Here is a 72089-nt window from a genome sequence, read left to right on the forward strand (position 1 = left end):
AGTCCGGCCCGGCCTGTTCCTGCTCCTTGCACCAAGCCAGTGGTGCGTGTCGCCAGTCCGGCCCGGCCTGTTCCTGCTCCTCGCACCAAGCCAGTGTTTGCGTGTCGCCAGTCCGGCCCGTTCCTTGCACCAAGCCAGTGGTGCTTGTTCCTAGTCCGGTTCGGCCCGTGCCTGCTCCTCGCACCAGACCAGTGGTGCATGTGCCCAGTCCGGCACGGCCCGTGCCTGTTCCACCGGTGCCTGGTCCGGCACCGGTCAGCTGCTCCACTCCGGAGCTAGAGCAGTCCGCTACACCGGTGCCTGATCCAGCTCCGGTCAGCTGCTCCACTCCGGAGCCAGAGCAGTCCGCTCCACCGGGGTCCAGTCCAGCTCCGGTCAGCTGCTCCACTCCGGAGCCAGAGCAGTCCGCTCCACCGGGGTCCAGACCAGCTCCGGTCAGCTGCTCCACTCCGGAGCTAGAGCAGTCCGTTCCACCGGTGCCCAGTCCGGCCCGGCCTGTTCCTGCTCCTTGCACCAAGCCAGTGGTGCGTGTCGCCAGTCCGGCCCGGCCTGTTCCTGCTCCTCGCACCAAGCCAGTGGTGCGTGTCGCCAGTCCGGCCCGTTCCTTGCACCAAGCCAGTGGTGCGTGTTCCCAGTCCGGCCCGGCCTGTTCCTGCTCCTCGCACCAAGCCAGTGGTGCGTGTTCCCAGTCCGGCCTGTACCTGCTCCTTGCACCAAGCCAGTGGTGCGTGTTGCCAGTCTGGCCCGGCCCATTCCTGCTCCTCGCACCAAGCCAGTGGTGCGTGTTCCTAGTCCGGTTCGGCCCGTGCCTGCTCCTCGCACCAGACCAGTGGTGCGTGTGTCCAGTCCGGCACGGCCCGTGCCTGTTCCACCGGTGCCTGGTCCGGCACCGGTCAGCTGCTCCACTCCGGAGCTAGAGAAGTCCGCTACACCGGTGCCTGATCCAGCTCCGGTCAGCTGCTCCACTCCGGAGCCAGAGCAGTCCGCTCCACCGGGGTACAGTCCAGCTCCGGTCAGCTGCTCCACTCTGGAGCCAGAGCAGTCCGCTCCACCGGTGCCCAGTCCAGCTCCGGTCAGCGGCTCCACTCCGGAGCCAGAGTAGTCCGCTCCACCGGTGCCCAGTCCAGCTCCAGTCAGCAGCTCTACTCCGGAGCCAGAGCAGTCCGCTCCACCGGTGCCTAGTCCAGCTCCGGTCAGCGGCTCCAGTCCGGAGCCAGAGCAGTCCGCTCCACCGGTGCCCAGTCCAGCTCCGGTCAGCGGCTCCAGTCCAGACCCAGACGTCAGCCCCTCTCCATGTTTGGGGTCTCCCACACCAGGGTCCAGACAGGGCTTGGTACTTTGTGGGAGGAAGGAGAGGGGAAGCAGCGCGCCGAGGTCCAGACCAGACCAGGGGCGCAACAGGGAGGCGGAGAGTATGTGGTCGTCACGCCCGGAGCCGGATCTGCCTCCGAGGCGGAATGCCCACCCGGCCCCAACCCTGTTATGTAAAGGTTGTGCGGTCGGAGTCCGCACCTTTGGGGGGGGGGGGTTACTGTCACGCCCTGACTCAGGGGACTCTTATATGTTGAGTCAGGGTGTGGTTTTCTATGTTGTGCATATCTATGTGTATGTTCTAGTATGTGTAGATCTATGTTGGCCGGTGTGGTTCCCAATCAGAGGCAGCTGTCACTCGTTGTCTCTGATTGGGGATCATACTTAGGCAGCCTATTGGCACTCGTTAGTTGTGGGATCTTGTTCCGTGAGTAGGCTTGTTTTGTGTTTAGCCTTAGGACTTCACGTTTCGTTGGTTTGTTGTTTTGTCGTGTGTTTATCATTTAAATAAACATGTACGGATTTCACGCTGCGCCTTGGTCTGACCCGTCCTTCAACGTCCGTGACAGCAGTGTTGGTATACAACTACATTGTTCACAAACAATGGAGTAAAACAAGCTTACATTTTGGGTTCTGATGGGGACAGTTGAACTATGCTCATGAGGCATTTATAAGTTATATTCTTCAAGAATCAGTGCGTTCAGAAAGTATTCACACTCCTTGACTTTTCCCACATTTTGTTGTGTTTCAGCCTGAATTTAAAATGGATACAATTAGATGTTTTGACACTGATCTACACACAATACCCCATAATGTCAAAGTGGAATTATGTTTTAAATATTTTGTACAAATTAATAAAAAATGAAAAGCTGAAATGTCTCGAGTCAATAAGTATTCAACCCCTTTGTCATGGCAAGCCTAAATAACATCAGGAGTAAAACTGTCCTTTAACAAGTCAGATAAGTTCCATGGACTAATTCTGTGTGCAATAATGGTGTTTAACATGTACCCCCCACATACAATTATCTGTAAAGTCCTTCAGTCTAGCAGTGAATTTCAAGCACAGATTCAACGACAAAGACCAGGGAGGTATTCCAATGCCTCGCAAAGAATGGCACCTATTGTTAGATCCCTTTGATCATTGTGAAGTTATTAATTACACTTTTCATGGTGTATCAATACACTGAGTCACTACAAAGATACAGGCGTCCTTCCTATCTCAGTTGACAGAGAGGAAGGAAACCACTCAGGGATTTCACCATGAGACCAATGGTGATTTTAAACCAGTTACAGAGTTAAATGGCTGTGATGGATCAACAGCAATGTAGTTACTCCACAATACTAACCTAAATGACAGAGTGAAAAGAAGGAAGCCTGAACAGAATAAAAATATTCCAATACATGCATCCTGTTTGCAATAAGGCACTAAATGAATATTGCAAAACATGTGGCAAAGAAATTAACTTTTTGTCCTGAATATAAAACATTACGTTTGGGGCAAATCAAACACACATCACTGAGTACCACTCTTCATATTTTCAAGCATGGTGGTGGCTACAACATGTTATGAGTATGCTTGTCATCGGCAAGGACTAGGGAGTTTTTTAGGATAAAAATAAAAGGAATAGAGCTAAGCACAGGCAAATTCCTAGAGGAAAACTTGGTTCAGTCTGCTTTCCAACAGACACTGGGAGACAAATCCACCTTTCAGCAGGACAATAACCTAAAATGCAAGGCCAAATACACTGAGTGTACAAAACCTTAGGAACACCTTCCTAATATTGAGTTGCACCCCCTTTTGCCCTCAGAACAGCCTCAATTCATCAGGGCATGGACGATACAAGGTGTAGAAAGCGTTCCACATGGATGCTGGATCATGTTGACTCCAATGCTTCCCACAGTTGTGTCAAGTTGGCTGAATGTCCTTTGGGTGGTGGACCATTCTTTATACACACGGGAAACTGTTGAGCATGAAAAACCCAACAGCGTTGCAGTTCTCGACACACACAAAAATGGTGCGCCTGGCGCCTACTACCATACCCCGTTCAAAGGCACTTCAATCTTTTGACTTGCCCATTCACCCTCTGAATGGATTTAATAAGTGACATCAATAAGGGATCATAGCTGTCACCTGGATTCACCTAGTCAGTCTATGTCATGGAAAGAGCAGGTGTTCCTAATGTTTTGTACACTCAGTGTATACACTGGAGTTACTTATCAAGAAGACGGTGAATGTTCCTGAGTGGCTGAGTTACAGTTTTGACTTAAATATGCTTGAAAATCTATGGCAAGACTTGAAAATTGTTGTCTAGCAATGATCAACAACCAATTTGACAGAGTTTGAAGAATTCTGAAAAGAATAATGGGCAAATATTGTATAATCCAGGTGTGCAAAGCTCTTAGAGACTTACCCAGAAAGACTCACAGCTGTAATCGCTTGCGAAGGTGATTCTAGCATGTATTGACCTAGGGGTGTGAATACTTATGTAAATTCGATATTTCTGTATTTCATTGTCAATACATTTGCAAAAATGTCTAAAAATGTGTTTTCACTTTGTCATTATGGGGTATTGTGTGTAGATGGGTGAGAAAAAAAGTATGTTTAATCTATTTTGAATTCAGACACACACACACACATACAACAAAATGAGGAATAAGTCAAGGGGTATGAATACTTTCTGAATACTGAAGATTGGTGATATAAGATAGAAACATCAATCCAACTAGACAACATAGGCTATTCCGACTTACAATAGCTTAGATTTTGTTAGATGAATTTGCATTAATTTGCAAATTAGAGTAAATGCTGCAAATGACGTTGAATGAGCAGCACCACAGATATTGTGATGAGCAAGATGCAAGACTTCGCTCTCGCACAGTCACACACAATATCTGCACATGTGTACGGGTTCGCTTCACACTCTTACAACGTGGTAGCCACCGGACCAAAACAGTGGAGAAGTTTTTCCTCGCTCTCCAACGCTCTTAGTTGTTGCGGAAATTGACCCACTATGCTGTTTACTTTGTGCATCTATGTCAAATCGCTAGACTCTACCTTTTAAAGTTATGAACATTTTACTAACTTTAAAATGTTCAGGCTAACTTAAAATGTTACATATACTTCTTGTATTGCTATCCCTGACACAGATTAAGCAAGCACACAAAGTTTCTTCAGAAACGTTACTTTTTCTAGTTATTGTTGTATTTTTCCCCTCACTCTAGTGCTTAAACGCTTTAAGCTATAAACACGAAACCAACTTTCAAATGTGCAGACTGCCCCAAAGTAGATTGCTTGAGAAAATCTTTTCGATAGCATTTATACTTTTTGATCTACAACAATATTTAAAATGATCTCCAATGCATTTCAATAGCCATAAAAGGGCCAAAGAAATTGAACATTTTAGACGCTACACCTCTTGAAGCGTTTAAGCTATCAACACCAAACCAACGGTGAAGTGTGCAGACTGACCCAATTTAGATTGTTCTTATTCAGATTTTCTTATACTATTTATACTTTTTGAACTATAACCATTTTAAATTTGCATAAAATAACATGGGTTTGAATGAGAACCATAGGAATACAGTGGTTTCTATTCAAAACGATCCTGCTCCTTGGCCATTTAAGCTAAAAGACCAGCTTTAAAACGTTCAGGCTATCCTAACTTCAAATTGTCTATAACCTTTATAAACTTTAACAATATTCATTTGCAGAAATTAGCATAAAACGCAATGGATTCAATGCCAACCATAAGAACACAGTGGTCGACATTTCAAATGCTACTGCTATTTAACCATTTCAGCTAAAAATATTTTTTAAAGAATTACATTTTCAAAACATTATAAACTATAACTGTTTAAATGTGTATAGATTAGCATTAAATAACCCACCAACAATAATAGTAACTCTTGAACCTTTCATGCTAGAGACATTTTAGTCATTTAGCAGACGCTCTTATCCAGAGCGACTTGCAGTTAGTGAGTGCATAAATTTTTTCATTCTGGTCCCCGTGGGAAACGAACCCACAACCCTGGCGTTGCAAGCGCCATGCTCTACCAACTGAGCTACACGGGACACCAAACCAACTTTCACATGTTCAGGCTGTCCTATCAATCAATCAATCAATCAATCTATACTTTTTCAATCAATAAAAACCAAATCATCAAAATCAGTCCACATGTAAAAAATATGATTCATTTCAAAGTTAGCTTTTTCATCAACAGTAACGTGCGATTTCCTAAAACACTAAGGAAATAAAAATCCATAGTACAAGTTGCATACTGTCACTAAAACGGACTAATTCATATCATTAAACAAACAAGAAAAATAATTACAGCACCTATTTAATTTATTTTGCTTAAAAAAAACTGAATTCAAACATATACTACAAAAATAATGTATTCTAGAAGACTATCCCTATATTATAAGATGATATTGTGGGACAACATAATGCAGCACAATATGCTTATGGCTAAGAGGTATGAGAATTGACATTATGTGATGTTTTTCTCAGGTAAACCTGAAATGACAAAAGTTGGGCTTGAACCTCTCCCCTTTATTCAGTACAGCTTAAGGTTGAGTAACATTGAGGTATTGAATGGATTAGTTCATCCAATATTAATTTAATAAGAGTAAGGTATGTGATCATTTTTCAAATGTAATAAAACAGTTACCATAGCAACGTTATTTTCTTCAAATTCAGACTTCCGTAAATAAAGTCCACATAAATATGAAGATGTTGTTCAAATAACCATACATCTGAAAAGAAAGGCAACTTCATGAAATCTAGAAGTAGCATGTCCCTCCCCAATTCTCTACACCTCAAGAGAGAGAGACACAGAGAGCTGCAAAAGATAGTTATTTCCAATGATAAATGCCTATTGTAAATATACCATATTTAGATATCAGTAGTTGACTATTATTAAATACTGTTCAAATAATCCTCTGCACTTTGGTTAGTTGGTTCCATGGATGATTGTTCTGATGAGTTGATTGATCATCTGCCTGTTTTAACCAGCTGTGGAAAATACAGAGAGAGCATGTCAAAAAGAATGCCAGAAAACAGAGCACAGAGGCTTAAGATCTCTATGAGCTGTGGGACATACCTGTTCTAGATAGAACACAGGTCTTCTTACACTCATCCTCTGTCTCAAAACGGTTGGCATTTCCTTCACAGCCTCCATACCAGAACTGTGCACAGGAATTGGCCTGTTTGTCGTAATACCACCTGATGTTATACTCTCGACAGGTGCCTTGGTCCAAACTCAGGTTACAGAGGGGATCGAGCGGGATGGATTCTGACAAAACAACATCGAAGGAGAGGTATGACATACATTCAAGGAATTTGAAAACGTGTAAAGATATTTGAATGTTAACTTCCAAGACAGAAATGACCATGTTTCTTAATCTAACACAACATATTGAGAGATGACGTGACTATTGATGTAGTTGTGAACATGTTGCAGTGTTAGGTCCTAACCTTGGGGGAAAATAGAATTAGGGATTGGAATTGATACAGGCCGAAATTGGCCCTTGCTGGACGATGAAGGTGAACCTGATGTTCCTGAGGATGATGATGATGCTGATCCTGATGATGATGTTGAGACAGCTGTGTTGGAGTGGGAGCTTTCCCTTGCAGGGAGGATGGATACTGTTTTGTTAACTACAGCCACAGTACTACCTCCTCGCACGCGGTTCCTTATGTCTAAATCTTCACCCTCTTCATCATCCACCTGATTGATGACACACACACATAGATTAGTTAGACGGTAACTCAACCCTCTACTGCTAAAATTATATTAATTGACTAGCAGAGCAATGACTATTACAAAGCAATCATTCAATTGGTCCTCTATAATGCCTAAGGAGAGTTACTTTGTATGATATAAATGTGTCCTGTAAAGGCCTACTTGGACCTGCACTGGGAGTGGTCCAGGATTGAGGGGCAGAGTAAAGTTATCTCCACGGCCTCTGATGTGACTCTGGGAACTGGTGCGTCTACTCGGATTTAGGATAGGATCCTTATTATAGGTGGTTCCATAGCCGCTGTCCACATAGCCGTTATTCCCATGTCCGTTGTTCCCATGCCCGTTGTTCCCATGTCCGTTGTTCCCATGTCCGTTGGTCCCATGTCCGTTGTTCCCATAGCCGTTGTTCCCATTCCTTCCAAAGCCATTAGCGATGCGATTCAACACAAGGGCTCCATTCTCATCCTCACAGAACTGGCTAACAAGTTTTGACTCCAGAGCTGAAAGACAGGAGAGAAATGACAACCTCAGTTAAAGTATAATATATGATATCTGTATGACAGAATAAAGGGTGAAGTTGTTTTTACTGAACAACAGCTTTGTATTAAGTAATGTGTGATACTACACACATATGACCGTGTTAGTCACCTGGTAGAGTGTTGAAATCGTCGATGAGGTACATATGTTCACTGTCAGGGTCAGAGGCGATCAGATTAAGTTCACGCAGGAACTCGGCCCGGTTTGTATATGAGGTGTTGACAATCCCCAGGGCATACATCTCAACGTTGGCAGCATGTGTTATGATTTACCAGTATTAGAACCCAAATGCAGACAAGTACACCAAGCCAGAGAAGGTTTAACAGGTTTATTTAAAATGTTCAATAGTCCAGGTTTCCAATAATAGGGGAAGAGCAAGTCCAGGTTACAGGGAGGGTAACAGATCCAGGTCAGGGCAGGTGTGGTACCGTAATGTCCTAGTGTCCGTGGTGAGTCCAAAAGAGAGGTCCGGTAGTGGAGAGCAGGATGGTGGTGGCAGGAGTGAAGCGGAGGCAGGAGTCAGGTTCCAAATATATGGTCGTCTTGACTATGATCTGACGATGAGTGGTAAGTTTGACCGGGTCTTAAAGGCTGAGGTGATTATGGTGAATGAGCTGCAGCTGGAACCCTGACTCCCGCACACCAGACTTCACTCCTGCAATCAAGGACAGACAGAGGGGAGGGAGAGAGCAGAGAGAGAGCTACCTAGCAGCAGTAGGCCTAACAGTACCCCCCTCTACGGACGCCACCTGGCGGCCGACGGGGTTTATCGGGATGTAACCTATGAAACTCTCGGACCAGAGCAGGATCCACAATGAAGCTCCTGGGCACCCAGGAACGTTCCTCAGGACCATAACCCTCCCAATCCACCAGGTACTGGAAACCCACGACCCCCGGCGGCGAACATCCAGAAGTCGCCGGACAGTGTAGACCGGACCCCCACCCACGATCCTGGGCGGAGGAGGGGGACGAGAGGGCGGGCACAGAGGGCTAACCGACACAGGCTTAATCTGGGAAACATGAAAGGTGGAATGAACCCGTAGGGAGGCAGGAAGCTGTAGCTTAACCGCGCAGGGGTTAACAATAGACAGTATCTTGAACGGTCCTATAAAACGAGGCGCCATCTTCTTAGACTCCACCTTCAATGGAAGGTCCCGTGACTTCAGCCATACCTCTTGACCAGGAGAGTAACCGGGAGCCTGGGACCGGTGACGGTTGGCTTGCCTCTGCATGTACGCCGAAGCTCGGGACAGAGCTACCCTGGCCTTCCTCCAGACCTTGAAGCAGCGGCGCATGTGGGACTGCACCGAGGGTACCGCCAGTTCCCTCTCTTGAGAAGGGAACAGGGGAGGTTGATAACCCAGAGCACACAGAAAAGGAGACAAACCAGAGGAAGCGTTAGTCAAGGTGTTATGAGCATATTCCACCCAGGGGAGCATGGAGCTCCATGACCCAGGGTTAGACCCTGTGACACAGCGAAGAGCGGTCTCCATCTCCTGGTTCGCTCTCTCGGCTTGCCCGTTGGTCTGGGGGTGATATCCAGAGGACAGGCTGGATGTAATGCCCAAAGCTTTACAGAAAGCTTTCCACACCTGGGAGACAAACTGGGGACCCCTGTCAGAGACAATATCCGTGGGTAGACCATGAGAGCGGAACACATGTTCAACCAAAATATCAGCCGTCTCTCTGGCAGTGGGCAGTTTAGGTAGGGCCAAAAAATGAGCGAACTTAGAAAAACGATCAATCACCGTAAGAATTACAGTCTTTCCAGACGAGGGGGGAAGTCCAGTGACAAAATCCATAGCGATATGCGACCAGGGCCGGCTGGGTATAGGTAGAGGTCGTAGATGACCAGCGCTGGCCTGGGTGGAGTTCTTACTTCGTGCACATACCGTACAAGCAGCAATGAAGGCTCGAGTGTCCGCCTCCATCGTGGCCCACCAGAACTTCCGTCGCACAAAGTCAAGGGTCCGCGAAACTCCAGGGTGACAGGTAAGGGGAGACGAGTGAGCCCACTGAAGTACCTGGGAGCGAGCAGACTCAGGGACAAACATCCGGTTAGGAGGACCCCTCCCAGGGTCAGCTTGATGATGTTGAGCCTGTCTAACAATCCCCTCGATGTCACATGTGACGACCGCAATACTGCAGGTAGGAGGCAAAATGGGTTCAGGGTTACTACCAGTATCAACAGCCGAATGAACACGAGACAGGGCGTCAGGCTTGACGTTGCGTGACCCAGGACGGTAAGACAGAGAAAAATTGAATCTCCCAAAAATAGTGCCCACCTGGCTTGACGGGGGTTGAGCTGCTTACGCTGACTGGAGGTAAGCCAGATTCTTATGATCCGTCCAAACGATGAAGGGTTGTTCCGCCCCCTCCAACCAATGTCGCCACTCCTCGAGAGCCAGCTTAACGGCGAGCAGTTCACGATTGCCAACATCATAATTCCTCTCTGCCTGAGAAAGTTTCCTTGAGAGAAAAGCACATGGATGCAGTTTGTTGTCTTCAGGAGAACGCTGTGACAACACCGCACCTACCCCAGTGTCGGATGCATCCACCTCCACGACAAACTGGCGGTCGGGGTCCGGCTGCATCAGAATGGGAGCCGAGGCGAAGCGATGTTTCAGTTCTTCGAACGCTGATTCGGCCCCTTCATTCCAAGCGAACGGTCGTGAGATGGAGGTGAGAGCGGTGAGTGGCGCCGCAATGCGGCTGTAGTCCTTGATGAACCTCCTATAGAAGTTCGCAAACCCCAGAAATCGTTGAAGTTGTTTGCGGGTAGAGGGGGCTGGCCAGTCCGTGACAGCAGAGATCTTAGCTGGGTCCATCCGCAACTCCCCCTGAGCGATGATGTAACCCAAAAAAGAGGTCTCAGACACATGAAATTCACATTTCTCCATCTTCACAAACAGTTTGTTCTCCAACAACCTTTGCAACACCTGGCGCACATGCAGTTCATGTTCCTGGGAGGACTCTGAGAAAATCAAGATATCATCCAGATAGACAAAAACAAACCGATTCAACATGTCCCGAAGGACATCATTGACTAGTGCCTGAAAAACAGCAGGGGCATTAGACAACCCAAAAGGCATAACCAGATACTCAAAATGTCCCAAGGGTGTGTTGAAGGCAGTCTTCCATTCATCACCTTTACGAATGCGCACCAGGTGATACGCATTTCGTAGATCCAGTTTCGTAAAGATGGTAGCACCATGAAGGAGGGGAAAAGCAGAATTAATCAAAGGCAGAGAATACTTGTTCTTAATGGTGATGTTGTTAAGTCCACGGTAATCAATACAGGGTCTGAGGGTCTTATCCTTCTTAGCAACAAAAAGAATCCCGCTCCTACAGGTGACGAGGAAGGACGCATAATACCTGCCGCCAAGGAGTCCCGAATGTAGTTCTCCATAGCCTCCGTCTCCGGCCGGGAGAGATTGTACAGGCGACTGCTGGGGAGCGGGGCTCCTGGCTGGAGGTCAATGGCACAGTCGTAAGGCCGGTGAGGAGGAAGAGAAGTAGCTCTGTGTTTGCAGAAAACGGATGCCAGGTCATGATACACGTCAGGAACATTAGAAAGATCCATGGACTCCAGTGGAGGTCGAGGCACAGTACTGGCAGGAGTCAGAGCAGAACACAAACAATTCACATGACAAAATGTGCTCCATGAAACAATTCTACCTGTCACCCAATCAATGTGTGGATTGTGTCTTATGAGCCAGGGGATACCAAGGACCAGAGGGGTCTGTGGGCAGTCGATAATATGGAATTGAATGTTCTCCTGATGATTTCCCGACACTCTAAGACAAACAGGAACAGTCTGATGGGTAATATGGGTCAACAATTGTCCATTCAGACCCTTAGCCTGCAGCGGACAGTCCATAGGAACAGTCTCCAAATCCATTTGTTGAGCCCACTCTCTATCCAAAAAGCTTTCGTCTGCACCAGAGTCAATCAGCGCACTAACAGAGAGATTCTGGAACTGCCACTGGAGGGATGCCTGGAGCAGAATGCGGGGAGAAGAGGAAGAATCCGCTGCTCGGCTCACCAAAACTTCTCCCATTAATGATGAGCCGGCCCTTTTCCCCGGACGAACTGGGCAGGAAGGAACGAAATGACCAGCTTCTCCACAATACAGGCAGGCCCGAGCCTGAATGCGACGTGCACGCTCCTCTGAGGACAACCGTGCACGACCCACCTCCATGGCTTCGGGTTCAGTGCTCCTCGTATCGACTCGGGAAGACACGGCTTTCTCCGTAGGGAAGATGCGGGGAGGAGTTTGTTGATGACAGACAGGTTGCTTGGAACTAACACTCCTCTCCCGGCGGCGCTCCCGAATCCGATTATCCAACCTGATGGTGAGTGAAATAAGATTATCCAGCGTAGGCGATTCATCATATGACACCAATTCATCTTTTAAAGTCTCAGACAAAGCATTGATGAACACTCCTTGTAATGCCTCGTCATTCCAACCACTCACTGCTGCTAAAGTCCGAAACTCCACTGCCATCTCCGCCACACTGCGAGCCCCCTGCCGAAGAGAAAACAACCGTTTCGCAGCCTCCTTGCCTCGTACGGGGTGGTCAAAAACCTTCCTCATCTCAGTGGTGAAGGCAACGTAAGTGTTGCAAATGTCCGACTGACTCTCCCAGACCGCGGATCCCCAGGCACGAGCGGAACCGCTAGTAGAGTTGATAAGGTAGGCAATACGGGCTCTTTCTGAGGCGTAGGTGAGGGGCTGTTGTTCAAACACTAACGAGCATTGAGTCAAAAAATCGCCACAGGTTCCCATGTTCCCGTCATAGCGCTCTGGAGCAGGAACCAAAAGGCTCTCTGATCTGGGCTGAAGGGGTAGTAAGGGCAGACACTTGATTGGTGAGTAATTGAACCTGATTAAGCAGCACCTGACTGTCCTCAGCAATCGTCTTAAACAGGGTATCATGTTGGCCAAGTAAAATGCCCTGATTGGCTATGGCAGTCCAAATTTGAGTGCACTCTGGGGTGGTATCCAAGCTACTGTCTGCTGGGTTCATCGTTTGGTCAGATCATACTGTTATGATTTACCAGTATTAGAACCCAAATGCAGACAAGTACACCAAGCCAGAGAAGGTTTAACAGGTTTATTTAAAATGTTCAATAGTCCAGGTTTCCAATAATAGGGGAAGAGCAAGTCCAGGTTACAGGGAGGGTAACAGATCCAGGTCAGGGCAGGTGTGGTACCGTAATGTCCTAGTGTCCGTGGTGAGTCCAAAAGAGAGGTCCGGTAGTGGAGAGCAGGATGGTGGTGGCAGGAGTGAAGCGGAGGCAGGAGTCAGGTTCCAAATATATGGTCGTCTTGACTATGATCTGACGATGAGTGGTAAGTTTGACCGGGTCTTAAAGGCTGAGGTGATTATGGTGAATGAGCTGCAGCTGGAACCCTGACTCCCGCACACCAGACTTCACTCCTGCAATCAAGGACAGACAGAGGGGAGGGAGAGAGCAGAGAGAGAGCTACCTAGCAGCAGTAGGCCTAACAGCATGGGCCTCCCTCACAGCAATGTCCAGCTTCACAGGCTCTCGTTTGTCTGTCTGTCCATCTGTGATAACAATGGCCACCTTCCTAACCCCAGTACGGGCACTGTAGAAGGCCTCCTGGGTAGCCTTCCGGATGGCAGTGCTAGTGTAGGTGCCCTCACCCATGTAGGGCATCTTCCTGATGGCCTGCTTGACATCTTGTTTGGTCATGTAGTGCGTCAGATTGAACTCCAGGTGGACATCCAGACTGTACAGGACCAGTCCAATTCTGGTGGCGTTACGTCCAACAGTGGTACGGTCCACCAATGCTGTGACGAAGTCCTTGATGATTTCAAAGTTTTCCGGACCAACACTCTCTGAGCTGTCAATGACGAATACAAGCTCCATTGGCCTCTCCTTGCACTTGATTCCACATCCTAAAAGCAAGAGAAAGATGCTGAATAACTCCTAACATTATTTAATTTATTCTTTATGTTTTAGCTTGGATTTATTATTATCATGGTGTTAGTCTTACCACAGATTTCCTTGATCAATTTAATGATGTCTTCTCTCTGGAAGTGATAGAAGTGTGAAAGTTATATTCATATTTCATATTGTTCTCTATTACACAGAATCAATCAAGCAGTGTGTAAAGTTTGTGAACTTACTGTAAGCCCTGCTTCACCCTTTACTCCTGGCCTCCCCTGAGATATGAGAAAACATTTGAATGATTCATACATCACTACTTTGAAATTATACAAAATAACATAAAACAGCAATTTCAGTAAAACAATTAATATTTAGAAAACGCACAGACTCTCCAGGAACCCCAGGATCTCCCATGTCCCCCTTTACACCCTTATTTCCTCTCTCACCCTGCAAGCCACGGTTGCCCTGCAGTGAAGAGACAGGAGGAAGAAACAGGAGGGCTGTTGTTAGAGACAAGGTCACTGCATCCATCAGTAGAAGAGCGTAATGAGTTGAAGTTATGATTTGAAGTATGAGTTGAAGTATGAGTTGAAGTATGAGTTGAAGTATGAGTTGAAGTCATCCTCTTACCTTAGCTCCTGAGAATCCTTCCCCTAAGGGTCCCCTTGGCCCTGTCACACCCTGAGACCCCTGCTCACCCTAAAATACAAAAGATGAACCATAAATCAATCAATCATTTACCCAAAGGCAATGTACCTGGAAAAGAGCTATAGCACACTAAAGGTCATAGGTCAGGAGTGGACTGTGTTATTAAACATACCTTGGGGCCCTGCAGACCTTCCCCTGGGGGCCCGTTTGGACCAGGGGGTCCTTGCCTTCCCATGTTACCCTGGAAACCAATTATGTTAGTGTTATGCGTAGGGGACGGACAGGCTACAGACTATAAATAAAGTTGATTAAGTTTGACATTGCCATCACAGCTGGACTACTGGTATGTGTTAAGCTATGCCACGTATTACACTCAGAATGTGACCTATGGCTGAATAATGGACGTTTTGTTAATATTAGCTTCATACCGGTGGTCCTTGCACACCCTTTCCTTTTGGGCCTGGCAAACCTGGCAATCCTCTGAAGCCAATGTCTCCCTGGGACATACAGATTTAGAGTCACATGCAATACATAATACACATTCACATTGACATGTAGTACGTTGTAGCAGATTGACATGCATAGAAGATTTAGGGACAGATACATAACAAGTACCTTAGGTCCTGGGATGCCAACACCCTCAGGGCCCTGCTCTCCCTGTAGACCTGGAAGGCCTGGAGGACCCTAAAAAAGGAACAGGGAACAATCCAAACTTAATGAGAGACTAAGTTTGGTTTAACACCAGTAATCTGCAGTTAATTCATGTTGGTTGTAAGTACTCACCACTGGACCAGGGAAACCTTCACCTTTGGGCCCAAAAGGACCTGATGGACCTGGATTACCACGGTCACCCTGGTAAAAACATCATTCAAACGATGAGCATGTGCCTCATAGTAATAGTAATATCATATCTTTCTTTGTTGTGAATTGCAACACTTACTTTTGGCCCAGGTAGCCCATAGCCTGTCTCTCCAATAGGCCCAGAGGGACCAGGAGGGCCTAGATCACCCTGAGACAGAGAATGAGATAAGATAATCCCAATGCTGTTTATCAGCCAGGATCTGACGATGCATTGCAATGGACTGCGTGTAACAGTGTTTCTTACTGCAAGCTCACAGGCCTGCCAAATGTGTACAGTACCTGCCAAGACCTGCATAGAGAAACAGGGTGTTAATAGATGTGGATGTCTTACCTTGGGACCTGCAATGGCCCGTCCCGGTAGTCCTGGCATGCCCAGTCGGCCTGGTGTGCCAGGCTCCCCCTGAAAGAAGAATGGGCAAGAATTTCACTCGAACTCTACAGACACTCCCTTTATCCAAACACTCCCTACACTACCAACAGCCTGCACAGATGTTTGCCACTTTTGTAATCTTCTAGTGTATTTTGGTTGAACTCAAATTGTTGGGCTACTGTTACAACAATCTCGAATAAATATGCAGTTACTAGAGTGTGTGTTGAGTGTTGGTTGTAAATAACCTAAATAGACGTTCATTTAATAAATACTGGTAGTTCAAAGCAAACAATACTATCAGGTTCACTAAATCTGCCGTGCTGTGATCAGATTGTGTTTGGTCTCAGCCAGTGTTATTCTCACCATGGCACTTATCGTAAGAGTAGGGGTGTTAACCCGCTGTTCTGGCCAAATTCCCAACCTGGCCCTTTTCAATCATAGCCACCTAATCATCCCCCTGATTCCCAATTGGCATATATCACTCTTCACCTCTCCACCATGCTAGCTTATGTGTGGTGAGCATTCTGGCACAAAATAATGGGTGCTACACATTGAGTTTCCCCCTTACTATGCAAAGCGCTTTGAGCACCTACTGTAGGCGCTACATAAATGCAACCAATTATTATTATTATTATTGTTAATATTACCTTTGCCCCTGACGGTCCGGTCATGCCAGGAGGTCCATGTAATCCACGGATGCCCCTCTGACCCTGGTCTCCCTGGTAGGGGTGGAGCACGCATATTTTACATGACCCCCTCTTGGTGCTTACAGGTTAGTATGACAGAACGTTAAGGATGTGAAATGCACCTTCTCGCCCTGGGTGCCGATCCCTGCTGCTCCCTCAGGACCTCTTATGCCAGCTACACCCACCTCACCCTGGCAGTGGCGAAGGGTAGATGGGACAGACAGAAACCATTTCACATTGACATATTCCTTTTCTTTGTGGTATACTGTATCTATAGAACTATACTGGATCTATATAACTATATAAGATCTATAGAACTATGCTGTATCTTTAGAATGATACTGTATTTATAGAAATATACTGGATCTATAGAACTATACTGGATCTATAGAATTATACTGGATCTATAGAACTATACTGGATCTATAGAACTACACTGGATCTATAGAATTACACTAGATCTATAGAACTATACAGGATCTATAGAACTACAGTGGATCTATAGAACTACACTGGATCAATATAACTACACTGGATCAATATAACTACACTGGATCTATAGAACTACACTGGATCTATAGAAGTGGTGTAAAGGTGAAATAACACACCTTCTGTCCTGGAGCCCCGTCCTCGCCTGGAAGACCAGGTAAGCCAGCCAGGCCAGATGCACCAGGCTCACCCTGGAAAATAAACAAATTGCTTTTTAAAATATATCACAAGTTCAACAGGCTTATTTGAGAAGGTGTTTTTTATTACTTGGAAGAGGGTGGATAAGGTATTTGTCTTACCTTTGCCCCTGGCTCACCAACGCCTCTCTCCCCTGTAGCTCCAAGCTCTCCTGGTAAACCTTGATCGCCCTAGAAATAAGAGAATGGAAAGTAGTGTGAAGAAATCCACCAGGCAAAAACAACAGGCTAGCTACAAACAACAGCAATCAGAGAATTATATGGTCTTGGCCATCAATTCATGGCTTTGCATGGTCTTTACCAACCTTAGGTCCAGGTAAGCCCTCTCCTTGAGGCCCTCTGCCGCCAGGTGGACCCCTGGGACCCTCCACTCCCTGGGGAATAAAAATCACAATCACGTGTGTGATGTGCATGCAAGTGTAGTGTCACGTTACTCTTCGCCACTCAGCTTACCTTCTCCCCCTGGATGCCCGCTCCCGTAAGTCCAACAAGTCCTGGATGACCTGGAGGCCCGAACTCACCCTGAGGTCAAACATAAAAAGGGTTGAGGGCCGGATGAAGAAATCATAAGTCCCAGGGTTTTGTTTTTTATAGGCTCCTCTCCCCCCAGCTCACTGTGATGGCCGATGCGCTCATTGTGGCAATAGCCTATCTCAAGATGATATACTGATATAAAACAGTGCTGCTGTTAGCTAAAAATTGGGAGTTGTTAATAATAATAATAATAATATGCCATTTAGCAGACGCTTTTATCCAAAGCGACTTACAGTCATGCGTGCATACATTTTTTTGTGTATGGGTGGTCCCGGGGATCGAACCCACTACCTTGGCGTTACAAGCGCCGAGAATTGTTTTTTCTTCTATTGGTTCTAAAGACAGATTAGTCTTCTCTTTTCAGCAGTGGGCATTTGCTTTCCAAACTGCACGTTTTCCCCACAAATGTATTTTGAAATCTGTAAAAGGCAAACCAACAGCCGCAACCAACCATAAAAATATAATCCATAGATGGCAGTTCCCATTCAAGTCAGGACTGGCATCCATCGCTAGTGTACCAATGAGTTTAACAGTCAAATTGCCAGGGTAAGAGGTTCCAAAACCCTTCTATGGATTATATGTCTATGGCCACAACGCTGTATATTTGACACGCATGCTGTATATTTGACACGCTGTATATTTGACACGCATGCTGCCCAAACTGCGGCCTTCTCAACTGTAGGCAAACTGATAACTGCCTAAATAAAGGAAACACTTGCGTAAACAAGGTATACAAAGTATATGTTATAGTGTGGGGTGCATTTTCCTGGCATGGTTTAGGTCCACTTGTAGAATCTATGCCAAGGCGCATTGAAGCTGTTCTGGCAGCTCGTGGTGGCCCAACACCCTTTTAAGACACTTTATGTTGGTGTTTCCTTTATTTTGGCAGATACCTGTATGTGCTTGTGATAAAACCTAATCCACAGTTATTTAAATCCACAGTTATCCACAGTCTACACTCATTGAGAGCAGGCTCCTGAGTCCTCCTGTGGTTGGCAGTTGCTGTAAAAAAAAATACAAAATATATACTACATACAGTATATAATATATACAGTATATATTTCCTTTATTATTATTTATTGTAAAACATTATTATTAATATCAATATATTACTTTTTTGCTTCCTCTTGGGCCCCCCATGGGTCTGGGCCCAGGGGCTTCAGCCGTTAAACCCCTGCATTAATCCGGCCCTGTTTGAGGTCTAGGTTGTCATTTGACCCTTCATGAGTTTATTGGCCTTTATGTCTTAAAATCAAGATAATTGGTACTAATAGAATCACCAGGCTGAATATCTGCATGAGTGCCTTCTTTAAATGTGATATACAGCATATACAGTATCTTGTTCTTGACTACAGAGAGCTAAAATCCCTAACCACCAATAAATGTGGTTTAATTTGAGTGCTAGACACTGGTTATGCCAGTAGTTGTATGTAACAATTTGGCATGGTTGTTTATTGAATCCTACAACATGCAAAAAGAATCCTACCTTCAACTTTCCCACAGTAACTACAGCTATAACCCTCCCCCCGCCCTTTCTTTCTCAATGGAGCGCTTCAAGGAGGCCCAGAGGGAGGATCCAAGGCTTCTTTATGAACTTCATTAGGTCTTTTGTTGGGTAGACATGGCATGTTTGTGTGAATGGCATTGATTAATGATGTATTTACAGCCCACCTTTTCTCCTTTGATTCCTGCACCCGTCTGTCCTCTAGGCCCTCTCGGTCCGGCCAGCCCCCGGTCTCCCTGTCGAACAAAGACAAGTCATCACTCCTCTCTCCCGTCACACATCCAGCTCCCACTGGTTCACACATTCACAGCACTATCCTCATTGTGCTCAGTCAATAGTGTAGTAGGGACTGGGAGGGTTAAGTTAGCACCTGTCTCTCTTGCGAGTAGTATGACATGGTCCTATATGACTGAAGTTATGTTATTACCAAATCTGTTAACGTTATCCTTCTGAGGAGTGTTGCTTACCCTTCTCAAACTAGGCAGAGGAAGAGGGCGATGAAGAGGGCATGTTTATTGCCTCAGCAACAGTTGAAAATAATTAAATGCAGACACACAGACAGGAACATATTAATTGTTGGGGGGGTTGACCTGTCCTTTAGAACTGCCATGACCCCTTTTGGGAAGGGGGGCTTTCCCATAAGAGCCAATGACAGATGTTTGGTTGCCTCAGGACATTTTCTGTGTTACACTCATTTTCCAGGATCTGCCTACTACTGCCAAATGTAAGTGCATCAACCACAGCTCAAACTCTCGACAGTGCCATTATTTAATATGCTCTCAGGTTCCGACTTGAACTAGGAAAAACAGACTGAAGGAAGTATTCCATTGCTAAATACTTTGTTCATGAGGATAGTTTATATGTTTACTCATCCAATATAAGCACTGTGTTCATGTTCATGTCTCTATGTGTTATGATGATAATATAACTAAAATAAAACCCAAGATTAACTCCAAGTGCTGTCATAAAAAATTATAGCTATGTTTTCATAATGTATCCCACTTTGTGATTGCTTGCCACTCTTAAATCCCATGGAAATCCAGGCCCTCTCCATGTGTATGTGATGTTTGAACAGTCCACATATAAAATATTATATGTCACTCTACAAGTTGCAACATGGAGAAATGACATTGTTTTGTGCACATCAACATGAATGGTAACACTTGGCTGAGAACTAGCTGTGAGTAGACTACTTTGGAGAAGAGCAGGGCCTGGCTTTGACAGATGCAGCCAATGTGTTGATTACACATTTCTTCCCTCTAAAATCCAGCGAATGAGAGTTGTGCTTTCATGCTCATGTAAGTCCTTATCAGTTTCTGAGGTCAATTATGGCCAAACAGATGGCCATCTTCTACAGCCCAGGCGCTGGTAGAATCAAGAGGTTAAGAAGCCATCTGATTTAAGGAAGGTTTAGGTCTGTTTCTGCTATTGGTGTAATAAAACGAAGGTCTTTTGGGTGGACATTTTGCTTCCAGCATTGTAGCTAACGGTAACCCCAGAAATGATGCTGTGGACTAACACAAATCTCACTAGATAGAATGGAGTATAAAAATAAAGAGGAACGCATTCTCGCTGTAACCAGATAATTTCTCTATTGTATTTTTCGTTTTAGTCATGACAAACTCGTAATCATACCTTTGGCCCAGGGAGCCCCTCGCCGTGGGGTCCTTTCTCCCCTTGAAAACCTTGTGGCCCTTGAGGCCCCTGTAAAATAAACCAGCATTATCCTTTTACCAACATTGGGTCAGAAGACACTGCATTTGTAGTTGTCATCCCAACTCACGTTTCCTACTGTGATATACACTGAGTATACAAAATATTAAGGACACCTGCTCTTTCCATGACTGACCAGGTGAAAGCTATGATCCCTTAATGATGTCAGCTGTTCAATCCACTTCAATCAGTGTAGATGAAGGGGAGGGGACAGGCTAAAGAAGGATTTTTAAGCCTTGAGACAATTGAGACATGGATTGTGTACAGTATGTGTGCCATTCAGGGGGGAATGGGCAAGACAAAAGATTGAAATGCCTTTGAATGGGGTATGGTTGTAGGTGGCAGGCGCACCGGTTTGTATCAAGAACTGCAACGCTGCTGGGTTTTTCATGCTCAACAGTTTCCGTGTGTATCAAGAATGGTCCACCACCCAAAGGACATCCAGCCAACTTGACACAACTGTGGGAAGCATTGGAGTCAACATTGGCCAGCATCACTGTGGAACGCTTTCAACACCTTGTAGAGTCCATGCCCTGACAAATTGAGTCTGTTCTGAGGGCAAAAGGGGTGCTACTCAATATTAGGAAGGTGTTCTTAATGTTTTGTAAACTCAGTGTACAGTATCACTCACAAAGTTTTTAAAAGTCTATCAGGTTGTCAATGAAACCAAACTACGTAATGTAGTAAGCTACAGTAAAATGCTAGTCGGGAGTTTCAGTCCACTCACTAGTTGGCCTTGTTCACCCAACCCTGGTGGACCAGGGGGGCCGGGTTTTCCCTGGAATCCCAGATCACCCTGCAAACAAGACATGGTGAGATGGAACAGGTAACATAAAACAATTAATTAGTTAGACAAAAGCAATAACAGAATAAACTTACCTTTGGTCCAGGAAGTCCAATACCATTTTCTCCCTGAATTCCAGCCGGGCCAGCTGGACCCCGGTCACCCTGTGATGACAAACACAAGAGACACAGATTAAAGTTAGCAGCAAACAAAGATAGCAGCATAATACAGATCCAATATCAAGAACAAGGGAGTGGCTTACAGCTAAAGGGCGGTACAAAGCTTTAATTCAGTCTAGGCAGATCAGAGAACCTTTTACATCCAGTAGTTTTAGATTTAGATTCAGATTAATGTTAACTGATATCACATAGAAACATTGTCCTTTTATTTATCTTACTTAGAGATATATTGATATGATACCAATTATATTCTTCCTAAATATAAACTTATAAACAAAGTATTGCTCAGAAAATACTTGCACAGAGGCTTTTTGAAGTTGATGGAGAAAAATACCCCCTCATATCAGAACTGCTGATCTCAAAGGTATGTAATTACTCAAACAGATGTTTTAAATCAAGCAGACCCACTGGGCACACACTGTGTAACACCCTGGCTCTGGGACTCTATATGTTGAGCCAGGGTGTGTTCTTTCATTGTGGTGTACTTCTATGTTGGGAGTTCTAGGTTGTTTATTTCTATGTTGGCCTGAGTGACTCCCAATCAGAGGCAACGAGTGTCAGCTGTGGCTGGTTGTCTCTGATTGGGAGCCATATTTAAACTGTCTGTTTTTCCCTTTGTGTTTGTGGGTTCTTGTTCCGTGTTGGTCTATGTTACCTAGGACGTTACGAGTCGTTTGTTGTGTTTGTTTACTGTCCGTGTTTATCGCTAATGATAAATAAACATGTTCGTTCATCACGCTGCGCCTTGGTCCTCCTCTCTTAACGACGATTGTGACACACTGGTTGAATCAACGTTGTTTCAACGTAATTTGTCAACCTATTACGATGTGGAATCAACGTGGAAAATACATAGGATTTGAAAATAGTAATCAACCAGTACTGTTTTCATCTAATTTCAACCAGTGTTGTAAACATTGGAATTAGGGTATAACTTCTACTTAAATACATTGATTTACCATGACTAACAGGTTGTTACATCAATCTAATTTCAACATAATCATCAGAACTATGTATAAGTTGAAATTGAGTTGAAAATTCCACATAGAAATTTACAAAATATTTTTCTTCCTAAATTATATTACATTTCATATTTGATTAGATATATTTTATTTGACCTTGTTTCAATGTTGAAAATGGCATGTTTGAATCAACGTCATTGTGTCAACTTCATGCTATCAATCTAAATAAAGAGGTATATTGTAATAAAATGTGAACGATTCCTGCCTGAACAACATTGACTGGGTAATGCACTTCAGTGAGAACGAGTCTACCATCCAGATTAAAGGAAAATAACTAGTCAGTTGTACAACTGAATGCATTCTTCTGAAATGTGTCTTCTGCATTTAACCCAACCCCTCTGAATCAGAAAGGTGCAGGGGGCTGCCTTCATCGACATCATCGGCGCCCAGGGAACAGTGGCCTTGCTCAGGGGCAGAACAACCTATTTTTACCTTGTCAGCTCGGGGATTCGATCCAGTAACCTTTCGGTTACTGGCCCAACACTCCTACCCACCAGGCTACCTCTATGTAACCTGCTTAGCTTTGGAAACAAGCTTTTTGATTCAGTTGAGCTATCATGTCAACACATTTAGACATTGATCAGCTTCCATACTCATTTGCATAGACTACCTAAATAACATTGAATAGTTGAAAGTAACTTCTTTAGCTTTTCTTCTACAAGCTGTATGTGAAAGTAAATTTGTTGGGTTTATATACAGTATGCTACATTGAAATCTGATTTGCCCAAAGGATAATTTCAACACGAAGCTAGGTATACTATCATTCATCCATGGTTGATTGGATTTTTAGAAGTTTATGAATAACATATATAAAATACAATATAGAAGGTAAACTTTTATTAATATCATGAATTTGGCATTCTTTTTATAGGGATAATGGTAACTACTTCTAATGATTGTTCTCACTGAAGTGCATTACCCATCATATACCAGTATGAGTCACTGTTCAGGCAGAAATGTTTGGACTTTGGCTTCCCATTTTATTTCAATATACCTCTTTATTTAGGTTGATATCATGACGTTGAAACAATTACATTGATTCAAACAAACCATTTTACTATCAACATTGAAACAAGGTCAAATAAAATATGTCTAATCAAATCTAAAATTCAACATAATTTAAATTACCCAATATACAGTATATTGAATATAGGATTAAACATATTTTTACGTTTCTATGTGGAATATTCAATGCAATTTCAATTTATACAAAGTTCTGATGATTATGTTGAAATTAGATTGAGTGCCTTAAGAAAGTATTCATACCCCTTAACTTATTCCACATTTGGTTGTGTTACAGCCTGAATTCAAAATGGATTCAATATTTTTTTCTCTCACCCATCTACACACAATACCCCACAATGACAAAGTGAAAACATGTTTTTAGAAATGTTTGCAAATTTATTGAAAATGAAATACAAAAACATGTAATTTACATAAGTATTCACACCCCGAGTCAAGGTGTAGAAGCATCTTTGGCAGCGATTACGACTGTGAGTCTCTAAGAGTTTCCACACCTGGATTGCACAATATTTGCCCATTATTCTTTTCAAAATTCTTCAAGCTCTGTCAAATGAGTTGTTGATCATTGCTAGACAGCCATTTTCAGGTCTTGCCATTGATTTTCAAGTAGATTTAAGTAAAAACTGTAACCTGGCCACTCTGGAACACTCTCTTGGTAAGTAACTCCAGTGTATATTTGGCCTTGTGTTTTAGGTTATTGTCCTGCTGAAAGGTGAATTCATCTCCAAGTATCTGGTGGAAAGCAGACTGAACCAGTTTTTCCTCTATGAATTAGCCTGTGTTTAGCTCCATTCAGTTTATTTTTTATCCTGAAAAACTCCCCAGTCCTCAACAATTACAAGCATACCCATAACATGATGCAGCCACTACTATGCTTGACAATATGGAGAGTGGTACTGTATTGGATTTGTCCTAAACATAACACTTTGTATTCAGGACAAAAAGTTAATTGCTTGGCCAAATTCTTTGTAGTATTACTTTAGTGCCTTGTTGCAATCAGGATGAATGTTTTGGAATATTATTATTCTGTACAGACTTCCTTCTTTTAACTCTGTCAATTAGGTTAGTATTGTGGAGTAACTACAATGTTGTTGATCCATCCTCAGTTTTCTCCTATCACAGCCATTAAACTCTGTAAATGTTTTAAAGTCACCATTGGCCTCATGGTGAAATCCCTGAGCGGTTTCCTTCCTCTCCGCCAACTGAGTTAGGAAGGACACTTGTGTCTTTGTAGTGACTGGGTGTATTGATACACCATCCAAAGTGTAATTAATAACTTCACCATGCTCAATGGATATTCAATGCCCTTCTTTGCGAGGCAATGGAAAACCTTCCTGGTCTTTGACGTTGAATTTGTGCTTGAAATTCACTGCTCGACTGAGGGACCTTACAGATAATTGTATGTGTGGGGTACAGAGATGGGGTAGTCATTCAAAAATAATGTTAAACACCATTATTGCACACAGAGCGAGTCCATGCAACTTATTCTATGACTTGTTAAGCAAATTTTTATTCCTGAAGTTATATAGGCTTGCCATAACAAAGGGGTTGAATACTTATTGACTCAAGAGATTTCAGCTTTATATTTTTTATATTTCATTTGTAAACATTTCTAAAACTTAATTCCACTTTGAAATTATGGGGTATTGTGTGTATATCATTGACACATCTCAATTTAATCCCTTTTAAATTCAGGTTGTAACACAACAAAATGTGAAAAAAGTCAAGGGGTGTGAATACTTTCTGAAGACACTAACCACTTCTCTTTCAGGCTGGAGAGTACAGCACTGCTAATGGCAGAAGAGTTTAATGCCCAGCAGGCCCTAGCTGTGGCAGAGACACTAGAGGAGATTCAGTGTAGAAACCTGAATCTGATCTAAAAGTAAGTTCATTCTCTGTTGCAGCCATGTCTGAACGTTGCATGTAGACAATAGAACTAAGGCAAGTTGCCTTTCAGTCAGTCAACTTATTTTTACCCATCTACCAATAGGTGCCCTTATTTGCAAGGCATTGGAAAACCTGGTCTTTGTGGTTGAATCTGTGTTTGAAATTCACTGCTCGACAGAGGGACCTTACAGATAATTGTACAGTATGTGTGGGGTACAGAGATGAGGTAGTCATTCAAAAATCATGTTAAACACTATTATTGCACACAACTTATTATGTGACTTGTTAAGCACATGTCTACTCTTGAACTTATTTAGGCTTGCCATAACAAAGGGGTTGAATACTTATTGACTCAAGACATGTCAGCTTTTCATTTGACATTATGGGATATTGTGTGTAGGCCAGTGACAAAACAAATCTCAATTTAATCCATTTTAAATTCAGGCTGTAACACATCAACATTTTGAAAAAGTCAACGGGTGTGAATACTTTCTGAAGACACTGTAACAACCTGTTAAGTCAATGTATTTAAGTTGAAGTTTTACCCTAATTTCAATGTTAACAAAGCTGGTTGAAATAAGATGAAAACAGTACTGGTTGATAACTTTTTCAAATCCAATGTATTTTCCATGTTGATTCCATGTCACAATACGCTGACAAATGATGTTGAAACAACGTTGATTCAACCAGTGTATACCCAGTGGGGAGCTATTGTCTGAACTGTACTGTACATGGAAAAGTGGGAAAACTATTTTGCCCCTACAAATTAAAACAAGTCAGGCACATCCTATAGCCATACATCCAGTCTCAAAACAATTAAGAGCTATTTTAATGGAGGCAATGGTTCGCTGCAGAGTTTGCAGGAATCATGACATTTACTCACGATTTAGGAGAGATTTCATCCTAAACAAGAAACAACAAAGAAGTGGAGCCTGTCAAGAAGAAAGCTGAGATATCCACTTAAAAAGTTTTCCCAAAGCAAGGCAGATCTCTCACACGTTTCATTCCATACCTCCATACCAACGTAACCATCCCATTTGACCTCATTTAAATGACAACACCTTACATTCCTTTCTTAAAACATATTCCTAATAACAGGGTAGACTATAAACAAGACTAATAACAGGGTAGACTATAAACAAGACTAATAACAGGGTAGACTATAAACAAGACTAATAACAGGGTAGACTATAAACAAGACTAATAACAGGGTAGACTATAAACAAGACTAATAACAGGGTAGACTATAAACATTGCTCTTTCCACAATAATCCATCCACTTTTGAAACATATTATTTGATGGTAGGGCTGATTCAATTAGTAAGAGATAAGTCACAAGAAAATTATGTGACCCATTCTCTCAGCTGCTAACATACTCATATTATGGGAGCAACATCTATCTTTGACATTCTAAGTGTTTACCCTTTTTTAGCTCTTTCCAACGGACAGCTTAGTTTAGTTTAATAATTCAACCATTTTTAAAAACAAGCACACATAAAACTTGAAAAAGCCATACATGCACATTAGTAAAATCATCGAGGATAACACACAATAAAGTCTGGGACTTATTTCCATTGTGGTCCTCTTGAGACAAGATGGCTAGGCAAGATCCAAGACGGTTGAATACAGTATGGCAACGAGATAATAAAACAAAAAACAGAGAAGAAGAACATCTCATCATTGCAGTTACATCATAGGGGTCATTCATATGGGCACAGAAGACATCAAACTGTTTTTTACTTTATTTTTAAAGCTGCCCAGAGAGGACGGAGAGAGAACATTTGACTTTTCATAGCTGTTAGTCAGTGGCTTGACAATCCCTTATAGAGGACTGGCAAGGAGGTTGACAGTGCTTTAGGCAGTTCCTAGTGTACTGTATATTTAGAAACAGAACTCCTGCCATTAACTGAACCTGCGTATGAATGTGAAAACTAGCATTAATCCCCACACTGCTGAATTAATGAAGGGGAAGGTACTGACACCGGGCCAATATCTTCCACAGGTGCCTATTAAGGGAGAGAGACACGCCCCTCAACTCCCAGGTAGTAGAGCAGGTGGCAGGAATCTCTATTTTACAGTTCTATTAAAAGGAAGTGTACAGGTGACAGCAGATGTGTGTGATGAGGTAAGTATGAGGTGTCTTCTTACTAACCTTCTTTCCATGAGGGCCCTCGGGTCCAATGTCACCCTGTGGTCCGGGTAAACCCTGAGGAGGAACAAAGAACACTCCTTAACAAAGGTACCTGTCTGCTGCTGTGCTGGAGGACACAATTCACATCTGGATATAAAGTGAAGGCTACCCAGATACGGATGCTAAATTACTGGGAAGAGATTACACACATTATCAACTACATTGTGTGTGTGTGTGTGTGTGTGTGTGTGTGGGAGGGGAATGGAGCATGGAGTGAGTATATATGTGTTTATACAGGAGTTTCACAAAGGTATAACACTTTGATCTGAATATGGGCATTTTCTAGGTACATGTCGCTGTAGTTTACCCACCTGGAGACCTCTGACTCCTCTGGCGCCCATTGGACCCTCAGGACCCTGGGAGTGGACATTCAATGAAACAGTAAATAAAGGTACTGTATAAATCAACCTGTAGTATGACCAATAGAACTAAAGCATGACACAGAGAGCAGATAAGGCGGATTATTCATACATACCCTGTCTCCTTTAATTCCTGGAGTGCCACACTCGCCTCTCTCACCCTGTGTAATGGAAAGCAATACGTCATATGAATGTACTGTAGTTTCAAAATAACATAAATATTAATGGCAACTTGAAAGACAAACCCTCTCTCCTTTGTAACCAGGTTTTCCCTGCAAATAAACACAGTATAATAGGTTAGATTGTGAGCAACAGCTGTACGTACATTGATAAATGCTTAATCAATATACAGATGTAGGATATTGCTGCAGCAACAGGAAATGTGAATTATTATGTGGATTATTATAAATTGATAAGTTAAATTGATACATTTTTCGTAAGGGAAAATCAAGTATGAAATTTCAAAGTGGAAATGACAAACTTCAGAAGCCTTTTTAAACTTCAAATACACTACACATTTTACATTTCCTGCATTGCAGGAAAGTTCTCATCCTACATCTGTATTCATAGATGTCTGGATATCCGCAAAAGTACTAAATGTTTAAGTGTATCACTCACCTCTCTGCCGTCCCGACCTGGAAGTCCACTTAGTCCTCCCTCTCCCTAAAAAGAAAGGAGAACATGGCAGTATATTATTTACACAGTACACACTGGAGCTATTTAATTTAGATTACTCATAGTATTAGGAATATACAGTATGTCTATACAAGAAAAGTACATGGACATTTGCTGTATCTTGCATTTTAGAGAGACATCAGGAACACAGCAGGTATGTAAATCAATTAAATTATTTTAAAGAATCATAACAAATCAAAGACCTTCGATCCTTTAAGACCAGGGACTCCATCTTCTCCTGGGCGACCCTTCTTCCCCTGTGGAATGAAGGAACAATACAAGATTCATTTAACTCACTTTAAAACAAAACATGTCTGACGAAAGGCCACTATCCTTTGCAAATTATCTGCAGCAAGTCAGTGGGAGATAAGCCATCACTGGCTATAGAAGGGCAAAGTGAAAGAGAAGCATAGTTTCCCTGAGGGAGTCGGTATTGTTTGCTTAGTGCGGGTGGTAAAAGGACCTGTGGTCACAAGTGGGGTGGCTTTTTGTGTCTGTGTCTGTGTATTGGGGTGTATCATGGTAGAAGTCAAGGATGGACATGTTGTTGCTTGGCCAAAAGGTGAGGGGTCAGGTTGCCATGCGGCACATGGACAGCGTGTGGCGGTTGCCATCCGCAGCTAATCGCGGGTTAAACTAATGAGAGCAATTATGAGAGCCTTTAAGTCTCAGTGTAAGAATGTAAGGACTCTCTCTGTAGAGAAAGCACCTGGGTAATGATCATGCAGCTGTCTGTCAGCACAAGACTAACTGTCAGACGCTGAGGACCCTGACAATAACATGGCTGTCATCCATCCAGAGGGGGGCCTCTAGTCTGTTCTGATGATGTAGAAGAACCTAATCTAACACTTTAAGCCCCCTTCAACATTTACATTTACATTTACGTCATTTAGCAGACGCTCTTATCCAGAGCGACTTACAGGAGCAATTAGGGTTAAGTGCCTTGCTTAAGGGCACATCGACAGATTTTTCACCTAGTCGGCTCGGGGATTAGAACCAGCGACCTTTCGGTTACTGGCACAACGCTCTTACCCACTAAGCTACCTGCCGCATTCTCCATCTCTGACTAGCTGACAATGAAGGTAGTAAGTGCTTTTTCTGATGGCAAAGGTCCTGTTTTATTGGGGGTAAAGGTATTCATAGGATGCCCATGGTTTCCACGGGGGACATCTTATGTGGGAAGGGAAATGTGCAATAACTTGCCGGGACAGGCAAGGCAAATTAGCAACTGAGGCTTATAGGAAATTAATTGAGAAAAACAACCCAAAACCTGTCTTGTCCTGTAGCATTCAGAGTATTTTCAGAATTCTGGTAATGAAGATGTAAGAAAGACAGTTTTCTCTAACCACAGGGTGTGCTTAGAAAAAAGCAAGCAATTATTGTAAGTATCCAAAACCAAGCAATTACCCACAATATCAGAACCATGTAAGAATCCTCTTTAGAACTTTTAATTGAATTCAGGCCTTCAGGAATAAATCACCTTCTTAAATTTAAAAGGAAAAGTGTTCTGTGATTGGAGTGTGTTTGGAAAGGAAAGACTGAAAGTACTTACGGCTAAACCACTGAGTCCTCTCTCGCCCTTCTCACAGGCACATAGTTTTGACAGGGGACACTTCAAAAAGGCAAGGCATGGTTTCAGAATCAACATGTAACTGTATATGACCATGCAGTGTCCCTGAACTTGATTATGTATTTGTTGAATGAGGATAGCATTTCAACGCATCAAAATGTAATAGTACCTACCCCTTCATCAGCCAGGTCAGTCTGTGTAGAGAGAGATAAAACAGTTAGAGACAATCATATACCATCCAAAACATACCAAAACCATGTACATTTACAACTAGATTACAGGACTAGTAAACTCTAGCATAATGTATCATATTTCTGCCTCCCCTCTTCACACACCGGTCCCATGTTTCACTATACTGAACAAAAATATGAACGCAACATGTAAAGTGTTTCATGTGCTGAAATAAAAGATCCCAGAAATGTTCCATACGCACAAAAAGCTTATTTCTCTAAAATGTTGTGTACACATTGTTTACATCCCAGTTAGTGAGCATTTCTCCTTTTCCAAGATAATCCATCCACCTGACAGGTGTAGCATTTCAAGAAGCTGATTAAACAGCATGATAAAAGGCCACTCTAAAATGTGCAGTTTTGTCACACAACACAATACCACAGATGTCTCAAGTTTTGAGGGAGCATGCAATTGGCATGCTGACTACAGGAATGTCCACCAGAGCTGTTGCCAGAGAATTGAATGTTCATTTCTCTACCATAAGCCGGCTCCAACGTCATTTTAGAGAGTTTGGCAGTACGTCCAACCGGCCTTTCAACCCCAGACCACGTGTAACCACCCCAGCCAAGGACCTCCACATCCGGTTTTCTTCACCTGTGGGATCGTCTGAGACCAGCCACCCGGACAGCTGATGAAACTGTGCGTTTGCACAACCGAATAATTTCTGAACAAACTGTCAGAAACCGTCTCAGGGAAGCTCATATGTGTGCTCGCCGTCCTCACCAGGGTTTTGACCTGACTGCAGTTCAGCGTCATAACCGATTTCAGAGGGGAAATGCTCACCTTCGATGGCCACTGGCAGGCTGGAGAAGTGTGCTCTTCATGGATGAATCCCGGTTTCAACTGTACCGGGCAGATGGCAGACGTTGTGTGGGTGAGAGGTTTGCTGATGTCAACGTTGTGAACAGAGTTCCCCATGGTGGCGGTGGGGTTATGGTATGGGCAGGTATAAACTACGGACAACGAACACAACTGCCTTTTAGCGATGGCAATTTGAATGCACAGAGATACTGTGACGAGATCCTGAGGCCCATTGTCGTGCCATTCATCCGCCGCCATCACCTTATGTTTCAGCATGATAATGCACGGCCCCATGTCGCAAGGATCTGTACATAATTCCTGGAAGCTGAACATTTCCCAGTTCTTCCATGGCCTGCATACTCAACAGACATGTCACCCATTGAGCATGTTTGGGATGCTCTGGATCAATGTGTACGACAGCGTGTTCCAGTTCCCGCCAATATCCAGCAACTTCGCACAGACATTGAAGTGGAGTGAGACAACATTCCACAGGCCACAATCAATAGCCTGATCAACTCTATGCAAAGGAGATGTGTCGTGCTGCATGAGGCAAATGGTGGTCACACCAGATACTGACTGGTTTTCTGATCCACGTCCCTACTTTTCTTTTAAGGTATCTGTGACCAACAGATGCATATCTGTATTCCCAGTCATGTGAAATCCATAGATTAGGGCATATTGAATTTATTTCAATTGACTGATTAACTTATATGAACTGTAACTCAGTAAAAGCTTTGAAATTGTTGCATGTTGCGTTTATATTTTTGTTCAGTGTTATAGAGGCTGGAGGGGGACCTGTATCAGTGATTTTGACTAGATAGACAGATCATCTGCAGAGATATAACTCCCCATTTACTCGCCTAAGATTGTACTTTTCTATACCATGTATTGTATGACTGCGTACAAAACCAAAGTTACCTTATTTTTTTGCATATGAACTTCTGCCAATGGTATAAAAGGTCTGCCAATGGTATAAATACTTGATAGAACTGCAATACAGAACTCCGATACACTCTGAATCTACATAGAGAGCTGTATTGATGTGTATTCTCCGAAAAGTAGTTATTCTAGGGCAAATCTAAAAAAGTATTTATTTGAATCTTGGATTCTCTGGAGATATAATATTAAGTTAGACATATCCTCAGAGGACGGAGAGGGACCTGTATCAGTGATTTTGACCAGATAGACAGATCACCTGCAGAAATTAAGGACCTCATGTACTTGCCTATGGTCATAACTGGATATAACTATGTATGACCATGTACAAAATCTAAATTACCTTACATATATGCTTAGTTGCAGTCAAAACAGCTCATAAAAGTCGGTCAGCGGTATGCATACTTGGTAGAACTGTAATACAGAACCAGCTACCCTCTGAATGTATAAATAGTGCTGTATTGGTGTGTATTCTTCTAAAACAAATATTCTACGGGGAATGTTATATAAATATAATTCCTATAATATCCTCTACTATTCTATATGTGCAACTTGTTATGGTATTTGGGGCTCCCAAGTGACGCAGCGGTCTAAGGCACTGCATCTCAGTGCTTGAGGTGTCACTACAGACACCCTGGTTTGATTCCACAACCGGCCGTGATTGGCACACACAATTTGCCCAGCGTCATCCGGGTTTGGCCGGTGTAGGCCGTCATTGTAAATAAGAATTTGTTCTAAACTGACTTGCCTAGTTAAATAAAAAATATATATAAATGTGGTTGCTGTAAAATTTGGTTTGAAGTGACTGAGGATTTGGGCATGCTGTCCTTGGCAATACCACTCCCATTGTTTCACTAGCAGCGATGCTAATGCTGGCTGTGGGGTAAGTAAATAAAGAAAACTAAGCCACATTTTTTGGTCATTGTCTCTCAGGATCAATGGATGAATCACTTTATGTCAATATAATTAAGTATATTTCAAATTTTGGCAGTCGTTTTTACCACACAAATATGACAAAAAATGTATTTACTTCATAATTCTAAAAACGAAATGATACTACAATCAAATGATGGTAAATCTGTTTTTTTTTGTACTTATGTGGATTGTACTTTGGAAAAAAGCTGCACATTATTTAAGGGAAACATTTATACTTTTGTTTTACAGAATATGCAAATTCTCTGTAACTTTGCAAAAATCTATTTTGGTTTTTAAAAAATCAGATAACATTATTTACATGTCTAATGATATTTTAATAAGAATTAAGTAGATTTTTTGCTATGATTGTTGCTTTTTCCAATAGTTTCTCCTTGGGATCAAAATGAACTAAGTTGATAATCCATGTATATAAAACATGGTAGTTGGTAGTATGATGGTTAAAAATCCCTCCTGAGATGAGTTTGGTTGCAACGTGTAATTCAACTCTGATTACATGTAAATCACAACTGTATCATTGTGTCATCATCACTACCCAACATTATGTTTCTTGAGAAGCAATGCAAGTCAGATCATACTCACAATTTCTTTGAGGACTTTCTCCACAATGTCAATATCCTGCAGGTTGTGGAGGTATCGGGAGGCAGGAGAGCTGGCCAACAAACGCAGCTGGGCCACGTTGGTTGACTCGTTGGCTGCACGGGTGATGCCCACCGTGAAGAACTTCACCCCTTGGTTCTTGGCATCGGCGGCAGCTGAGAAGATGTCTGGGTTCCTGGGGTGGGAGATGCTGTCAGTGAGCAGCATGGCCACCTTGATGCTGTCTGGGCTGGACTCCTCCAGGTACATCTTGGTCATGTTGGTGATGGCGTAGGTGGTGTAGGTACCGTGGCCGATGTAGACAATGGGGGTGATGTGGGACTTGAAGTTGTCACTGCCCCTCCACTGCTTGAAGGTCTGCTCGATGATGACGTGACTGCTGTACTGCAGCAGGGCCGCCTTCCAGCTCAGACTGCGTCCCGTCTGCAGACGGGCGGCCTGGAGCCTGTCCACCACATCCATGGTAAAGCGCTTCTCCTGCTCATGGTTCTCCTTGGCACTCTCAGAGCTGTCCAGCAGGAAAGTAAGCTCCAGACCACAGTCCTCATCTAAAATGGCTGTGTTCATGTGAAGACGAGTCAGAGACAAACAATTGCACCAAGAGGCTATTCTATTGAAAAATGTAATTGTGGGTTATGAATGTGCTTTGTGTAGGCGCCCTTCAAATAAAGATTCCTGTGTTTTCTATCTTCACTCATTTTTAGATGACTATGGAGTGCAATCATTCAACGTTATGACAGTCAAGTCAAAACACCAAAAACCCTATCTGAACTGAACTCTTTGTCTTTATACAGTGGGGAAAAAAAGTATTTAGTCAGCCACCAATTGTGCAAGTTCTCCCACTTAAAAAGATGAGAGAGGCCTGTAATTTTCATCATAGGTACACTTCACATATGACAGACAAAATGAGGAAAAAAATTCCAGAAAATCACATTGTAGGATTTTTTATGAATTTATTTGCAAATTATGGTGGAAAATAAGTATTTGGTCAATAACAAAAGTTTCTCAATACTTTGTTATATACCCTTTGTTGGCAATGACACAGGTCAAACGTTTTCTGTAAGTCTTCACAAGGTTTTCACACACTGTTGCTGGTATTTTGGCCCATTCCTCCATGCAGATCTCCTCTAGAGCAGTGATGTTTTGGGGCTGTCGCTGGGCAACACGGACTTTCAACTCCCTCCAAAGATTTTCTATGGGGTTGAAATCTGGAGACTGGCTAGGCCACTCCAGGACCTTGAAATGCTTCTTACGAAGCCACTCCTTCGTTGCCCGGGCGGTGTGTTTGGGATCATTGTCATGCTGAAAGACCCAGCCACGTTTCATCTTCAATGCCCTTGCTGATGGAAGGAGGTTTTCACTCAAAATCTCACGATACATGGCCCTATTCATTCTTTCCTTTACACGGATCAGTCGTCCTGGTCCCTTTGCAGAAAAACAGCCCCAAAGCATGATGTTTCCACCCCCATGTTTCACAGTAGGTATGGTGTTCTTTGGATGCAACTCAGTATTATTTGTCCTCCAAACACGACGAGTTGAGTTTTTACCAAAAAGTTATATTTTGGTTTCATCTGACCATATGACATTCTCCCAATCCTCTTCTGGATCATCAAAATGCACTCTAGCAAACTTCAGACGGGCCTGGACATGTACTGGCTTAAGCAGGGGGACACGTCTTGCACTGCAGGATTTGAGTCCCTGGCGGCGTAGTGTGTTACTGATGGTAGGCGTTTGTTACTTTGGTCCCAGGTCTCTGCAGGTCATTCACTAGGTCCCCCCGTGTGGTTCTGGGATTTTTGCTCACCGTTCTTGTGATCATTTTGACCCCACGGGGTGAGATCTTGCGTGGAGCCCCAGATCGAGGGAGATTATCAGTGGTCTTGTATGTCTTCCATTTCCTAATAATTGCTCCCACAGTTGATTTCTTCAAACCAAGCTGCTTACCTATTGCAGATTCAGTCTTCCCAGCCTGGTGCAGGTCTACAATTTTGTTTCTGGTGTCCTTTGACAGCTCTTTGGTCTTGGCCATAGTGGAGTTTGGAGTGTGACTGTTTGAGGTTGTGGACAGGTGTCTTTTATACTGATAACAAGTTCAAACAGGTGCCATTAATACAGATAACGAGTGGAGGACAGAGGAGCCTCTTAAAGAAGAAGTTACAGGTCTGTGAGAGCCAGAAATCTTGCTTGTTTGTAGGTGACCAAATACTTATTTTCCACCATAATTTGCAAATAAATTCATAAAAAATCCTACAATGTGATTTTCTGGATTTTTTTTCCTCAATTTGTCTGTCATAGTTGACGTGTACCTATGATGAAAATGACAGGCCTCTCTCATCTTTTTAAGTGGGAGAACTTGCACAATTGGTGGCTGACTAAATACATTTTTTCCCCACTGTATTACATCTCTCACACGGATAGAAAGACCAAGCTAAATCACGTTAATATGACATAGACCAAAAATGGTGTAGGATATCAACACCTTGGGAACATTGCAGGTACAGTAGTATATCACAGGACATCCTCTCATAGGATAGATATCTATCTGCTTTCTTTACCTGTGTTAACCAAATGTATCAACTTTAACATGTGATTTTATAATGAATGCTCAACCTCTTGTTTAGCTGGAATTTGATTTTGATTGGATTGATGAATTATGGTCACAGAAATTAGGCATAATAAGACATATGCGATCACACTGTTTGAGCACTGTTTGAAATGGCAACTGTTTGCAATGAGCAACTATACTCTAAAAATTATGTGTGTTTTTTTTCTCATACCTTGTCCATTATGTTTTTGCACGTTAGTTGCAATGGCTGCAGCTTGCAGCTGGGCCCCCCTGCCCCTGGGTCTCTTGTTCACTGTTCTCTCCTCATAGTAGTCCTGAGCCAAGACACCCAACAGCCCTGCTACCAACAGGAGCCAGGTCACAGTAGGGAACAGCATTGTCCCTCCAGCAGAAAGAGACAACCAAGGATAAAGTTTGGAGCATTTTTGCATCTATCTACATGATTTATCTACCAAATTACTTCATGTTCAATGATGACAACACGATTGCTCAACATGGAGTATTTGAAAATGGATATTTGTGCACAAGATTAGTGCACAAGTCATCAGATTCATCTAAAATAAAGTAGCACTAGTTTTTAATCTGAAATGTTATGATTTGTTAACACCCCCATTCATTTTTTAAAATCACACACCCTCCCTCTATTTCATTTTTAAGAATGCATATAGGCAGATTGTCTTTTTACTGAGCAAAACTCCATTGTAGACTCACAATCCAAAGCCTTTTTTGCGTGCTACAGATCCAGGTGAGGTAGCCTTGTGCAATGTCCAAAATGATGGTTTTGTGCAGGTAGTTAGAGAAGAACAGCAGTGATGGAAGGTTCCAGTTAGCTTCCTGAGTGTGTAGCAGCAGTGATAGACAACCTGAAAACCAGTGTGTCTGTGAGCCCCTGAGCCTCTCCCTCATCCTTTATAAGAGAGGAGGGATGAATGGGGTTGGGTTTCACCACTGTAGAGATTATAAAGATGCCTCCAAGCATCTCATATCTTTTGATCCGGTTGCATTACTTTAATGAGTGGTGTATACTGTATGGGTAACTAATCTGCATAAACCTATGTTCTATTGTTCACCATGACAAAACTGAAAAATGTATTTCTTTAAACCCCCGAAATGTAACTCCATCCCTCCCATCTGTATTTTACTAAATACAAATAATATAATAACAATATGCCATTTAACAGACGCTTTTATCCAAAGCGACTTACAGTCATGCGTGCATACATTTTTGTGTATGGGTGGTCCCGGGGATCGAACCCACTACCTTGGTGTTACAAGCGCCGTGCTCTACCAGTTGAGCTACAGAGGACCACGCTAAGGGATAAGGGAGAAAGTGTTGTTTTCTTAAGGACCAATAAACTTTCCCTCTTACACACCAAAGGATCCTACAGTGGTTGTCATGCGATCAGAGTTTAGCTCATCTGGTCTTCCTCATTGTGTGTGGATAATGCCTTTGTCTTATGGTAATCAATGGGTTAATGAACCTGCCTCAAACAGTCTTACATTTGTCAGCAAGAGGTTTACAAGTTGTTTTCATAGATGGCAGAGCGTATCATAGTCCACTGAGGCTGTGAGGAGTTACAGAAATGCCTGTTTGTCTTTTTTTCTTAAAAAATCCTCAAGCTTCCAAACTGAGATGTCTTCTTTTTTCATTTGAGTGCAGCTAAGCTTTGTGTAATGAGCCGTAGGGAACTAGGGATATGTGAACAATGGTTAATAGCATAGTCAGACTGTAGTTAACTCAGACTGTAGTGAACTGGGGGTGGGGTATAGGGATAAATCCACAAACTGAACTTGCACATATTGAAGTTGGGAGGCATGGATGTATACGCATGAGTAAACAAGGTTCCTATTCTGCTGTGTGTACCCTGGAGCAATGATATCCCTCAATGACAGACACACAATAAATATATACACTGAGTATACAAAACATTAAGGACACCTGCTCTTTCCATGGCATAGACTGACCAGGTGAATCCAGGTGAAAGCTATGATCCCTTATTGATGTCACTTGTTAAATCCACTTCAATCAGTGTAGATGAAGGGGAGGATACAGGTTAAAGAAGGAGTTTTAAGCCTTGAGACAATTGAGACATGGATTGTATATGTGTGCGTTTCAGAGGATGAATGGGCAAGACAAAAAAAAAGAAGACTAAAACAAAATATTTAAGTGCCTTTGAATGGGGTATGGTAGTAGGTGCCAGGCGCACCGGTTTGTGTCAAGAACTGCAACGCTGCTGGGTTTTTCACGCTCAACAGTTTCCCATGTGTATCAACAATGGTCCACCACCCAAAGGGCATCCAGCCAACTTGACACAACTGTGGGAAGCATTGGAGTCAACATGGGCCAGCATTACTGTGGAACGCTTTTGACACCTTGTAGAGTCCATGCCCCAACGAGCTGAGGCTGTTCTGTGGGCAAAAGGGGGGGTGCAACTCAATATTAGGAAGGTGTTCCTAATGTTTGGTATACTCAGTGTATGTTACATCTCTTACAGATGCCGTATCTTAATTTGAGCCAGTTTCACACAGCAGGAAAATAATCCTGCAGCAACAGGAAATTTTAATTGTTATGTAAATTTAAATTAATGGAATTTGTTTTGAATGGGTTGATACATTTTACATTAGGGAAAATCAAGTCTGACATTTGTAAGTGGAAATTCCAAACTTTAGAAGCCTTTTTAAACCTAGAATACACTACAAGCTTGCATGTCCTGCAACTACGGGATGATCAAATTAAGATATGGCATCTGTACATGAATTTGACTATTTTCAGTGTGTCATCAAGGGCCGAGCAGGTCAATTCTGTGCTGGTATGGTGCGAGAGTGGTAGCTGGTCCTGTGCAGACTGGTTGGGGAATCATACAGCTCTACACCAGCTGTGCTCTGGGTGACGAGCCTATTTATTCCAAACCTGCAGGCAGAGAGTAATCAGAGGAGAACTGACACTCAAGAATGTTGCACTGAATAAAGGCTTGGCAAAACTCCACTTCCAAGGCTTCCCTACTTTGCACTAACAGGAGAGAAAGACAGAGCACGCATGTATTCATTTCTGGATTGAGGAAGTATGGCTCTGGTGTGAGAGAAAGAGAAAGAGAGAGAGAGAGAGAGAGAGAGAGAGAGAGAGAGAGAGAGAGAGAGAGAGAGAGAGAGAGAGAGAGAGAGAGAGAGAGAGAGAGAGAGAGAGAGAGAGAGAGAGAGAGAGAGAGAGAGAGAGAGAGAGAGAGAGAGAGAGAGAGAGAGAAAGAGAGAGAGAGAGAGGTGGGCATGATACTGAATAATTTTTATGTAAAAGCAAATAATACACGTTTTGTGAAACTTTGCTGACTCTATCCAAAGCAATTTGTTTATCTTGACCATGAGGAGACCTTTGATTTCAGATGCCTAAGGAACAAATCTGTGGCAACTATGGCAAGCTGTTAAAGCAACTGAGTTGTTACTTACAACATAATGAGTTGTTAAAACATACACTACCGTTCAAAAGTTTGGGGTCACTTAGAACACAGACACTGGACAGAGGAAGATTGGAAAAAAGTGTTATGGACAGACGAATCGAAGTTTGAGGTGTTTGGATCACAAAGAAGAACATTTGTGAAACGCAGACCAAATGAAAAGATGCTGGAGGAGTGCTTGATGCCATCTGTCAAGCATGGTGGAGGCAATGTGATGGTCTGGGGGTGCTTTGGTGGTGGTAAAGTGGGAGATTTGTACAGGGTAAAAGGGATCTTGAAGAAGGAAGGCTATGACTCCATTTTGCAACGCCATGCCATACCCTGTGGACGCCGCTTGATTGGAGCCAATTTCCTCCTACAACAGGACAATGACCCAAAGCACAGCTCCAAACTATGCAATAACTATTTAGGGAAGAAGCAGTCAGCTGGTATTCTGTCTATAATGGAGTGGCCAGCACAGTCACCGGATCTCAACCCTATTGAGCTGTTGTGGGAGCAGCTTGACCGTATGGTACGTAAGAAGTGCCCATCAAGCCAATCCAACTTGTGGGAGGTGCTTCAGGAAGCATGGGGTGAAATCTCTTCAGATTACCTCAACATATTGACAACTAGAACGCCAAAGGTCTGCAAGGCTGTAATTGCTGCAAATGGAGGATTCTTTGACGAAAGCAAAGTTTGAAGGAAACAATTATTATTTCAATTAAAAATCAATATTTCTAACCTTGTCAATGACTACATTTTCTATGCATTTTGCTATATTTCCTATTCAAACTCATTTCATGTGTGTTTTCATGGAAAACAAGGACATTTCTAAGTGACCCCAAACTTTTGAACGGTAGTGTAGGTCACCTCTCTTGACGGTTGAATGAGGAGGTACTGTTGTTTTACTTCATTTCGAACTCGAGTTCTTATTACGCTTGTAAAAAAGGCCAGGCATTCATATTTCGATTTCCTTATGCACCCCTAGTTTGACCCTTTAGTTAGAATGCCATCAGCCAATCACCCCAAATTTTCTGTCCAATCAGAGACATTCTCTTTAGCCTGCTCGGAGACCCACCTTCAGTTAGTGAGTTGCGGTGAAGACAGAGAATGGACAGTTCGTGATTATCCACAGACGTAATAAGAAGACAAGTTGCAGCATATTTAATTGTATTTGTGTGTGTATGTAAAAGTGAGTAATAATATGTGATGTTTATCATGCTGTATGCTGTCGGGGGGATAAAGTAATCCGGGATATTATAAAGTTGTAATAATAATAAATAATATGCCATTTAGCAGACGCTTTTATCCAAAGCGACTTACAGTCATGTGCGCATACATTTTTACGTATGGGTGGTCCTGGGGATCGAACCCACTACCCTGGCGTTACAAGCGCCATGTTCTACCAATTGAGCTACAGAGGACCACATATGTATGTTGTAATTGCTTATGCACCGTCATTGCTAGCAACTAGCTAGTTAGCCAGGCTAACTATTTTCTATGCGTCATGCACACGGTGCATTGCAGTTATGTTCATGTTTGAGATATAAGAATATTTATGTCATTTTATTATTGCAGTCATTCTATGTAGAGTTTGTTAACATTGTACAGCCTGCTTCCAACTGCGGCAGCTTAGAGATAGCAGGTTTAAATTGTGTTAGTGAGCGCTCTCGCTCTGTCCACCATTTTCATGGTCAGTACGCAGGTATTGCACCTTGCAGTGGTCACGTGTCCTTGCGGGCCACTTTATAGTTTGCCGTCTAGCATTCTAGAACTGTATTGTGTAGCAGTGTATAGACTGCAGCCGTATTCTGCTATTGTAATTAATGTTCTCTTCTACTGCATTATCCTTTAGATGTAATAGAAGCCTATTACATACTGTATATAATTTAAGTCAGGATTGCATTCACTTCTGTATAAAGCCTTATTTTATTACATTGACATTGCATACTGTAGTAGCCTAAACTAAGCTGATTTGAGCCTTTCTACTGTATGCATCTTACAGTCACAATTGCATATTGTTGTGTCTATAATATGTTCTCTCATTCTACCCTTGTAGAACCACATCCTACAGTTGTTCATTAAAGAACCCTAAAGAATACCACCATGTGGTTCATGGTGGTGAGGTGACAAGCCAATTAAGACAGCATCCATACTGCTCTAGCCGGCAGCCTTGTAGTGATTCAAATATCCAACTGTTAGGTTCTAAGTTCTGGTACAAATCCAGACGGGCACCAAAGAAAAGCTCAGACTAGATTTATTCACCACACTGGGCATTGCAGCTGCAAAGGCACACATACAGGTCATAAGCACATATATTTCTAACTTCCGACTAGGCCGCCCCCCTCTCAGACTAGACCCCACTTCTATGTCTTGGATGAACAATCAGTCTCTGTTGCTGGGCTGGAACTGATCTGTTCCTCATGTTGGTGTTATTGTGTCCCAGCTTGATTCCGGAACCTTCGCACTCCTCCACGCCTTACACAGGTCTTCTTATCAGTCAGGCCTTGAGTTATGGAGAGTACACATTTCTACAGTCTACTGCAATCCACTAGATAATTACACTTCTCATATACAAAGAGCCTAAACCTACTTTCAATCTCTAATATATAAAAACGGTATATTAATATTAAGAGTATATAAGGATATAAAACAGTAAAGATATAAGGCAGTGTTATAGTACAGTCATTACGATCTATCAGCTCTAACTCCAGACACATGGCTCCTATTCAACCCTTATGAAATCATTATTGCCCTCAGAGACAGGCCACCTTTCCCTCAGCCCAAATACAATGCACATAGATCATTCCATGTAACCCATAACACAATAATTACTACAGATGATCTTAATTTGATCACTCTTTTGTTGCTGAGAATTTTAAATGTAAACTTGTAGTGTATTTTAGTTTTAAAAAGGCTTCCAAAGTTAGTAATTTCCAGTTTGAAATTTCTGACTTTATTTTCCCTAACAAAAAAATATATCATCCCCTACAAAAATGTCCATGAATTATAATCCACATAATAATTCACTTGTCCTGTTACTGCAGGATTATTTTCCTGCTCTAGCAAACTGGCTCAAATTAAGATCCTACATCTGTACTACGAGGCAAATTAAACAATTATAAACAGAATAAAACGGGCTCAAGTCAGATAGTCTCCAACACAACCCAGCAACCTAGGTTAGCTATCAAAACACAGGTTTAAACCATCCCTATTTTACAATGCTATAAACCAGGGATCATCAACTAGATTCAGGGTATTTGGAAATAGCCACGGGATGGTTTTTCAATACCGTCAATACCGTTGAAACTATTTCTTAGAAGTTTTTCAATAAACTGTATTTTTGTAGCTAGTTTTTAAGTAAATACCTGCAGTCAACTTGTGCAATACGTTAGGAGATAAAGAAGATCGCATTCACCAGTCACATTCTTTTACATTATGAAGCTTACCGTAGTTCCCCAGAACAGTTGAGCCAGTCACGTGTTTGTTTGTAAATAGCACCACGGGAAAAAGCGGGAGCAGGTGAGTCCAGCTGTGTATTGACATGGGTGCATTTTATATTGAAAGTCAACAGTGTTTTTTCATCAGATGACAACAGCAGTGCAATGCTATTTGGCTGGCAGCAACACAAGTAAAATAGCTTACAATGAAAAAGCAAGGTATTTTTGGCAAAAAATCATGCATGGTCATCATATTTCTAATGTTTATCATAGAAAGACTGTAGCCAGCTACATTTACTAATGTTTTGCTTAAAGTTAATCTTGCATTTTACCTGAGAAAAGTAGGCTGGCTACACCAAGAAAAGTACTGGACAAAAGTAGCTCCACATCAGACAGAGCGCTGTCTGCTGATAGAATGCCCCTTTGTGAATTCTCATCTGAGTGGAGAAATGCAACTGAAGCACAAAATTGGTCTGCTGTCGAGCAGAAATTACAATAAGAAGCATTTTATATCTACGTTTGTCACGCCCTGGCTCTGGGGACTCTAATATGTTGAGCCAGGGTGTGTATAGTCTATGTGTGTTCTAGGTTTCACTTTCTGGTTTGGTATATCTATGTTGGCCAGGGTGGCTCCCAATCAGAGACGGCTGTAGCTCGTTGTCTCTGATTGGGAGTCATACTTAGGTAGCCGTTAGGCATTCATTTGGTGTGGTTTCTTGTTCGTGTTTGGTTTGTGTATTACCATTGACTGTCACGTCATCGTTTTGTTGTTTTGATCGTGTGATCATTTATTAAATAAATATGTTCGCCTTCAACGCTGCGCCTTGGTCCTCCTCTATGTATGACGATCGTGACAGAAGAAACCACCAAGATTTGACCAAGCAGCGTGTCCAGGAGCCATCGCCAGGGAGATCTCTAGCAGATCTCCTTCGCCTCCTCGACTGGGTCAAGCCGGGTGAGGAAGAGAAGGGCTTGACATTGTGGCAGAAGGGCGAAAGGCTGGCGAGGGACATGGAGACCTGGTCCACGGGTAGGAGAGACGGCCAGACATTTTTTAGGGGGGGGCTAACGCCGTGGACGACGGGCCAGCAGGAGACCGCGGCAGAGCGGCCCAGCGGGTTGGCAGAGGAGGCCGCCAGGTTACGGGGGCCACTGGTCGAAGAGGGGGTGGAAGGTGTAGAGGCACGGCGAGAGGTACTGGGGTGTGTTACCAGTCCGGTCCGGCCCATTCCAGATCCCGGCGTAGGACCAGTGATGTGTGTCCCCAGTACGGTCCGGCCTGTTCCTGCTCCCCGCACCAGGTCAGTGGTGCGCTTCGTCAGCCCGGCTCGGCCCGTTCCTGCTCCCCGCACCAAGTCAGTGGTGCGCTTCGTCAGCCCGGCTCGGCCCGTTCCTGCTCCCCGCACCAAGTCAGTGGTGCGCCCGTCCAGCCCGGCTCGGCCCGTTCCTGCTCCCGCACCAAGTCAGTGGTGCGCCCGTCAACCGGCTCTGCCCGTGTCTGCTCCCCGCACCAAGTCAGTGGTGCGCTTCGTCAACCGGCTCGGCCCGTTCCTGCTCCCCGCACCAAGTCAGGGGTGCGCTCGACAGCCCGGCTCGGCCCGCTCCTGCTCCCCACACCAAGCCAGTGGTGCGCTCGTCAGCCCGGCTCGGCCCGTTCCTGCTCCCCGCACCAAGTCAGTGGTGCGCTCCGTCAGCCCGGCTCGGCCCGTTCCTGCTCCCCGCACCAAGTCAGTGGTGCGCTTCGTCAGCCCGGCTCGGCCCGTTCCTGCTCCCCGCACCAAGTCAGGGGTGCGCCTCGTCAGCCGGCTCGGCCCGTTCCTGCTCCCCGCACCAAGTCAGTGGTGCGCCCGTCAACCGGCTCGGCCCGTTCCTGCTCCCCGCACCAAGTCAGTGGTGCGCCCGTCAGCCCGGCTCGGCCCGTTCCTGCTCCCCGCACCAAGTCAGGGGTGCGCTCGACAGCCCGGCTCGGCCCGCTCCTGCTCCCCACACCAAGCCAGTGGTGCGCTCGGCCAGCGGGGCCAGACCGGACCAGGGGTACCTTGGGGGGTTGGAGACGGAGCGGGGATCAGGCCCGGAGCAGGATCCGCCGCCTAGCGGAGTGCCCACCCGGTCCCTCCCCTGTGGTATTTGGTGGCGCGGTCGGAGTCCGCGCCTTTAGGGGGGTACTGTCACGCCCTGGCTCTGGGGACTCTAATATGTTGAGCCAGGGTGTGTATAGTCTATGTGTGTTCTAGGTTTCACTTTCTGGTTTGGTATATCTATGTTGGCCAGGGTGGCTCCCAATCAGAGACGGCTGTAGCTCGTTGTCTCTGATTGGGAGTCATACTTAGGTAGCCGTTAGGCATTCATTTGGTGTGGTTTCTTGTTCGTGTTTGGTTTGTGTATTACCATTGACTGTCACGTCATCGTTTTGATCGTGTGATCATTTATTAAATAAATATGTTCGCCTTCAACGCTGCGCCTTGGTCCTCCTCTATGTATGACGATCGTGACAACGTTACAAAATGCAGCAAGATATTTCTAATGCGTTTTATCTCTTTTTCCTGCGTGAAAAACAAAGAATTCTGCATTAACCCTACATTTAACGTGCTAGTTATCTAAGTGGCTGAATTAATAAGGTGACAGGGGCATCATCACATTGTGTTAGCTTTCTGACGTGTTTGAGAAGTCAAAGCCCTTTGGATGAGTTCTCTGTACAGCTGCCACTGCTATCTTCTGATTTCCTTGTGTTTTTTTCTCCTCTCCATTCTTGGTCCATCCAGAGCCAGTACTGTTCTTCCTTCAGACAAGAATGGGTCAAAACTTTGTTCATTTGCACAATGTCTCTCGTTCACATTCGCTTGTAAATGTCCAAACTCACCAACAATGACATTTGGTAGCTACTACCAATACATTTATAACTTTAAGAGCTGGATTGCCTGTCTTTGCTATTTTTATATTTTCATTTGCGCTTCTTAGCATATTTAGCTAGCACCCTCAATGGAAATCCACTATCACTTGTGCTAATTTTGTTAGCATTCTGTTAATAGACGCCCAATGAGCTTTTTATGTTTTTTTGGCACGCCTTGCGTACTAAGCCGATAATACAGTAAATCCCGGGATAAAAGAAGGACTGTATGACAATATAAAAACATGGATACCGCCCAACCCTAATTTGTAGACTGCAAATTGACCACAACAATTCCAAAGAGATATAATATTTGACTAAAACATAATAATTTCAAACTTTGCTTACAGTTGTATACGATCACGTGTCTTTTTATTTATTTATTACACCTTTATTTAAGCAGGTAAGTCAATTAAGAACAAATTCTTATTTACAATGACGGCCTACACCGGCCAAACCCGGACGACGCTGGGCCAATTGTGCGCTGCCCTATGGGACTCCCAATCACGGCCGGTTGTGATACAGCCTGGAATCGAACCTGGGGGTCTGTAGTGACACCTCAAGCACTGAGATGCAGTGCCTTAGACCGCTGCGCCACTCGGGAGTGTCTCTCTATTATGCGTGGGAATACTGATTTCCAAAATTAAAATCACTTGGAGTGTTTTTACAGTCTTTTATTTCCAACAATTTCTAAAAAATATACAGTACCAGTCAAAAGTTTAGACACCTACTCATTCAAGGGTTTTTCTTTATTTTTACTATTTTCTACATTGTAGAATAATAGTGAAGACATCAAAACTATGAAAGAACACATATGGAATCATGTAGTAACCAAAAAAGTGTTAAACAAATCAAAATATATATTCAAATAGCCACCCTTTGCCTTGATGACAGCTTTGCACACTCAACCAGCTTCATGAGGTAGTCGCTGGAGCCAAGATAATCCCAATACCACGGGTACCTGAGGAAACTTAGTAAGCCTGAACTGGATAGGCTCGCTGTGGTTCCCTGACACTCGCAGGTTGATGGGAGTGGTATTGTGGGTGACCCTGCCTATAGAGCGCCCGTCCAGCGCTCTAACGTCCATGGGAATGGAGAGGGGCTGAGTGGAGATGCCCAGATCTGACGGCAGGGTAGTGTCCAAAAAACTCTCATCGGCCCCAGAGTCGATGAGTAACCGGAGAGATTTTGACTGGTTCCCCCACAGCAGGATGGCATGGAGATGGGTGCGAGTAAGGGGAGAAGGAAAGTTCTCTGTATGGCCCACCAGAGTATTCGCCCCTACCGATGAGCCTGGTCTTTTAGTGGACAGGTAGACACGAAATGACCAGTAGTCCCGCAATACAGACAACTCTTCGTGTTAAGCCTGCGTAAATGTTCGGCTGATGACAACCTAGCTCTGTCTAGTTGCATCGGCTCGGGAAGAGGCGATTCGGCAGACTTCGGAGACTCTTGGGGGATCTCGGGTAGCCTCGGATTCTCTCGGAGATGTAGACGTCGGGGACTTCCGGGATGCCTCGGAGGCGAGGTGGAATCCTTGGGTGGGCGCGTGGAACCAGAATCGGACCTCTTCTCCTTCCTACATTCCCGTAGCCCCCATCGACCCGGATGGTCAAGGCGATGAGCGAGTCGAGATCCGTCGGCAGTTCCCAAGCTGCGAGCTCGTCCTTAACATCCTCTGATAATCCGTGCAGGAACATGTCAAACAGGGATTCCGGGTTCCTGGCACTCTCGGCAGCCAACGTGCGGAAATCCACCGCATAGTCTGCCAGACTGCGGGAGTCTTGCCGAAGCTGGAGTAACTTCTGGGCAGCCTCTTTCCTGGACAACGGAGAATCGAAAACCTTTTTCACCTCAGCCACAAACTCCTCCAGACTGGAGCACACGGCAGACTGTTGTTCCCACACTGCCGAAGCCCAGGCGAGAGCCCTCCCGGACATCAGCGTGATAAGGTACGCTATCTTCGAGCGATCCGAGGGAAAGGAGGAGGGCTGCAGCTCGAAGATGAGGGAACACTGAGAGAGAAATGCCCGACAGGTTCCCAACTCTCCAGCGAAGCGTTCCCGGGGAGGTAAGCGGGGTTCTCGGGATGCTGGGGTGGCCGGGAGACATGCGCTGCTGACAGCCGGGTTACTGAGGGGCTGGGAGGTTAATATCATGGTAGGGTGCCTAACATACAACCCGCGGAATTGCTCCAACAGTGTATTCAACGCGCGGTCATGGCGTTCTGCCAAGGTCTGGAAACCTTCCATAAGACCACGAAGCAACTCCTTGTGCCTTCCAATGGTGGCTCCTTGGGAGGAGACGGCGTTGCGGAGCTGGTCCGTGTCTACTGGGTCCGTCATGGCCAGTTCGTACTATCACCGCTCAGGAAAAGATCCAGATACAGACAGTTTGAATAACGGACATTTATTATATAAACAAGGGGCAGGCAAAGGACAGGTCAGACGAACCGGCAACAGGCAAACAGAGAACACAGGTATAAATGCACAGGGAATGGGGAAGATGGGTGACACCTGGAGGGAGACAAGCACAAAGACAGGTGAAACAGATCAGGGTGTGACAAAAATAAGTATACATTTTTGTTGTTATTTGTAAACTCAGGTTCCCTTTATCTAATGTTAGGTTTTGGTAGAAGATCTGATAACATCAAGTATAAAAAATATGCAACAATAGAGAAAATCAGAAAGGGGGCAAATACTTTTTCACGGCACTGTAGCTACCTCCATTACTCCAGTATCCCTGCACATTATAAATATGGTACTGAAACTGTCTGACACTGTATATAGTATGCTTACTTACTTTCTAATGTTCTTCTTATTTTCAATTTTTATTTATTGTGTGTTTTTGTTCTACCTTATGCTATTTTTAGTATTACATTGTTATTGATTACAGCATTGTTGTGTTTAGAGCTTGCAAGAAAGGCATTTCACTGTACTTGTGCATGTGACATTAAAACTTGATCTTTACTGCATACATCAGCTCTGACGGCTCATTTTTACTTTTTGTTTTTACTATTTCTTCAATTGCATTAAATCCAATGATTGGTTTCTTCAGTCTTTCATTTGTGACTAATATAGGAACCCTCAATTATGTCCCTGTAATGACATCAACTTGGGATCAAGCAAACTAAAACAAATGTCCATCCAACCCAGAAAGGGAATTTCAGTGCCATTGACTGCCCTCAGATCCAGTTTCTCTGTATTGCCCATAATTTCTGCCAGTGGTCTAATTTGTGTGGCTGGCAAATGCTGTCTCCTCCATTCCTCACTTATGATGGATGCCTGAGCCCGTGTCCCACAGTGCTTGTGTCTTTACACCCTCCATATAACACCGCACTTTACATTTTTTTCCCATTGAGCTGTTCTACATTACCATGTCCTGGGGTAGCTGGAGTAGTTGGCTCACACTCTCTTTGTGTCATGGGACCAGATGAGTTGGGGTCTTTCATTTTGCTGACAGTCTTACATGTAGGTTGATGCTGTTTCCAATTATCCTGTTGGCACTCTTTGGAACAATAGGCAACTTTATGGCACAATGAACACAACTTCAACTCTGAGGTTCTCTCTCCCTTTGCACTGCAGCCACTGCAACACTGTATGGAACTTGTTGTAGGGGAGGTCACTCCCCGTTCCATGGCTGTGACCCCCAGACATTTCCCGATGGCTGTGCGTTGCCTCTGATTCCACATCCTACTGCCCAATAGCTATCACTGCACATTTGTAGCAATGCTGGCAAGTCTGTTGACCAGGCTCATAACAACTTTTGCATTTTATTTTCTCTCTTTTGGTTGTATTTGGTTTTCTGTTGGAGCGATTCCTAACTGAACTATCACCCTGGCCCTGCACTGACTGTACTAATGATGCTACCTGACAGGTCAGCTCTTTGATTGCTTCATTGCTCATGTACATTTTAGTCAGGAGGGGATTGTCTTTCATTTGTTTTCGGACTGTGGTCTGTGGGGGTTCTGCCTGTGCATATTCCTCTACACTATCCCCGTTATTCTCCCTCTGTACTGTGTTCACTTGTGTGGGTGTGAACTTGCGTGAAACCCTGTCCTTTTGCATGAGTTTGTTTTCATTGCCCTGGGCAATTTGCAGTTCATCACTGGTGTTAATACTCTGGAGATGCACTCTCATCTCTGCCCTGACGTTATCATTTGTTAATCAAGTAACAATGGCCTGCAGGCATTGGCTCTTGACTAACTCTGTGCCATATTTCAGTCCTGATTGGGCACGACCTGAGGCTGATAACATTTTCTGTCTCAAGTCGAAAAACTCGGACCAGGAAGTCCAAGGCAGACTCTCTCTGCTCTTGTGTTGCCTTAGTCAACTTGTGATACAGTTCAGTGGCGTCCTTTTCTGCATAATGTGTCCTCAAGATTTGCCTGTGTGTAGAGTGTCATGTCTGTTTTCCCCTCCAGGTAGCTCCTCATCTTAAGCCTGGGCTCACAGCTCTGATTGCTGCTTCTATAATTCCTAATTCACTGTATCATTTTCTCAGTCCATTTTCAATCTGATGTTGTAGGCTGCTGAAGCTGAACTTATCTTTATGATTCTGATCTCCTATCTGTCCATGGATTTTAAAATTTTTATGACTGGGCATACTCACTCCACTCTCTCTCTCTGTGGTGAGTGCCTTTCTGGAGCTGGGCCCGTCTCTCTGCTGTGCTGAGGAGCCGCTCCCTCATCCTTTCGTCCTGCCACCGCTCCTGCCTCTCTGCTAGGTTCGCTGTCCACTTGCGTCATTGGCGCTGACTGGCTGGGACTCGTATGCAGACTTCTCACAGCATCCTCTGATAATTATTTGATTTTGTCTTTCAGTTGAAGTAGCCAAGACATTCCCTCATCCTCTGATTCCATTACATCCTTATTCTCACAGTAATCCTCAATCAGTTTGCGCTACAATGCGCATAGGCGCTTTCCTTTACCTTCAGTGTCATGACTGTCCACGAGAATCCAAATAGATCAGGTTTGTAATGAATAACTTCAATCAGACCCCCTCTCACCCGCAGAGGGGGAGGGAAGGCCTAGTGGGGGTTAACAGCTCACACCCAGTTGTAAATCAAAGGGAGAAGGCCCAAGCTCTCCCTCTCCAAATTCACCAAAGGAATGTGCTTTGTCTCAAGATACTTTTTGCCGCTGAAACTTCAACATGTTCAAAAGCGAATATTGGAATAATATTCCTAATGTAGAATGTGGGGAATGGTCAGAGGCGATCTGTTGGACACTAAGGTCATTCTGTTTGTTATTTTGTGACGTCATTAAAAGTGTTATAAAGGAAATACTGTAACTTGGAAAGTATACCCCCTATATATGCGAAGTTTCCATACGATGTGCATTGTGCATGTAATATGAAAAATGATGAAAGTATTTTTGTTACGAGAGGGATGTGATTTTAGGTGCCATAAGAGATAATTGTTTTCCATAAGCTTTGCACAGTAAGTAGTCACGCCCCCGAGTGAGGTCAGTGAGCGTGTCAGCCTGACGGAACTGGCCCTTTCGAACAGAGTGTATAAAAATATGGATTACGAATTAACATATCAGACCAGAAAACGTGAGGCGCCGCTACACATTTGGAATGGTTGGAACTTTGAATCTCATCACGAGGTGGAGGGAATAAACTCCCCTCCCGGACAATCACTGGTACGGCTGATTAGCTGCCCTAAGTAAAGTATCTTCGAAAGTGAATTTAAGTAGGACCATCTGCTACTCTGCTCAAACCATTGTATTACGCTACTCTCATCACCCCACTGGGGAACCATCGATATGGCTGGCTAGCCTATCTTCAAAGAAGCAACTTCCAGAGCGATGGGAAGGAAAATAAATAATGTAGTTCTGTTCAGGAATACATGACAAGTCATTGGAGACCAGACAACAACGAAGAAGGACGTTGTGAACTTTTTGGAGAATCAGAGCCTTACAAGCGTGCCACGAGAAGGCCCAACTCCCTTTCCAGGGTGGTCCTGTCCACCGAGAGATACACAGCGAACCAAGGCATTTGCACGTAAATACATTCATGATTTCTTACTCAAAGAGGGTGGCGATTCGTGTGCAAAGTATATGGTTACTGTAGAGGAGAATAGTAAAAATAGGTACCAATATTATCTCTCTGTCTCTCTCTCTCTCCGTCTCCTGCTTTTGTAACAAGCAGTCTGCTAGGGACCTGTTTTTAATGTATTAAGTGTGTATGTTTATCCTGTGTTACCATTTAGTTTGCTAGTAAATAAAGAATTAAACCAATTTGTGTAGCACTGAATCATAAGTAAGGCTCGGGTTTTTGCAGATGCAAGGAGGTTACAACATTCAGAATGATAATATGATACGAGGTTATGATTAATAAGTTGACTGTTTATCAATGTGATAGGTATAGACCTTCTAGAGTTTAATTCGGGAGATGGTAACTCTTTAAACAACCGCTCTCGTGGTGCCCCAAATCGTAATGAGTTAATTGTTACATGATTAATTTAATCCGGTAACAATTAAACATAGTTAGTTAATTAGAGAAATAACAGTCTTCAGATTAATGTTAAAAGTCATGTCACGACATCAGAGTCATCTACACCTCCTATTCCACAATGAACACACAGGTGTCGTAAATTGTCCTTAGTTAAAAAAAAACTCTGTTTTTCATCCAACAACGTTTTTCTCACTCAACTCATATTGTCCTACTCACGTGGCAACAACGACAATGCAGGCAATGGCAAGATAGCTCAAATCTGTTTGGTGGTTAGCCCGCTAGCTAGCTACTCTCCCAATGTCTCTCACTTGTTGCCCTTTCTTGAGGAATATGGGCCGGTGCTCATTTGAAAATAAATCTTAGCGGTGCCTCCAAATTACTACCCTTTCTATGAGCTTATAATATAAAATCCAATGCGAAAGGTAATGTTTACTTGACTTTTAATGATGTCAAATCAAATCAAATCAAATGTTATTGGCCACATGCGCCGAATACAACAGGTGCAGACATTACAGTGAAATGCTTACTTACAGCCCTTAACCAACAGTGCATTTATTTTTAATAAAAAAGTAAAATAAAACAACAACAAAAAAGTGTTGAGAAAAAAAAGAGCAGAAGTAAAATAAAATAACAGTAGGGAGGCTATATATACAGGGGGGTACCGGTGCAGAGTCAATGTGCTGGGGCACCGGCTAGTTGAGGTAGTTGAAGTAATATGTACATGTGGGTAGAGTTAAAGTGACTATGCATAAATAATTAACAGAGTAGCAGCAGCGTAAAAAGATGGGGTGGGGGCAGTGCAAATAGTCCAGGGTAGCCATGATTAGCTGTTCAGGAGTCTTATGGCTTGGGGGTAGAAGCTGTTGAGAAGTCTTTTGGACCTAGACTTGACACTCTGGTACCGCTTGCCGTGCGGTAGCAGAGAGAACAGTCTATGACTAGGGTGGCTGGAGTCTTTGACAATTTTGAGGGCCTTCCTCTGACACCGCCTGGTATAGAGGTCCTGGATGGCAGGAAGCTTGGCCCCAGTGATGTACTGGGCCGTACGCACTACCCTCTGTAGTGCCTTGCGGTCAGAGGCCAAGCAGTTGCCATACCAGGCGGTGATGCAACCAGTCAGGATGCTCTCGATGGTGCAGCTGTAGAATTTTTTGAGGATCTGAGGACCCATGCCGAATCTTTTCAGTCTCCTGAGGGGGAATAGGCTTTGTCGTGCCCTCTTCAAGACTGTCTTGGTGTGTTTGGACCATGATAGTTCATTGGTGATGTGGACACGAAGGAACTTGAAGCTCTCAACCTGTTCCACTACAGCCCCGTCGATGAGAATGGGGGCGTGCTCAGTCCTCTTTTTTTTCATGTAGTCCACAATCATCTCCTTTGTCTTGGTCACGTTGAGGGAGAGGTTGTTATCCTGGCACCACACGGCCAGGTCTCTGACCTCCTCCCTATAGGCTGTCTCATCGTTGTCGGTGATCAGGCCTACCACTGTTGTGTCGTCGGCAAACTTAATGATGGTGTTGGAGTCGTGCCTGGCCATGCAGTCATGGGTGAACAGGGAGTACAGGAGGGGGACTGAGCACGCACCCTGAGGGGCCCCGTGTTGAGGATCAGTGTGGCAGATGTGTTGTTACCTACCCTTACCACCTGGGCGTGGCCCGTCAGGAAGTCCAGGATCCAGTTGCAGAGGGAGGTGTTTAGTCCCAGGATCCTTAGCTTAGTGATGAGCTTTGAGGGCACTATGGTGTTGAATGCTGAGTTGTAGTCAATGAATAGCATTCTCACGTAGGTGTTCCTCTTGTCCAGGTGGGAAAGGGCAGTGTGGAGTGCAATAGAGATTGCATCATCTGTGGATCTGTTGGGGCGGTATGCAAATTGGAGTGGGTCTAGGGTTTTTGGGATAATGGTGTTGATGTGAGCCATGACCAGCCTTTCAAAGCACTTCATGGCTACAGACGTCAGTGCTACGGGTCGGTAGTCATTTAGGCAGGCTATCTTAGTGTCCTTGGGCACAGGGACTATGGTGGTCTGCTTGAAACATGTTGGTATTACAGACTCAGTCAGGGACATGTTGAAAATGTCAGTGAAGACACTTGCCAGTTGGTCAGCACATGCTCGGAGTACACGTCCTGGTAATCCGTCTGGCCCTGCGGCCTTGTGAATGTTGACCTGCTTAAAAGTCTTACTCACATCGGCTACGGAGAGCGTGATCACATAGTCATCCGGAACAGCTGGTGCTCTCATGCATGCTTCAGTGTTGCTTGCCTCGAAGTGAGCATAGAAGTGGTTTAGCTCGTCTGGTAGGCTTGTGTCACTGGGAAGCTCGCGGCTGTGCTTCCCTTTGTAGTCTGTAATAGTTTTCAAGCCCTGCCACATCCGACGAGCGTCAGAGCCGGTGTAGTACGATTCAATCTTAGTCCTGTATTGACTCTTTGCCTGTTTGATGGTTCGTCGGAGGGCATAGCGGGATTTCTTATAAGCGTCCGGGTTAGAGTCCCGCTCCTTGAAAGCGGCAGCTCTACCCTTTAGCTCAGTGCGGATGTTTCCTGTAATCCATGGCTTCTGGTTGGGGTATGTACGTACGGTCTCTGTGGGGACGACATCATCGATGCACTTATTGATGAAGCCAGTGACTGATGTGGTGTACTCCTCAATGCTATCTGAAGAATCCCGGAACATGTTCCAGTCTGTGCTAGCAAAACAGTCCTGTAGCTTAGCATCTGCATCATCTGACCACTTTTTTATTAACCGAGTCACTGGTGCTTCCTGCTTTAGTTTTTGCTTATAAGCAGGAATCAGGAGGATAGAGTTATGGTCAGATTTGCCAAATGGAGGACGAGGGAGAGCTTTGTATGCCTCTCTGTGTGTGGAGTAAAGGTGGTCTAGAGTTTTTTCCCTCTGGTTGCACATTTAACATGCTGGTAGAAATTAGGTAAAACGGATTTAAGTTTCCCTGCATTAAAGTCCCCGGCCACTAGGAGCGCTGCCTCTGGATGAGCGTTTTCCTGTTGACTTATGGCCTTATACAGCTCATTCAGTGCAATCTTAATGCCAGCATTGGTTTGTGGTGGTAAATAGACGGCTATGAAAAATATAGATGAAAACTCTCTTGGTAAATAGTGTGGTCTACAGCTTATCATAAGATACTCTACCTCAGGCGAGCAAAACCTCGAGACTTCCTTAGTATTTGATTTTGTGCACCAGCTGTTGTTTACAAATATACACAGACCGCCACCCCTTGTCTTACCAGAGTCAGCCGTTCTATCCTGCCGATGTAGCATATATAGCCCGCTGTATGTTGTCCATGTCGTCGTTCAGCCACGACTCGGTGAAACATAAGATATTACAGTTTTTAATGTCCCGTTGGTAGGATAACCGTAATCTTAGGTCATCCAATTTGTTTTCCAATGATTGAAGATTGGCTAATAGGATTGATGGGAGCGGCAGTTTACTCGCTCGCCGTCGGATCCTTACAAGGCACCCCGACCTACGTCCACGATATCTCAGTCTCTTCCTCATGCGAATGACAGGGATTTGGGCCTTGTCGGGTGTCTGTAGGATATCCTTCACGGCCACCTCGTTGAAGAAAAATTATTCGTCCAATACGAGGTGAGTAATCGCTGTCCTGATATCCAGAAGCTCTTTTTGGTTATAAGAGACGATGGCAGAAACATTATGTACAAAATAAATTACAAATAACGCGGAAAAACACACATAATAGTACATTTGGTTAGAGGGCTGTAAAACGGCAGCCATCTTCTCCGGTGCCATTTATAAACCTCAGCACGAGGTAACAGCAGTTTACAGCATTTTCTTTGATTAGTTTTCTTGTTCTAACACAGTCAACTCAAACTTTTCTTTATTTCCCATGGGCTTCACCCGAGTGGCTGGAATACAACTGTATTAAGCCCCTTACACATGCTCTCAGTGAGGATCCAGCTGGGTACAGTAGCCTTGTGGGTATTCATAAAGACAGACGCCTCCCTGAGGGGATGGGGCGCAGTTTACGATGGTATGAGGGACGCATAACGAACGGTCTGTGGGGAGAACACGAAAATCGTCATATAAATGTTTTGGAGTTGGAAGCGATTCACCTGGCTCTACTACATTTTCCCCCCAGGATAGAGGGGCATCACGTTCTGTTTCGTTCTGACAACTCAGCCTCGATCGCGTATGTCCATTGCCAGGGCAGAGTCCGCTCACTGGCCATGCACCAAGTGGCATCACGGATACATCTGTGGGCACACACAGACTTGCGCTCACTGTCAGCAGCGCACATTTCAGGCCGGTTGAATCTAGGTGCAGAATTATTGTCGAGGGGCGAGCCTCAGTCTGCGGAGTGGCGTATCCATCCACAGGTGATAAGAGGCAATTTGGCGCCAGTTCGGACGAGCCCACACAGATCTGTTCACATCTCTAAGCACAACACATTGCCCTCTTTGGTATTCCATTCAGAACAACAACACACCGTTGGATCACAATGCCCTGGCCCACCAATGGCCCCAAACTCGCCTATATGCATTTCCTCCAATTCCCCTGTTACAACAGGTATTGTACAGTGAGGGAGCACAGGCTGGAGCTGATACTGATGGCTCCGCTTTGGCCCTCACAGACATGGTTTGCAGACCTGAGTTCAATGGTGTCCGGAGCACTGTGGACACCCCCATTATGCACAGACCTTCTGTCTCAGGTGGGAGGGGATATATTACACACCTTCCGCCACAAATGGACAATGCTGGTCGCTTGGTACCTGAACGGGAACGTCTTTTAAGTTATAGAGACTATACAGAGTGCTAGGGTTCCTTCAAAAAGGTATCTTTACGTACACAGGTGGCAAGCGTTTGTGCGCTGGTGCGAGGCGCATAGTGAAGACCCACTGCACTGCAGTATCGGAATCATACTGAGCTTCCTTCAGAGTATGTTTGATAAAGGCCTTTCTCCTTCGACTTTGAAGGTTGTGGTGTATTAACATTATGACTGTTTTGGAGGAACAATGAATGTTGTTTATGTTAGTATCAAAAGGGAATGTTTTAGGGTGACGCCCCAGGGGAGACTGGTGATTGGCCAGAAGAGGGAGCATCATTGTTATAAATAGGGGGGAAAACGAAGGAGAGGGCAGAACGAGCAGCCATTCTGAGGCGTCACTCTCCGGGTGTCATGTCACCTGTCACTCATGCTGAAGCTTCTGATCTGAATAAACCTTATGATCCACGTTCAGTATGAGCAGACTCCTTTTGTTCATCAGCAATAATTGCCACCACTCATCCGATACGACAAGGTCTATTTAGCTGATATAAGGTATGTTTAGCTGGTATAGATGGTAAGCCCACGGGAAGCCACATTTTGGCCTCTCGGTTTATGAAGGGCACCCGTCGCCTGCGCCCAGTGCTTAATCTGAATTATTTTCACTGTTTGCAATGTATAAATTATATTAAAAGCAGTCAGAGTTCATTCAAGTTGCCTCTGTAATTCTCTTCCCCCCTAAAAAACATAATGTGAAAACGTGCCTGATATTCTAAGAATTGATTGGTGTTGAGCCAGGCTGGGTTTATGGTTTGCGCAACATCGTACCTATAGACCAGTGGTCACCAACCGGTTGATCGCGATTGACTGGTCGATCTAAAAGGCATTCCTAGTCGATCACCAAACATTTCTGGAAAAAACCCAACGATAAAGCATTGCGTTCCTATTTTTGTATTATTCTTCTCGCGCTGTTGGCGGTATGTGCACCCGATTCAGCTGCCCTGCACACCAGGTAGGCGAAGTTTTCCCATTTTGAACTATTTCATGTGTCTGAAAGTACAAACTCTGCCTTACCGGCAGGCGGGCCCAGAGAGCAAATCAATTGCACTATAGGCATACCGCTGGCCAATCAGGTATCTCAGATTACCATGTCTGCAGTAACGTAGCAGGCGTAAAAGAAAGCTACAGCAAAGTTGATACTGTGAGATTTCAAAACTTTTAAAGCCATGTCTAGAGAGAGACTGTCAACGAATACAGCAAAGAGCTGCTGTTTTTATGAGTGAGTTCATGTTTAAGTTCTTCCTCAGCACTGTCAACATGTTTTATTCAACACTTTTATAAGCCATAAAATGCGCATTCTTCCTACTTCCACTCACACTTCAACAAGCACTGCAGCTGTAATGAATGAGTAGGAAAGTGTATCGATAGGCTTGCGTTATTATTAGCGGCTTGGGTCTTTTTTAATATCGAGGAATATTTCACTTTCTTGATCATAGGAGTAACAACATGAATTTGTGCATGAGGCAGAAATAATGCGGTACAACTTGAGTTTCGCCATCAGCTGGAAGACGTGTCAGAGGAGGAAAGGGAGAGCAGAGAGACGTTGAGGTGGACCCTCAGTCTGCTGCTCTCTCCCTCCGCTGACACTGACCATCAGATGCAGGCACCAACTGATCTATTACCGGTGTGATCATATAGCCTATCCCAAATCTAGAAATATAATTTAAAAAAATTGTCCGAACAATGGTCAGGGTGTCACGGTTTCGGCCGAGGCTGCTCCTCTTCCTTGTTCGGGCGGACTTCGGCGGTCGTCGTCTCCGGAGTACTAGCTGCCACCGTTCGATGTTTCTTGTTCTTTTGGTTTTGTCTGTTCATAACACCTGTCCCTTATTTGTGTCTTGATTGTTCCCCTTATTTAGTTTGTTTGTTTGGGTCAGGTGTTATGCGTGATTGTTTATGTCAGCCTGCCTCTTCGAGTTTGTTCTCTCGTTGTGTTGTAGTTTACGAGAGCTCGCACTGTGTGCGCTTTTTCTTGTTTTTCCGCACTGTGTATTTTCGTGCGTAATTGTTCACGCCACCCGGTTGGGTTGGCGACTTATACTTGTGTTTGGACTTAGTAAAGTTCTGTTGACGTCCTCCTGGTTTCCTGCGCCTGATTCCTATCATCCACCTACACCAGTCTGACAGAATCACGCATCCCAATGGAATCAGCAGGAGCGACCGCGCCGACCGCCGATATGGACGAACGTCTTCGTGGTCAGGAGGACCGAATGAACCAAGTCTGTCACGCCCTGGAGAGGGTGATGAACACTCTACACCGATTGGAGACCAGCGGGGTGCCCACACCTCCAACCACCGACCCAGCTCCAGCGGTCAGCCCTCCGGTTTCATCTCCGGAACCCAGTGGGATCGGCTCTCGCTCCCGAGGGCGTACGACGGCTCCACCGCCGGGTGTCAAGGGTTCCTGCTGCAGGTGGAGCTCTACCTCGCCACCGTACACCCGGCGCCCTCGGGACACGAGAGCGTCTCAGCCCTCATCTCCTGTCTCACCGGCAAGGCGTTGGAGTGGGCCAACGCCGAGTGGAGGAGAATGGACGCCGCAACTACGAACTATGCGGAGTTCTCCCGCCGCTTCCGTGCTGTATTCGACCATCCACCAGAAGGGAAGGCGGCGGGGGAACGTCTGTTCTACCTCCGACAGGGGATGAGGAGCGCACAGGACTTTGCCTTAGAGTTCCGGACCCTAGCGGCTGATGCAGGGTGGAATGAGCGGGCCCTTATTGACCATTTCCGCTGCAGCCTCCGAGAGGACGTCCAGCGAGAGTTGGCGTGCAGGGACACGACGTTAACTTTCGACCAACTGGTCGACATGGCCATCCGGCTGGATACCCTGCTCGCCACCCGTGGGCGTCCCGGAGGGGGGTTCGCCCATTCCACTCTCCAGCGCCTCCGAGCCGAGTCCTATGGAGCTCGGGGTGCTGGCGCTGGGGAACGGAGGAGGAGGAGCCCACGGGGACCTGGCCCTTGCACCAACTGTGGTCGTGGAGGGCACACTGCGGCTAGGGTGCTGGGGGCGGGTCCTCCAGGGGAGGAGATGGCAGGTCTAGCATTGGGGGTCCCCCCAGGTGAGTAGGCGCCCTGCTTACCCAGAGCTTTCTGTCGTGCACCTAACCTTGCCTGTTTGTTTCCCACAGGTTGCACCTCGTTCCCAGCATAAGGCGCTGGTAGATTCAGGCGCAGCTGGGAATTTTATAGATCGCCAGTTCTGTGTAGAGTTAGGGATTCCCCTCCTTCCAGTGGATAAGCCTTTTCCCGTCCATGCCCTAGATAGCCGTCCGTTAGGGTCTGGGTTGATTAGGGAGGTCACAGCACCACTTCAGATGATGGCGCAGGAGGGTCATGAGGAGAGAATTCAGCTTTATCTGATTGACTCTCCTGCGTATCCGGTGGTGCTGGGTCTTCCCTGGTTGATGACTCATGACCCTATTATTGGGTGGCAGAGAAAGCTCTTAAAGGGTGGTCTGCTCAATGTGAGGGGCGGTGTCTGGGTGTTTCCATAGGGGCGACCTCGGTGGAGAGTCCGAATCTAATGCCAGCACTGCAGATTCCCCCAGTATGAGGATTTGGCACTGGCGTTCAGTAAGACTAGGGCTGCGCAGCTGCCGCCTCATAGACAGGGGGATTGTGCGATAGATCTCCAGTCAGGCGCAGCTCTCCCGCGAGCCATGTGTATCCCTTGTCTCAAGAGGAGAAAAAATCTATGGAGACATACATCTCTGAGTCTCTTAGACAGGGATACATACGGCCATCCGTTTCACCCGTTTCCTCAAGTTTCTTTTTTGTGAAGAAGAAGGATGGAGGTCTGCGGCCGTGTATTGATTACCGCGGTCTCAATCAGATCACAGTGAAGTACAGCTATCCACTTCCTCTGATTGCGACTATGACGGAGTCACTGCACGGTGCGCAGTTCTTTACAAAATTGGATCTTAGGAGCGCATATAACTTGGTGCGCATCCGAAAGGGCGATGAATGGAAGACAGCGTTTAGCACGACTTCCGGGCACTACGAGTATCTAGTCATGCCATATGGGTTGATGAATGCTCCCTCAGTCTTCCAATCCTTCGTTGATGAGATTTTCCGGGACATGCAGGGACAGGGAGTGGTTGTGTACATCGACGACATTCTGGTGTATAGTCCTACCCGTGCTGAGCATGTAGCCCTGGTGCGCCGAGTATTGCGGAGGCTGTTGGAGCATGACCTATATGTCAAGGCAGAGAAATGTCTGTTTTTTTCAGAAGTCGGTCTCCTTTCTGGGTTACCAGTTATCTGCGTCAGGGGTGAAGATGGAGGTAGACCGGGTGTCAGCTGTGCGTAATTGGCAGACCCCAACCACTGTGAAGGAGGTGCAACGGTTCTTGGGTTTTGCGAATTACTACCGGAGGTTTATCCGGGGTTTTGGACAGGTGGCAGCTCCCATAACGTCTCTGTTAAAGGGGTCAGTGCGCTTGCGGTGGTCAGCTGAGGCGGACAGGGCATTTGGGAGACTGAAGGACCTGTTTACCTCGGCGCCGGTGTTGGCGCATCCGGATCCTCTTTACCGTTCCAAGTAGAGGTGGACGCGTCAGAGGCCGGGATAGGGGCCGTTCTTTCCCAGCGTTCTGGTACTCCACCTAAACTCCGTCCCTGTGCGTTCTACTCTAAGAAGCTCAGTCCGGCGGAGCGGAATTATGACGTAGGAGACAGGGGCTGTTAGCCGTGGTACAGGCCCTAAAGGTGTGGCGGCATTGGCTCGAGGGGGCTCAACACCCTTTCCTCATTCAAACTGACCATCGTAACCTGGAGTACATCCGGGCAGCTAGGAGACTGAATCCTCGCCAGGCTCGTTGGACTATGTTCCTGGCCCGGTTTGTGTTTAAGATCACATACATCCCTGGGTCCCAGAACGGGAAGGCAGATGCTCTGTCCCGGCGGTATGACGCAGAGGAGAGGTCAGTTGAGTCCACGCCCATACTACCGGAGTCTTGTCTGGTTGCTCCGGTGGTGTGGGAGGTTGATGGTGAGATCGAGCGGGCGTTACGCACCGACCCGAGTCCTCCTCAGTGTCCTGTGGGTCGGACGTACGTTCCGCTCGAGATACGCGATCGCCTCATTTGTTGGGCTCATACGTCCCCCTCCTCTGGCCATCCGGGTATCGGCCGGACGGTGCACTGCCTTAGCACGAAGTACTGGTGGCCAACGTTAGCTAGGGATGTGAGGATTTATGTCTCCTCCTGTTCGGTGTGTGCCCAGTGTAAGGCGCCCAGACATTTGCCCAGGGGTAAGTTACAACCCCTGCCTATTCCACAACGACCCTGGTCCCACCTCTCGGTGGATTTTGTTACCGACCTTCCCCCCTCACAGGGGAATACTACCATCCTGGTCGTTGTGGATAGGTTCTCGAAGGCCTGTCGTCTCCTTCCCATGCCGGGTCTACCCACTGCCCTACAGACCGCTGAGGCTCTGTTCACCCATGTCTTCCGGCATTACGGGGTACCCGAGGATATAGTGTCTGACCGAGGCCCCCAGTTCACCTCTAGAGTGTGGAGGGCATTTATGGAACGGTTGGGGGTGTCGGTAAGCCTTACCTCGGGTTACCACCCGGAGAGTAATGGGCAGGTTGAACGTGTCAACCAGGATGTGGGTAGGTTTCTGAGGTCATACTGTCAGGGCCGGCCGGAGGAGTGGGCGAGATATGTGCCCTGGGCCGAGATGGCACAGAACTCTCTTCGCCACTCCTCCACCCAACTAACCCCGTTTCAGTGTGTGTTAGGGTACCAGCCGGTGCTGGCACCATGGCATGAGAGCCAGATCGAGGCCCCCGCTGTGGATGAGTGGGTAAGGCGCTCGGAGGAGACGTGGGGACGCTGCACACGTCCATCTGCAGCGTGCCATACGTCGACAGAAGACGAGCGCCGACCTACATCGCAGTGAGGGGCCAGTGTACGCACCTGGAGATCGAGTCTGGCTCTCAACCAGAAACCTGCCCCTCCGCCTGCCCTGCCGGAAGCTGGGTCGGCGGTTTGTGGGGCCGTTTAAAGTCCTGAGGAGATTGAACGAGGTGAGTTATAGGTTAGAACTACCTGTTGACTACAAAAATATTAACCCCTCGTTCCATGTGTCTCTCCTCAGGCCGGTGGTAGCTGGTCCACTCCAGGACTTTGAGATTGAGGAGACTCCTCCGCCCCCGTTGGACATCGAGGGGCTCCGGCGTACACCGTGAGGTCCATCCTGGATTCTAGACGCCGGATGGGGGTCTTCAATATCTCGTGGAGTGGGAGGGGGTACGGTCCGGAGGAGCGGTGCTGGGTGCCAAGGAGGACGTGTTAGACCAGTCCCTACTGACCGAGTTCCATCGGGGTCATCCTGCGCGCCCCTGCTCCGCGTCGTCCGGGTCGTCCTCGAGCTCCGGGTCGGCGCACGGCTGGAGCCGCGCGTCAAGGGGGGTACTGTCACGGTTTCGGCCGAGGCTGCTCCTCTTCCTTGTTCGGGCGGACTTCGGCGGTCGTCGTCTCCGGAGTACTAGCTGCCACCGTTCGATGTTTCTTGTTCTTTTGGTTTTGTCTGTTCATAACACCTGTCCCTTATTTGTGTCTTGATTGTTCCCCTTATTTAGTTTGTTTGTTTGGGTCAGGTGTTATGCGTGATTGTTTATGTCAGCCTGCCTCTTCGAGTTTGTTCTCTCGTTGTGTTGTAGTTTACGAGAGCTCGCACTGTGTGCGCTTTTTCTTGTTTTTCCGCACTGTGTATTTTCGTGCGTAATTGTTCACGCCACCCGGTTGGGTTGGCGACTTATACTTGTGTTTGGACTTAGTAAAGTTCTGTTGACGTCCTCCTGGTTTCCTGCGCCTGATTCCTATCATCCACCTACACCAGTCTGACACAGGGCAATTCAAGCAAAGCCAATGTGCTGTGATAATGTTTGGGCCTATAGCCTACCGCACAAACCTCATTGCTACAGAACTGTTTTTAATAGGTTAATGTTGCATTGCCTAACGTTTTTTAAGTCATGTAAAAAAAAATCTGAGCGGTAGATCTCGGCTTGCATTTTGACTCAGAAAGTGATCTTGACTCAGAAAAGGTTGGTGACCAATGCTATAGACCCACATGTGGCCATTGCTGTGGTGAGAGAGAGAAGCTCGCCTGTATCTCTCACAGAACTAGAATGAGATTCACTTTCTATGATCTTTCTATGTATGATCACTCTCCCTTTTCTCTTATCTCTCAGTGTTGCACTTCATCATTTACTTCCTTATAGAATCATAGGAAGGGTGCTGGAGATGCCTCAACACCCCTGATAAATTGAAATACATTTGCCAAAGATATAGAATTACTGCTGTCTGTTAAGAAATAAATGAAATAATTCAGAATACTACACCAGGAGTAGGCCTTTAATTTAGCCACAGAGGATCAATAGCTTATTTTAAAAAATAGACCTAGCTGTGGATTGTGTGTAGGCCAATCGCAAGGCATGTCTAGAGTCAGGTACATGCTGCAAATCTGTCAGTGAACAGCATGCAGCCAAAACAGGCCTTTTGCAATATTTCAAATACAATCGCAGAAAAACACAGGTTGGAAAGCAAATGGCTCCTGCTGAAAGAGAAGACTAATCTGTCTGTAGGCTACCAAATATGCTAAAGTCATCTAAAATTATGTAGAATTGCATGAAATGCGTTTATAAAAGGCCAAATTATTCCTGGAACATATTCTTTAAAAAATCCCCATGTGTGCAACTTCTGCAAGTGCCTCGACTCTACTGCTGTATACCAGCATGCAAAAACAAGTGTCACGCCCTGGCTCTGGGGACGCTTGTATGTTGAGCCAGGGTGTGAGTTTTCTTTGTTTATTCTAGTTTTTTATCTAGCTCTTTCGTTTCTATGTTGGCCAGTGTGGTTCTCAATCAGAGGCAACGTGTATCAGCTGTTGCTTGTTGTCTCTGATTGGGAACCATACTTAAGCAGCCAGTTTTCCCACAGTGTTTGTGGGATCTTGTTCCTGTATAGGTTTGTGTGTTGCACCTTTGGACGTCACGTTATCGTTTGTTGTTTTGTTCGTGTAATCATTATTTAATAAAATATGTTCACCGTCCACGCTGCGCCTTGGTCCTCTGTACCCGACGATCGTGACAGAAGATCCCACCAACACTGGACCAAGCAGCGTGTCCAGGAGCCAGCGCCAGAGGTATCGTTAAAGGACATCAACCTCGACTGGGCCTGGCCCACGGGGAGGAGAGACCCCCAGAATTTTTTTAGGGGGGGGCTCACGCAGTGGACGACGGGGCAGCAGGAGGCCGCGATAGAGCGGTCCAGCGGGTTTGCAGAGGAGGCCGCCAGGTTAAGGGGGCCACTGGTCACAGAGGAGAGGGAAAGTGTAGAGGCACGGCGAGAGGTACTGGGTTGTGTTACCAGTCCGGTCCGGCCCGTTCCTGATCCCTGCGTAGGGCCAGTGGTGTGTGTCCCCAGTACGGTCCGGCCTGTTCCTGTTCCTCGCATCGAGCCAGTGGTGCGCTTCGCCAGCCCGGTTCGGTCCGTTCCTGCTCCCCGCACCAAGTCAGTGGTGCGCTTCGTCAGCCCGGTCCGGCCCGCTCCTGCTCCCCGCACCAAGTCAGTGGTGCGCTTCGCCAGCCCGGTTCGGTCCGTCCCTGCTCCCCGCACCAAGTCAGTGGTGTGCTTCGTCAGCCCGGTCCGGCCCGCTCCTGCTCCCCGCACCAAGTCAGTGGTGCGCTTCGTCAGCCCGGCTCGGCCCGTTCCTGCTCCCCGCACCAAGTTAGTGGTGCGCTTCGTCAGCCCGGTCCGGCCCGTTCCTGCTCCCCACGCCAAGCCAGTGGTATGCGTCGTCAGCCCGGTCCAGCCCGTTCCTGCTCCCCACGCCAAGCCAGTGGTGTGCGTCGTCAGTCCGGCACAGCCCGTGCCTGTTCCACCGGTAAAATAGTTGTTACAAGGGGGAAAAAGGACATCAGAACTATGAAAGTAATTACACCTGTTGATATAGTTGAAATTAGTAAACCTTGCAATACCATTAACTAAAGGTTATCTGGAAAAGGGAATAAAAGTTGGCCTGACATTGAACAACCATAGCTAGTGGAGGGAATTTTAACCCTGACGTCATCAACATGATGAAAGTGATTGAATAATAGAGAGAGGATAAGCAGAAACAACGATAAAGAAAACTCCAAAAGTAAGAAGAAAATGAGATGTCTGGAAACTAAGAGAAGAGTGAGGTTCAGGAGGATGGAACTTGAAGATGAAGATGAAGAAGAAGAAGATGATGATGATCAGAGTGATTGAGAAGAGATCATGGGTGGATATGACTCTGTGATTAGAAGGAAGTTGGGAAGAGAGGAAAGAAGAAGGATACTAGAGATTTGATCTCTGATGGAAGTTGAAGGAAGAAGGATACTAGAGATTCGATCTCTGAGGAAAGTGAAGATGGAGAAAGCGATGAAGATTTGGAGATTAAAGGGGCTTTATGTTAAAGAGGATTTTATCCTACAATGATTAGTAAAGAAGAAATAGAAAGAGATATAGACTGATGTGTATTATGCCTGGATAAGGGGAATAATTTAGAAGAGACAACGAGAACTGGAACAACAACTCAAGAAGCTGAAGATACAGAAGACAGAAAAAAAACTGCTGAGAAAAGGATCCCAAGAATTGGAGGAGAAGTATACATTGAGGCTAAGGAAAGAAGGCACCAGTAAGAAGATGATATTTCGAGGACAGAACTTAGAATATAAGCCTTTGAAGAATACCGATATGTCAACAACAAGAAAGAACAGGACCAAGAAACTCTCAGAAAACTTGATGAAATACAACTGGAGGGAGAATAAGAAGGAGAAGAAAAGCTTTGGTTATGAAGTATCAGTGTGCACCAAATCAACAATCACTGCCACAGCTTCAACTGAACAAGGTCAAATGCAATTGTACCAGCCACAACTAGTGGTACAAGTTGTTTCATATCCATAGATAGTTTCTGGAGAGAGGGAATTTCAGAGGAAGATACAGGAGCAAGTGAAGATTATCTGGAGGACAGGTGAACCCTTATAGGGATAAGGAGCAAGGATTCTAGGGGTGCATAGAAGATCCGAAAGGGGGGTGTCAGCTGGTAGCACCAATTAGGGAAAAATATCCAACAATTGAAGTGAAAATAAACAAAGGTCTATGAGAAGTGATGGTGGATAGTGGAAAAGCTTTTATCTGTGTTCAGCCTGAAGAGGTTAAACATCTCACTATGTAAAATTAACTAATTAGGATAGGGATTTGAGGGAGTAAAACAGTTGATTACTCTTAAGGAACCAATTGAGCTCTGCTATGAAAATGAGAAAATTACAATACCCATACTGGTATTAGAACATATACCTATTGCATTGTTGGGAAGAGATGCATTGTGTAAATTGAACTGTACAATAAGATGTACACCAGACGGCTGTCTGGTAGAATATTACAAAGGAGTAGGGTTTTTGGGAATCATATTTGCTTGAAAAGGTTGATTATATCATAGGAAGGAGGACAATCTGTCTGAAAAATAATGTTTAAAGGGGTGACTGTTATTCTTGGTTACATTCCTACACCAAGAGGTGAATAAGATGTCAAACTAGGCTAAAGGATGCTCAATCGTTTGCCAAGTCTGTGTGTAAAGAAGTCATAAGCAGGTGGGGACATCCCGATCACATATTCAAAAATTAGTGGGAAAGGATTTTGTGAATAAATCAGTGAAATGTTTTTTTTTAATTAGAGGGAAAGGAATTTGTGAATAAATCAGTGAAATGGTTTTGGAAAACAGTTATGAGAACTAGGGTTGAAGGAACTCTAGGACAGTCAGCTAAGCTTCAATGTTAGTTAGTAGGAAGAGAGAGAGAACAGTGGTGAAGGGAATTTTAGAGTTTAGTGGGAAGATAGATATGGTAGGAGTTTAGATCTGTTAGGAGCAGTTGCATTGAGAAAGTATGCGTTGTTGAATGAATGATAAGAGAAGATTGAGGGTGATTGCAGTAGCTATATTTACAATTCCCAGCAGGAAGATCAAGGTGATTATGAGTGTATTTTTTATAATCAACAGTTTGAAAGTGAGGGATTAGAGTTAGGACTGAGAGTTAATGTAGTGACACTAGTGGTGATAGATGGAAATACAACATTTACATTTACATTTACGTCATTTAGCAGACGCTCTTATCCAGAGCGACTTACAGTTAGCACATACATTATTTTATCGAACCCACAACCCTGGCGTTGCAAACGCCATGCTCTACCAACTGAGCTACATCCCCTGCCGGCCATTCCCTCCCCTACCCTGGACGACGCTGGGCCAATTGTGCGCCGCCCCATGGGTCTCCCGGTCGCGGCCGGCTACGACAGAGCCTGGATTCGAACCAGGATCTCAAGTAAAGAGTTAGAAGCTTTAGGGAGAATGGATGAATTAACGACAATGACATCAACACTTCAGCATATTATAACAACAGTGAGAAGCAATTTAACTCTTTCAACATTGACAGTTATTAAAGCTATAAATATATCACATTTGATTACAAGGGAGCCAATCGCTCCAGCACCAATTTTAGAGGAAAAGACTGTCATTAGGGTTAGGATGGGTGATAAAGCTCATCTTCCTTGTAGATGTGAGAGAAGGGATGTGTAGAGGTGAGATTCCTCTCATGTGGAGAGAAGTTTTGAATGGTAATGTGACTATTGGGGATTTTAGAAACATCTGGGGTTTGTGTAGTGAGAGAGAATATATTCTTACCTATGGATGGATAGGATGTTGTTTTTGTTGAAGTTGAAGCTTCCATATGAGGTTTTTAAAATTAAGAGAGGGGAAGAAAGGGACATAGATACATCTGATTCTGAAAGAAGTGGGGATTTTTTCCATGGTGTGGTGTAAAATTTGGGAAGATAACATAGATAATATTACCTATAATTTGAAGGGTTTTGCAAATGAAACGATGAGAGGGTTTAACCTTCTGTCAAGACTCAAAGGAGTATTGATAGATAGATATCAATTTTGTATTTTTCAAAGGGGTTTTAAATATTATGGTGATAGTTAGTATTTGGTTATGAATCAAAGGGGGGAAATAGAATGTGATTCATTTTATATATCATTTTTATATTATTAGTTGATATTGATGTTTTAATTTGAATGTGTTGTTTTGCAAAAGATACTGTTTGGTCTTTTCTTTTCTTCCAGAAGCATTTGGGGGAATATGTAGAGATTCAAATACTCAAACAAGGACAATATGAAGGGACAATATGAAGGGACTGGAGGAAATAGAACAAGGAAGGTGTGGAAAAGTTCCAATTCCATCATCGACGATGCATTGGAAGTCGACACTGCTGAGGAGTTGAAGTGTAGTGGACTACATTCCAGTGTCTGCAATGATATATAGACATATTTGCATGTGTAATACATAATTTGTGTCATATTCTTTCTGTATTAATTTTTGTAGAATGATATTTGCTGTTATTGGGTACATGTGAGGATCTCAGATGTTTTTGTTTATTTCGTGAATGCTTAGGGACATGGAGTCTAGGCAGGGATAGAGAGAATCCACAGGAGGGTTCGATGGGTCGACCAGCCTCAGTGTGGACATTTTGGATAGTATTTTGTTTGCTGAGGCTTTCATGTGTATTTAATTGCATCATAGTTTCAAATGCATTGATAAAGATTTATGAATTGATCTGGAGTACTTAAGTGGTTGCCAAGGGCAGAGGGGCCGTGTGAGAATTTTACTGTCTTGATTGATGGATGGATATTTGGAAAGAAGGCTGCCAGACAGGTTTTTCGCTCTCACACTCCATAAAAATGTGTTCATATTTCATAGAAATGTATTTACACTCCATAGAAAAATGTGTTTTTGGTTTATTGTAAAAAAAAAAAAAAGAGATTGTTACTTGTCATAATCCTATTCTTTTTGTTTCGAGACTTAATTTGTCTCGAAGGGGAGAAATATGTAGTATCTGAGGGATTATGACTTTGCTAACGTTTTCAAATGGAACCTGAGAGGATGTTTATTCAGTTTTAGAGGGAGCAGTTTTAGAGGGACACCCCATAGAACAGAAGAAGTCTGTTGTGTGGAGACAGGGGATTGGTCTGTAGGGGAACACCCATATCAGATTACATAGAATATATACCACAGTTGGGACAAAGGAAGACAGAATAATCAGATTTGAGATGGGGCGATTATTCTCCCCGGGTATCTGCAGGTATCTGTAAATCGACGCTGTAACCCTTTGTTATGAATAAACCTTATGATGAAAATACAGCGTCAGCGGGTTCTCCTTGGTCATCACAGCATAATTAGCAACGTTTGCTCGACACAACACAGTACATGAAAGTACCTAAAAAGCTAAAATAAGTAGCCTTCATTTTGTTTGCACCACGTCCTCAAGCACTGATTTTTATCTGCAACAAGTCAGTTTGTTGTAAAGACCACTGGTGGGATAATGCGCGTATTTTCTTTATGCAGATTTGTGAATATTCACATTCAAATCTGTCGCTAATTGGATGGAAACCTAGCTGGTGACACCTAACCCGCTTACTTGCCTAAGATCATTAGGCTACATCTGGTTTAAAATCTATGGTTATTGATCTGGCCACGATCACCTTTCTATTTGGAGGAAGAGGAACGTCTTCACGTACTCTGCCCTGTCTGTGCACTCTCTGCCTATGTGGCTCGGGCAAGGCTTTGTCCAGAGAACGATTATGTCGCTGGATAGTTGAAGCTATCTCTTCGGCATACTCCTCTACAGGGAAGCCCCTGAGCGCATTCTACTAGAGGTGTGGTAACATCTTGGGCACTACTTCGGGCTGTTACATTGGACGATGGATGTGGGCTACACCTCACACATTAGTTAGGTTCTATAGTCTTGACATTATTTTTTATATTTTTTACATTTAGCAGACACTCTTATCCAGAGCGATTTACAGGAGCAATTAGGGTTAAGTGCCTTGCTTAAGGACACATCGACACATTTTTCACCTAGTCAACTCGGGGATTAGAACCAGCAACCTTTCAGTTACTGGCACAACGCTCTTAACCACTAAGCTACCTGCCGCCCATGACTAAGTCTTCGTTGTCACATACAGTACTGGATGCAGCCAGATGTTAGCTCCCATACATATACTGTACACATCCCTTTAGGCCCTACATGCCCAGTGCGTAGCCGTAGGAGTAGGTTATTCTTTACAATGGCCTGTGTTACCTATTTGTTATTAATTGTATCACATAATTGTATCTTATCCCGGTATTGATAATGTTATGTCAGGGGTATTCCCTTTAGTCCACTTGACTGTATCAAGCAGGCTGCGCAGTGGTGCCCATCCTGGTGACCAGCAAGGTTGGTTATATATGATATACAGTGAGGGAAAAAAGTATTTGATCCCCTGCTGAATTTGTATGTTTGCCCACGGACAAAGACATAATCAGTCTATAATTTTAATGGTAGGTTTATTTGAACATTGAGAGAGACAGAATAACAACAAAAAATCCAGAAAAACGCATGTCAAAAATGTTATAAATTGATTTGCATTTTAATGAGGGAAATAAGTATTTGACCCCTCTGCAAAACATGACTTAGTACTTGGTGGCAAAACCCTTTTTGGCAATCACAGAGGTCAGACGTTTCTTGTAGTTGGCCACCAGGTTTGCACACATCTCAGGAGGGATTTTGTCCCACTTCTCTTTGCAGAGCTTCTCCAAGTCATTAAGGTTTCGAGGCTGACGTTTGGCAACTCGAACCTTCAGCTCCCTCCACAGATTTTGTATGGGATTAAGGTCTGGAGACTGGCTAGGCCACTCCAGGACCTTAATGTGCTTCTTCTTGAGCCACTCCTTT

At 44.7% G+C, this 72089-nt stretch overlaps 1 protein-coding gene across 1 annotated transcript; it reads right to left on the reverse strand.

Annotated features, from left to right (window-relative positions):
- Positions 1 to 5523: 5523 nt before the first annotated feature.
- col28a2a (collagen, type XXVIII, alpha 2a) lies at positions 5524 to 36648 on the reverse strand. Its single transcript, XM_041859805.1, has 37 exons — positions 36483 to 36648; positions 33688 to 34262; positions 30378 to 30398; positions 30187 to 30246; positions 28838 to 28891; positions 28578 to 28622; positions 28205 to 28231; positions 28076 to 28120; positions 27912 to 27956; positions 27562 to 27615; positions 21397 to 21465; positions 21245 to 21313; positions 20440 to 20508; positions 18972 to 19040; positions 17220 to 17288; positions 17072 to 17140; positions 16869 to 16937; positions 16689 to 16760; positions 16203 to 16271; positions 16042 to 16113; positions 15356 to 15424; positions 15104 to 15172; positions 14947 to 15015; positions 14779 to 14847; positions 14592 to 14660; positions 14336 to 14404; positions 14146 to 14214; positions 13900 to 13980; positions 13755 to 13790; positions 13622 to 13658; positions 13113 to 13523; positions 7705 to 7851; positions 7397 to 7556; positions 7219 to 7306; positions 6854 to 7041; positions 6415 to 6623; positions 5524 to 6326 (listed from the first exon to the last, which is right to left on the reverse strand). Exons 1-37 carry the CDS (start codon positions 36646 to 36648, stop codon positions 6319 to 6321), a joined length of 3636 nt encoding a protein of 1211 aa, XP_041715739.1. The 3' UTR covers positions 5524 to 6318.
- Positions 36649 to 72089: the final 35441 nt, after the last annotated feature.

This window comes from Coregonus clupeaformis, chromosome 4 (genome assembly GCF_020615455.1).
Source record: "Coregonus clupeaformis isolate EN_2021a chromosome 4, ASM2061545v1, whole genome shotgun sequence".
NCBI lineage: Eukaryota > Metazoa > Chordata > Actinopteri > Salmoniformes > Salmonidae > Coregonus > Coregonus clupeaformis.

What these genes read in the sequence shown, in the direction of transcription:
- col28a2a (XM_041859805.1), bottom strand. Translation starts at nt 36,648, where the DNA reads ATGCTGTTCCCTACTGTGACCTGGCTCCTGTTGGTAGCAGGGCTGTTG. An exon ending in GAGGAGTCAGAGGTCTCCAG is followed by an intron (nt 27,616 to 27,911) that starts GTGGGTAAACTA and finishes GTTCCTCCTCAG; the next exon opens with GGTTTACCCGGACCACAGGG. An exon ending in AGGGTGTGCAAGGACCACCG is followed by an intron (nt 14,405 to 14,591) that starts GTATGAAGCTAA and finishes ATTGGTTTCCAG; the next exon opens with GGTAACATGGGAAGGCAAGG.